Below are 72089 nucleotides of genomic sequence, written 5' to 3' on the forward strand. Positions count from 1 at the left end.
AACCAAACATGACATTTAGAAAATTGACCCAATATTCCTGGAAATATCTTGGCCTACCAAGCAACTTTTTGGTAACATTCCCAAAAATTTCACTTTCCCATTATAATCCTAGAAATCATGATTCTCGGGTAAAAAAAAAATTCTCCTTTACCAAACGCCCCCTTAGGGTATGCATGACAACCTTTCCAGAATCATTTTTTTTGCTTCAATTTTGGTTCCCAGAAACAGAAATGGATAGAAACAATGTTTGACAAAACCAATTTATTTTTTTGTTCCCGAAAATGAACCGGTTCAATTTCTATGCTAGAGAGCAGAATAAAGAATAAAAAAATTTCTGCTTTTTTGTTCCCGGGCACAAAATGAGAAACCCTTGTCCCTTTCAATCATTCTTCACCACTACCACCATCTCGACACGACTACCACCACCGTCGTCGTTGTCGTCGTCACCACCACCACCACCATGATGCCACCACTACCACCATCACCGCAGCCATTGTCGTCACCACCACTACCATCACTACTTCCACCATCACTCCTATCACCACCATGGCATCATCATCACCATGTCACCGCTGCAGCCACCATCACCACTACGACCACCACGCCACCGCCAACACCACTACCACCACCATGCCGCCGCCACAACCACAACCACAACCTTGCCACAACCACCACCACCACATATGAAAAGGAAAGTGATGATTCAAAAAAAAAATTATGCTTAATAGGAATATTTTTTTTTCCTATTATATGTTGTGTTATCAAACGCAATTCTCATTCTCAGAATAAAAATAGAACATGTTATCAAACACATTTTTTTCTCAGAAACTGTTCCAATGCATCAAAAAAGAAAAGAATTGTTTATTTTTAGAAATAGTGCCAGAAAATATAATGGTTGTCATGCACATCCTTTTTAAGCACACAAAAAAAAAGATTATTTCTTTCTAGAAATAGTGTCAAAAAATAAAATGGTAGTTATGTTCACCACAGTGTTATAAAACTTGTCGCGAACCGATCGGGTCAATCTGAAACCCAGTGAACCGGTGATCTAACCGGTTCGAGCCAAGCAATAGACCGACCATGTATCAGACACGGTGAAAATCGATTTGAACCGATCTATTTTTATCAAAATCTTTGACCCGGTCTGATCACGAAAAAATCGGCAAGTCATGTATTTGTTTTAAAAAAATCATAATTGTTCACAAATTTTTTAAAAATCATAACTCTTCCCAAACAAAATCCTTACTCGCGCAATTGTTGTTTCCACTACTTGCTCCAACACTTCTCTTGTCCAATCACTAATTATAATCTTCTCTTTACTCCACTAGACTATTAGCTTTGAGCTCGAGTGTCTCCACCTTGCCGCCTTGGGGATCGTTTCCAACCACAATAATGTCTCTTTAGTTTCGTCCTTGTTCCAGCGCTGACACTTTCTTTACACTGTTTACAAGCACCACTTCAATGTCTAGGATCAGGTGTGTTCATGCTTTTCATTTTCTTTGTTTTTACATAGAAAAACTCTAAATTTCATTTTAAAAATGAAGTCCTTAATAAATTTTGTTTTATGTGTCTTGTCTTGAATAGTAGAAAATTCAAGTGTGGGCTTTTAATAAAATATTTTTAAAATATTTATTTAAAAACTCCATATTCCCAAGTGTGAATTTGTCTAGTCAAAATAATCATACTAGAAATTGTCTGCATTGCATTAATGTGTCTTGAATCAAAACTGATTTACAACTTCCCAAATTTTGCACAATTTTTAGAATTTGATGTGTAAGATACATAATAAATTTATCAACTTTCTTTTGGTAACTGATGTGAAATGAATTTGGTGTGGACACTGAATTTTTAAGTATAAAATATAAATTTACATATATTTATCTCAGTTAGCCAATTCAACCTGTGACCCACCTGTTGAATCAGTGATCCAATAACTCATTACTAGGCCGATTTTAATAACATTGATTTATAAGTTAGGGTGGAAGATTGAATTATATAAGAACTTTATTTTCAAAAGAAGTTTGAAAGGTTTTAAGTAGGGATCTGTTATTTTGCATAACCTTCATCTTTCCACATACAATCTGATCTATTTGGTGATAGACTACGGATCAAATCGACCGAAAAATGTCTCCTTGATTTGTCAATTCACTTTTAAAAAATGACGGGAAAAAAGGAAACTATTAAACGTTACAGAACTATGCACATGAAATTTTTTTTTCTCCAATAACTAATTCATCAGTCTGATTTGATAATTATCCCACTGCAGCTCCTTGAATATCATAAGTTCTATTTTCAAAGCTCCAACTCTTAATCTCTTGTTAAAGAGAAAAAAAAAAGTTCCTTACAATTTGAACAAAATTGCCGGTGATGCATACAAAATTTAAACCACTTACACAAGCCGAAACCCAAATTCTTACCGTAGGAATAAGAAAAAAAAAAAAAGGTCTTGTGGGGTAAGCCGAATTCTAGCAGGTCCAAACCGTTGGTTTCTTGGGCTGATATTTGCTCTCCTAAGCAGGAAGGGGGTCTCGGTCTATATTGCCTTAAGGATTGAAATCTTGCCTTGCTAGCCAGGATCTTATGGGATCTCCACTCAGAGAAGGACTCTTTGTGGATCAAATGGATTCATAACCATTATCTACAGGAAGGTAGCATTTGGGACTTCATCTCGTCCCCATCAGATTCCATTTTTTTCAAGAAGATTATTGCAATTAGAGACTTAATTCTGAATCGTGAGCAGCACAGGGAAGGAGCGGTTCAAGCCCTATTATCTTGGACTTCTAACAACTCTCTAAATGCTACCAAAGCCTATAATCATCTCAGAAAACCAAGGCCGATTGTCCACTGGCACAAAGTTGTTTGGAGTGCAGCTATTCCTCCCAAGGTATCTTTTATATTCTGGTTGGCCGTGAAGCAAAAACTCCTCACTTTGGATAGAACTTCGTTCTTGAATATTGGTGCGACTTGCCCTCTTTGCCAAATGGTTGATGAATCACATGCCCACTTATTTTTCACTTGCCCCCCGTCCATTCAAGAGTGGAAAGCTATTCGTGACTGGTCTCCCTTCGGCCGTGGTTTTACTTCTCTACAGGGGTCTATTAATCACCTCATCCGTGCCAAAGCTTTTTCTGGCACCCTGGGTAAAACACGTTGCCTTGTGCTTGCAATGACAGTGTACTGTATTTGGTTGGGCCGCAATATTTTGGTTTTTGATCACTCTCCCTTCTCGGTTGAGGATGTAACTAACAAGGTAAAATTTCTTGTCTATAGGCACTCACATTTGACACATCTGTACTAGGCACATGCTCCTAGTGGACCAGCTTAGGCTCTTGCACTGTGTGCATATGTCCTTTAGATTTTCAGCAGGGTATGCCCTGTCTATATTGTATATTTTTTGGGTTAATATATTTTTACATTTCTCCAAAAAAAAAAAAAAGGACACATATAAGGGTAATCAAAATGGAAATGGATCTCTCTCATGTGTAATTTAACACGATCATATTATGTGAGAATATCTTAATCATTAATAATTAAATCAACGGTGATGATTGTATAACTTTCTATCTTTATATTTTTTTTCTCTCTTCTCTTATCAGCATTAACTCACCCATATATAGTTATGATTGCCCCACATGACATGGTCATGTTAATTAGCACATGAGAGAATCTACTCCCAACCAAAATACTGCCAAAGTCAATCATGAAATGAAACCCGTTACTCATGCATGCTTAAACATAATTTGCAAATAATATAAAAGGGCAAAGAAAATACACAATCTAACATTGATTTATTCATTTCTTCAGTTTCAAACGATGACAGACTCTTTCGAATCTAAGCTAGGGTCATGAGAGCCTCTCTCACTATCCTCTCTCACATACCCTGCTGCAACAGCACCACCAACATCACTAACATTCCCAAAAAGCAGAACAATGATTCCAACAAGTGCAGTGCAAAACGCAGCTCCTAAAGAAGTTCTAATGTGTCCTGGAACCACTGAAGCCACTGCAAATCCAACACACAAGCCAATAGATCTCACCCAAGCATACCAAACAGAGAAAGCACCTTCTTTCCCAGATGGAGCACAATCCATCACCAAGACCCTTCCAAAAGCATGCAAAACCCCATTTGCTGTGCCTTGAATGGCACCAAATATCAATATATGACCCCATTTCCAGTGACTGTCCCAGAAATAGAACCCAAACCCAGAAGACAAAAGTGATAACAAGAAACCCATGATTTTCATTTTCACAGAACTAGCCTTAATCAGGTGCTGCAGAGGTTGGATTAGTAGTGGCAGAGAAAACATAGGGAGAATGAAATAGGTTAACCAGAAATAAAGCAAGTGCTTTGGCCTAATGCAAAGGTTACCCACTATGAAAAGCACTCCCCCAGTGAAAATGCTCATTGTGGAGAAAGAAGAGAGAAAAACCCCAACAAGTCCTCCAATTGCATGTGGGTACTTGAATATAGAAAAAGGGTGGAACCAACACATTGAGGAGAAAGACATTGAAAAATTAGCTCTGTTTGGAGCTGTGAGAGCATGTAACAACCCCACTAACCATATCAAACCACTGAAGATTGAAACTATCCATAGGCTCAATAAACCACCTTCATTTGGTTCCTTAACCATATAGTAAGTAAAAGCTGAGATAATGGCTGCACCAAAGTAACCAGCCACAGTGGCATAAAGAGAGAACCAACTTGAAACTCTTTGTCTTGTGGAAAATTGAGATTTCTTAAGAACTGGTCCTCCGAAGGCACGAATCATGAGACCAAGATGTTGAGTGTGTGCTGCACTAGCAACTGTGCTAGCCACAACAATGGCAGCAATGTAGGGAATGAAAATCTTGGTAGTTTTAAAGAACCCTGCAGGGAGGCAGAAGAAGACTCCAACGCCTGTGGATGCTGCTGTGATGAGTGTTTGGAACTGCCCATCAAGGTGGAAGGAAATGAAGCCAAGAATTGGTGCAGCCAAGGCAAGACCTCCAACCCAAGCAATTGAGGTCCATTCCAAAGAGGAGAAGTTTGAACCATTGACTCTTATGGTACGTGTTGTGAGTGTGCTGTACCTGCAATTGACCCGGTTTGCACATTGGTGTTATGAGTTTCATCCAAATAGGGAAGATATTTTTAGTACAACCATATCTCTTTATTAAAAGTAGAAAAATGTGAGATTATTGTGCCATTAATTATAAAAGAGTGGGTAAAATAATTTTAGTTAGTGATCCATCAAGTTTTCAATACTACTTCAAAGTAGTCAAAATAGTTTTACTAAAGGGCACCAAATATCATGCGGGTATAGTTTCAGATCAACGATTCGTTTACAATTTTTTTTTTAAATCTTTTTACAAATTATACTATGTTCTCCCGGGAGAATAACCAGTGTTCTCCCAGGAGAAGATAGTGTAGTTTGTAAATAAAAAAGTTTGTAAATATAATCTTCTCCATAGTTTCAATAATATAAGAGAAAAATGTTTGTTCTTTCAAAGGACATATAATTGTATCATTTTAAGTGAGAAAAAAAAATTTATTATTTTTTAATTAAAATATAAATTTTTAAAAAAATATTCTCCTATGATTTGTATTACTTGTGTCTTTCTCTCACTTAAAATGATATAATTTTATGTGTTTTAAAAGAAAAAACACTAAACCCTTAATACAAACGAGGAAATGGATCTTTTCATATCTTATTTTTTATCAGGTAATGTAAAAAGTTTGAGTTATTCATTCAAAGAACTGACAGCTGATAAATATTCATGAGTCATCAAGTTCATAATACTCGATTAAATATGTACTAAATCTCAAACTTTGAAGAAACATTGTACTAATTTTAAAGAAATTGAATGTTGACTGTTCTTTGCTAAGATTTAAATGGTACCCGAAGAAAAATCTGTTTTGACACATAGTCCAAGCATTTGTTTCTTGAAAAAAATATTATATATAGAAACTGTTATTATGTTATTTGTGTAAATTGTCGATAAAATGACTATCATTATAATTTTATAAAATATATTCAATAAAATGTAAATAGAAGTGAATTTTTGTAAAAACTGATGTGAAAAATATGATTTCCTTAAAAAATATTATAAAATGAAGAGTGTTCCTGTAATATTTTTTTTTGAATGTATATAAAATTTTCGATGTGGATATTATATATTTTAAAAATTCAAAACGCGGTGATAAAAATTTGTATACTTCCAAAAAAGAAAGCATAATTATTTTCTCTCTTGTTTTGGCCAAAAGGGATATGAACAGATAACGTAGCTTGTTTTCTTGCTTGCTCATGTTTAGGTCGACAAAGGTGCATGCATAGTTATCAATAATACATAAAATTCAGTTGACATGGTGAAGTGCGTGCCCTAAGTTGAAAAGGAATCTCAAGTGCTGAGTGAGAGTAAAGTATGCATGGAAGCAGGCAACATAATCAGCACTTCTTTTCACGATCTCAGCTGATAGAACCCTCTGCTTTGTTTCCAAGCTTTCCATTTTTTTTCATAAACAAAAATCCTTTTTCTACCAACTCTCAAACTCATGACCATTCCAACCTTCTTTTGAAAAATTGAATCAAAACAACATTTATTATTTCAAGAAGTGATAAGGATCGAGTTTAAATTTCTTTTTTGAGATATCGAGTTCACAGTCAAGAGAACTAATAAAAGAATAATATAGAGAAAATCACCCTTACGCATGATCCATCAAATCAAATTAAATTGAAAAATCGATAAAATGCGGTAGGGAATTCACTTCTCATTAAATCCGGATTAACCAAATTAGAGTGATCGCAACCTTGATATATTTGTAAATAGACAATTCACATGTATTAAAAAACAAAAAAGAAAATTCCCATTATTCAAATCCGTAACTTTTTACTCCCTAATAAAAATTTCGGTCCTCACTTTAGTCCCTTATGAAAAATAATTAGTCACTTAGTCTCTATGAAATTCAAAGTAGACCAATTTTAGTCTTTTTGAGACTAATGTGGATCTTTTTTGAATTTGTGAGGGACCACGATTTCAACTAAAAGGGTCCACTTTGAATTTCTTAGAGACCTCGAGAATAATTTATTTTTGTCAGGGAGTAAAGTAGGGGACTTAAAAAGTTATTTCCTCTTAATAAAACTAATTTGAAAACTTTTACATCAGGGCTCGGGAGCAAAAGTACATGTTGAGATATATAGTCTCACATTGGTTGTATGAGCAACCAATGTGGAGTTTATAAGGCCTTGGGCACTCCCACCCTTTGAGCTAGCTTTTGGGGTGGTGACCTCAAGGTTCTTAACATGGTATCAGAGCCTCGTTGTCCCCCATTTTCTCTTGTGGAGTTTCTTAGCACAGGTAGGTTGGGCCTGTTGCATTATCCACTCTTCAAGCCCAATGGGCTCTCGTGTGAGGGGGCGTGTTGAGATATATAGTCTCACATTGGTTGTATAAAGTTGACCATTCTGTGTTTTATAGGATTACATCTCCTGATAAGTGTATCTATTTGTTAGTCTATGTTGACGACATTATTCTCACCGGAAGTGATTAAGACGTAATCCAATCATATCTAATCATATCATATCTAATATTCTAACACTCCCCCCAAGCTGGTGCGTATATATTATGAGCACCAAGCTTGTTACAAATGTATTCAACCCGGGGACCTCTAAGAGCTTTAGTGAAAACATCCGCTAGTTGATCAGAGGAGTTGACGAAAGCAGTCTTGATTTAGGAGCTTCATCTTTGTGAACAGAAACAACCCATGACAGTCATCTGTGATAATCAAGCTGCGCTACATATATCCTCTAATCCTGTCTTTCATGAGAGGACCAAACATATAGAGATTGATTGTCACTTCATTCGAGAAAAGATTCAGTCAGTAGAAATCAAGACTGCTTTCGTCAACTCCTCTGATCAACTAGCGGATGTTTTCACTAAAGCTCTTAGAGGTCCTCGGGTTGAATACATTTGTAACAAGCTTGGTGCTCATAATATATACGCACCAGCTTGAGGGAGAGTGTTAGAATATTAGATATGATATGATTAGATATGATTGGATTCCGTCTTATCCGTAAATATTTTGACTGTATTCTGACTGTATTAGGATTAGGTTTGGGCCTTTCACTTAAGCCCATTAGGGTCTCTATATATTGTAACTCTCTGACACAGATCAATACACAACATATTATTCTTCTATTATTTTATATTCAAGTTGGTATCAGAGCCTCGTTGTCCCCCATTTTTTCTTGTGGAGTTTCTTAGCACAGGTAGGCTGGGCCTGTTGCATTATCCACTCTTCAAGCCCAATGGGCTCTTGTGTGAGGGGGCGTGTTGAGATATATAGTCTCACATTGGTTGTATGAGCAACTAATGTGGAGTTTATAAGGCTTTGGGCACTCCCACCCTTTGAGCTAGCTTTTGGGGTGGTGACCTCAAGGTTCTTAACAGTACACAAGGTGACCCAAAAATATTTTTACCAAAAAATAAAATAATAAAAACTCAAATTCTCAAGTTATAAAGTGATTTAAGAGTAAATATCTGTTTTGGTTCCTAACAAAAAATACGGTCCTTACTTTAGTCTCTTACAAAAAAAATTAGTCAGTTGGTCCCTAACAAATTCAAAGTGAACCCATTTAATTGAAATCGTAGTCCCTCACAATTTAAAAAAAGACTTATATTAGTCCCTCAAAATAACTAAAATAGATCCATTTTAAATTTATTAAGAACCAACTGACTAATTTATTTTTATAACGGACTAGAGTGAAACCCTGTTTTTTTGTTAGGTACCAAAAAGTATTTAGTCATGATTTAAAGCGTGTACTTACAGATGAATTTCCTTTTGTGCACAAACCATGCCTGGGTGGTTCTTGACCCAGTCCTGAACAGTATCCGTAGGGAGCTGCTGTAGCTGACTGATTATGAGAGGAAACACTACAGGGATGAGAACAGTTTGAACAAAGTAGGAGCAGAGTTCATACAAGTACCATACCCAAACCTCAAACCTTGATGGAATCTCTCCTATTTCTTCATATTCATTATGATCAATGTCTCTCGATTTTAACATTTTCATGGCTCCTTTGTCCAACACTGGTGCAGATGCAACCATGCCTTTTCCATTTTTGGGTACAGAATTTGGAGCTGGCCCTTGACCACCTCCAGCTTCAACGGTCACTTCATTCATCAACGTATCGTGGTTTGAAGAAGCAAAAATAAAAATAAAAAAAGGAGAGAGAGCTGTGAGTGTAGGAAAGAGGAGGTGGATGTTTAAGAATGGTGACAGAGTACTGTTTTTCGTAAACACAGCTGGGTTAACGAAACTTTCAAGGGTGCAAAGAGCCTTGTTATGTTAAGGTATATTTTGGAATCATCTTCTGACCTTGTTTTTATCTATCTTGATTTCTTGTGTCTCTTGTGGAATTTTACAAGAGATAGAAATAATGCTATTGAGCTGGAAGGAGTTGGCCCACTCTTGATGCCCGATCCAGCTGGCATCTTAGTTGGAATTTCAATCTCATCATGGTTTTAACAATTTTTAATAGTGAATTTTTCTTCTTTGGTTAACTCTTCTGATCATCAATTTTTTAGTGTTGTTGTATTACATATTACACTTATATAAATTAAATACATGGACTTACATGACATGAAAAAGTGAATAAGCTAACATTAAAGCCACTTAAATTACAATATATGAAATTAATTAGCTGACATGAATACTGAAAAAGATAACAAAAAAAAAAAAAAAGTGCAGATGCAACTACATGAAGTCATGTATTAACATTTAAGTGAAATATAATTTGTAACTGCGCTTAATATCATATGTATGATAATATATCAGTATACAACGAACTGTTACAACCTACAATTTTATATAAGTTAACGAACTTTTTCTAAATTCGAACTCATTTTCGTTACCAAATGATAAATAGAAACTAAGATATGGTTACTAGTAGAGACTAAGGTTAAGATATGGATACCAGTGGAGACTCAGGTTGAGAGATGGATAATAGTGGGGATTGAGGTTAAGAGATGGACACCAGTAGAGACTAAGGTGTTTTTCATTCGTGGGGTTGGGTATGTATATAGCAAGACGCGTGATAAGTCTTTGAATAAAGACTTGTTTAGGCCTTATTCAGGTTACATAAGGGCCCGTTTTCACAAAGTTTTAGTCAATATTTTCTTATGGGCTGCTGATACATCTTGTTTTTATTTCAGCCCATTATACATCCATTTTCAGTACCACAATCAGAAGGACAACTTTGAAGGAGAAAAAGAAAACAACAAACTAAAATAGGCTAAAAATAGAGAGAGAAAAATAGACCACAGAATCGAGCAAAGCAACATGGCTCATCTCACACAAACCCTTGGCCCTTGCCATTTGCATTTCTGAACCTGTGAACTCTCCCAAGTCAAATTCAAGTCAACGTCCATAACAATTTCTTTGTACTTACAACCCATAAATCATTTCCCCCTTCTTTTCTTACCCAAACAATTTACCATCTGAACCCATCTCCATCAATTTTTCCCCAAAAAGAAAGAAAGAAATTTCGACTAACGAAAGAAAGATTCCAGCTATCATTTTCAAGGATGAGGTCGTGTGTGGAACGAATTTTTAGTGCTAAGCTGTGGTGATGCACATGAAAAGGAAGATTAATCAAATTATGAAAAAAGAGAGACACATAGATTCTGATTTAAGGGCTAACGTTGCTGCTGCTTGCAAGGGGGAGGAGATTTAAAGAAGCAACGAGTAAAGGCGTGGGGGCTAGGGGTGTAAATGGGCTGGGCTGGGCCGGGCTTTGACTTTTCTGGCCTAAGCCTATGTAAAAAAAAGTTAAGCCTATCTGGCCTATCAGCCTATCAAAGGCTTCGTTTATAGGCCAAGCCTGCTCTATTTTTAAAAAATAAAAGGCCTACTATGGCTATAGGCCTACCAAGGAGTGATTGAGTTATTTTTCTGGACATAGATTGTAAAGTAATAATTGAGAATCGTAAACCATAAATATATCAAATTTTGTGGACCCCCAAGCTCATAAAATAAATATATATAAATCTTGAATCCATCAACAAAAATAGATATATCCATCAACAGAAATAGATATAAAATAAATATATCAAATTTTGTGGACCCCCAATTGGGGAGTTGTTGAGAAAAAACAACGAAGCATAGAAACAGAAATAGAGTAGTTCCAATTTGATAGAGCAAAGGAGCAGCACAAAACTGCAACCTGGCACATGGTTATACAACAACAAAATGTTATCTCCAGTTTCCCTGCTTTTACAACACATATCCAGTGGATCACTTACAAATACAAATTAAATATTAAACAACTCCTGAAATATTGTCATTGCATACCCAAGTTTAAATGTAAAAAGGTTAAGAGATACCGATCATATTCTCAAAGTGAAATTGTTCAGCAAGATTAAGAATTACAGAACTTGAAGGTTCAATTCGGCTAAATCTTGGATTCCTCCAAGAAACACGTCCGTGCATGTGCCTTCTAAAAACTTGGAAAAACTAAAAACTGAAAAACTAAAAGTTCAAAAGCTTGCTTGTTGTCCATCAGATTCATGCTTCATCCAACGATCTACAATTTGTCACATCAGCCATTTCTCACTATTGTGCTTCCCTGTTATCACATACATGGCAAAGGAAAATATAAGGGAAATTACAATTCTACCATTAATAACTCAATCAAGACAAGGGAAAAGAAAGTATTATTGAAAGATGCTTCATCAATAACTTCATAAACCAGCAACAACAAGGTACCTATTACTCCACAATATTAAGTTGCATCAGCAATCAGCATGTAACATTACATGACAAAAAAGTGTAGAAATTTACATCTACCTGTAAACCCTTTAAAGCAATGAAACATAGGCAACACAGGTCCATCAACCTAGCCATACAAAAATAAGAAGGGAACCAACCATAAATTCAAACAAGCAGAAGCAATATATGAGAAAAAATAATAATTAAGTACTTAATAACAAGAATTCTATTTATACCTTTTATTTTTTTCTTCAAATCATACTTGTTTCGTAGCCAATCTCCGCCACAAACTAATGCTTGAATAGTCTTTTCGCCTAAACTAGCACGATAGGCATCCATTACTCTTCCACCAGCACTAAATGTGGACTCAGATGCTACTGTAGAAATTGAAACAGCTAATATATCTCTTGCCATCTTTGATAAAATTCTGTATTTCAAGCTGTTGGTCTTCCACCATTCCAAGGCATTAAAGGAAATGTGAAATTTTTCATCACAAATATAAACCCCTTCTTCAAGATAACTTTTTAACTCTGATTTTACTGGGGGAACAATTTCCTTTTCACACACAATGCTCATGATTTTAGAAAATCCAGATTTAGGACCTTGAGGTGGGAGAGTGGAAGACAAGGATGATTGGTTCACACTAGTTTCTAGCTCACTATTAGAGACTGGCTCTTGCAAACCTAAAGCACAATACTCATTATACAAATCTTCTAAAGCTTGCTTCACTTTTTCAACATTTTCTTTTGCCTCAACTTCTGATTTGTATATAAATGGGAAGCAAATATTTACCACATGCAGTTTGCACCTTGGGTCAAGAACACTAGCAATCGCCATCAGCAGGTTGCACTCCCCCCAATACTTGTCAAATTTTACTTTCATTGGCCTTGCCATTAATATCATAAAATCATCATTATCTTCAATTGCAGCATCAATTACTTCTTTAACCCTATAAACTTCAGGGAGATATAAATTGGCTGTGGGATAGTCACTACCTGATATGACATTAGTAACATGACTAAAAACCTCCAAAAGATTACAGACCTTATCAACTTTGCTCCATTCTTCTGCAGATGGCAGGTAATTATAATATGGTTCCCTTTCCTTGTATTCCGGAAATACATCTTTGAATATTAAAGCAGTAGATAGCATTTCACAAGTTGAGTTCCATCTAGTAGGACAATCAATAACTAACTTTCTTTCTTTTACCCCCATCTGCTTAACAATATCACAAAAAGTCTTCAACCTCAAGTCAGATTGATTGACAAATTTAACACTTTCACGAACATTCTCGATTATTTCTTTGATATGACCAAGGCCATGTTGCACTAATAAATTCAGAATATGAGCGCAACATCTAACATGAAATATGTTTCCATTAAGGACTAAATTGTTGCTTCTTGACAATGTGCTCTTGATATTTCTTATGCAAACATCATTATACGCAGCATTATCAACAGACACGGAAAACACCTTATTTTCAATCCCCCATGATTCCAGACATTTGAATATTGCATCAGCAACATCAACCCCACGTCTTGGAGGTGGCACTTTGACAAAACTTAACACTCTTTTTTGTAATTTCCATTCTGAATCAATAAAATGGCCAGTGATGACCATATACTTAGCAACTTGGTGATTAGATCTCCACATATAAGTGGTTATACTAATCCTATTCACATTCATTAATTCAGCCTTAAGACACTTCTTTTCTGCCTGATATATTGCCATGCAATCACTTTTTATTGTTTGACGTGAAACTTTCTCAAAATCAGGATTTGCAAACTTAAAAGCCCACATCCAAACAGTGTCCTCTACAATGCTAAAAGGATACTCATGTACCATCATAACAGTAGCAATAATTTCTCTCATCTTTAGATTAGAATACTTACCTCCTGGCGTAAGGAAAGGGTTCAAGGCAGAACTTGTAGGTTGAAATGATATTGTTGACTGCTTTAGTCGTGATTGGTCTATTTTCCTTCTCAAGCAACTTTCTGAATGCCTCCTCAAGTGGCTAGTGCTAGCTCCACACCCACTCGTAGCAAATTTAGCTTTGTAATAATTGCAAACTGCTTTTCATTGACCATTGGGGAGAGTAACTTCATGAAACTCATTCCAAACAGTTGATGTTTTTCGCCTTTTTTTTTTCTATGACTGAATTTTCACTATCACCAGCAGCTGCAGAATCTGATGCAGCTGCAGAATCTGCTGCAACTGCAGAATCAGTAGCAGCTATAGCACTATCGGTTACTTCTTCTTCTTGTTCATTCCTTACTTAAGGTTGATTGGGGTCACTTGGTACGCTAACAATAACATTACCACTTGCACTTGGAGTAGAGTCCATTTTCTATGCCTATAAAAAATGGTACAAAAAAAAGAGCAATCACAAACCTGGTGAGAGATGAGACATATATAATGAGACATATATATTTATTGGCAGCACCAAATAGAAACCCAAATTACAGCTATCCAAAAAAAAAACCCAAATTACAAAACTATATATATAGCCAGGAAAGCCTTTAGATGTGAAGGTTTAACTAAACAAATTTCAGTGAACAAAAACAAGATCTGCTAAAAAAAATCCTGAAGCAAATCTGGGGCCTCTTCTAACCAATTTGGAGGAGATTAGACTATGTAAACATTAATGATTCAGTGAAGGTTGCAGACTTGCATTGAATCAGTGATCATTTAGTTGTAAAAAACCAACAATAAAAATATGACATCAACTATGTACAAAACAGATAAACAACAATTGAATGGTCAACCAAGCTTGCTGTTACTCTCTAGTCAGTGCCATCCACATGCAGCAAAAACAACCATAATGAAAATTGAATTAAGATAGGAACATAAAGGCGAGAAAACTTTAGATGAGTTATGCCAAAAAAATGCAGATGCCATATTTAAATATTTGTTAACATGGATTTGTAATATACAGACCAAGTTAAAATCTTAAATCCTAATATCAACGTACTCTAAATTAATTTGTCTATAAAGTAAGTAAATAAGAGTATTTCTACTCTTAAGTTTTAGTTAGTAAAAATCACAATACATTTTCAATTTAATTTTAAAAAATGGATATATGCTGGTTTGTGATTCCTGATTACTGCATTTTCATGCTCTATGATGAATGTCAGAGTACAGAGTGTAGAGAGTCACGGAGAAAAGTGCAGAAACTCATTCCAAACAGAGGGAAATTGATTTTAGTAAAGTACACCAAACAATAACCGATGACAGACACCACTCTCTGTCTCTCCCCTACATGCAGCACTCCCCATTTAATTTTTATCTTTATACCATAAAATCCAAAAAAATAGAAGAGGGAAGAAAAGTTCTTACCCACAATCTGTAAAATCCGTTGAAGAAAATAGAGAGAAGGAGTACACTCAACCTTGTTGCTTCTTCGATTTCGCACGCACACAGAAAAATGATGGTTCTTCAAGTTCTGTGTACCATAAAGAAGATCACGAAAGTGGGCTTTTGGGAGAGAAAGAAAAAGATTAGGAGAAAGAGAGGGGAGAGAGAGAGCGTACCTAAACAAATTTTGTTGGAAATGGCCGGCGACAACTTACAAGCACGTCGAAGAGAAGGAGGAAACTGAGAAATGAGCGTGAGAATTGAGAACGAGAAGAAGACACTGAAGACGTAAGAAGAAGATGAGAAGCGGCGCTGCACGAAATGAAATTAGAGTTGGACTTGAAAGTGCTTAGCCAGTTAGCCACCTAGAATAAAAAAATTATTTTATTTTAATAAATTAAGTAGGCCAGCCTACAAGGCTTTAGGCCAGGCTTGACTTAATTGGCCTATGGCTTATTTAATAAAAAGGCTCTCTTAATAGCCTAAGCCTATTCTATTATGTATAAAGGCCAGTCCAGTCCAGGCTCATCGTAGGCTGGGCTGTAGGCCGGGCTAGGCCAGCCTGGCCCATTTACACCCCTAGTGGGGGCTCTCTTCTTCTCTATCTTTTATTTAGTTTTATTTTTGTGTTTTCTGGTACTGTAATAGATGCTACTTTGTTTGGATTGGAATATGTCTATAGAGTACCGAGGATATTTTCTGTGAATAACGCTCGTGTTGTAGATTAAGTTTTCTGCACTTTATTTTCTTTGTAATTTTCATTTCATTTTTGTTTTTGTAACTCAATCCTTATGGGTATGAGCTAAACCTTTGAAGGGTTGGGTGACTGAGACCCTGACCACAGTGACTATTGTTGATTGCTTTTCTGGTATTAATGTGTAATTTCTTTAGTTCAACTCTGATTTTGTATGTTTGAATGTTATTCCATTTTGGCCGTATGAAATATGTTTGCTTAAGAGAAGTCTATCGAGAAATAAATTTCTCTGGAAAATGAGTTGAGCTCATGGACTCAAATAAGGGATTATTTGAGGGAGTAATCCAGAGATGATTTTTACTCCTCCATGTGGCCAAAAGGACATGAGCTTCAAGCTCATAAGTCTCACCTGTTTAGGGATAAGTTGTGTGAGAACAAAAGGGAAAATGATTTTTATGGGATTACAAATTCACAGTAGTCTGCCAATTGAAAAAGAATTGTGAAAGAATCTTGTTAAGCAATTGGACACTAGGGGCTGTGGGGAAGGAATCAGAACTCAACCCATTTTTCTAACTAGATTTCTTAAAACCTTGTCAAATTTGTTTGCTTTTGATTCAGTAAAATTTCTTAGTAATTCTTGCAAAACATAATCAATTTGAAAAGTCCAAAAATAATTTTCTCATTTTATTTTATTTCTTCCATTGTTTGCATTATGAAATTATTTTTAAATCTAAATTAGAAAACCCCAAATGAACTTTTAATCTTTTGTGTGTTTTTTTTTATTTTTAGGAAATATTAATCTCATGTCACATGAGACAACAAGTCTCTCCTACACACTCAAAAAGATATGGGTCCCACTTCAATTTTCCCTCTCTTTTCTCATGGAATGAGATCAACATAAAATTGTGAATGCAACATAAGATAAATATCTTTTGTTGCATAAGAAAATATAATCCCTTTATTTTTTTGTTTATCAACATTAATCATAGTTTTCTTTTAAGTTAGAAATTCAGTTTTAAGTAATTGTAAATTTTAGTCAAGTCAAAAACGTTAAAGATCCTTGTGGGAACGATATTGGAGTCTCAAATATGCCCTATATTACTTGTAGCTGCGTAAACTTGCGCATCTCTTGCATACTCTTTAGCAAGGCCAACAACGCGCATGGGTACTATTCGATTCTGTTGAACCGTATAAGGATACCTCATTGGTATGTGCTCAGAGATACCCTATAGATAGGTACCTTGGTTGGTTTATAGCCAATATCCCACTCACTGCGCACAAGTAATAAGCTTATAGCCGAGATGTGAGTGTGTGCACAGTGTGGGCAGAAGTAGTAAATGAGTTCATACTGTGTACCTTGGGTCTTTAGCCTTTTATTTATAAGGATTACCTTCATAGGCTTGGACCTTTGAGATCTCCCAGTTGATATGAAATCTGCCTTGATTGATGAGGGATAAGAATCTTATCCCTTGATCTTCTCTAGATTATATGATTGTGATATTCCTATCCAATCTTACTAGTAATAGGATTGTTAGAATATGGATCCAGTCCATAACAGGTACCATGACTTGAGGTTAGTCAATCTAACATCCACGTTACTACCACATGTCAAAATTTGGAGGAACACACATCTAAGGTAAGCGCGCCTTAGACTCGTATCTAGTTGCAGTGTGTTCAATGATAGAGATGCACATGTACAGGGTGCGAGACTCTTAACAACGTGGTGTCCTAGTGTGCACGTGTTTGTGTGTCCTCACGTATGTCGCACTTCTGGTTGATGCGCACGTCTTAACACGCACTAGAGACCTGCATGTCTTTTTGCATTACATGAGTAAATAGTTTGGCAAATGACTTACACCGGTAACAAGTTATTATCTTGGAATTATTATGGTCAAAAACCCATTTATTAAAAGTTCAGCAATTATTTGTACAAAAAAAAGTTAATCAATTATAAAAAGAGTAAACATCATTTTTGGTCCTCAGTAAATTTCTCGATGCCCTCTTTAATCCCTAGCAAATAAAAAAGCTATTCGTGGTCCCTAAGAAATTTAAAATGAACCCATTTAGTTGAAATCGTGGTCTTCACAAATTCAAAAAAGATTCACATTAGTCCCTCAAAATGACTAAAATGTGTCCATTTTGAATTTCTTAAAAATCACGAATAACCTTTTTATTTGCTAGGGACTAAAGCGGGTATCGTAAAATTTGGTGAGGACCGAAGAAGGTATTTACTCTTATAAAAATTATTGAAACACTCTTATAAAAAAGAAAAAAAGAAAAGAAAAGCAGAATAAGTTTTACACACCAGCAAACATAAACCCCTGGTTAGGGTTTAAGCATTTCCACTAACTGCTGGTGAATGGTGATTCTCGTGGAACAAAAATGGCGACTAGATGCATCACTCTAAGAACCACTGCCAAAACCCTTTTGCGACGTCTTCAATCTCCCGCTCAAGATTCTTCTCGGGCTTTTCATTCCTTCGTTTTGCGAGAATCTCACGCTCGTAATTTTCATAACCCTTATTCTGGAAGCTTCAGGGGCATCGTCTCAGCGCCAAACCACAATCTCGATGAGCCTGCTGGTGCTGCTGCGCTCTCCCTTGATAATCGCGTTCCAGCTACCGTGATTACTGGTTTTCTTGGCTCTGGAAAGGTGCTCCTTTCCCCACCCTCCCATTTTTCTTCAATTTTTGTTTTTTAACTTTTGTTGTTGTTTTGGTACGGAAATATCATAGAAAAGGATATAAAATTGCAAGAAAAGTAAGTGTATATATATAGAGAGAGAGGGCGAAGGAGGAAGAGAAAATGAGAGCATTTCTCTGTTGAGTTTCTGATGTTTTTCTTGATTATGACTCTCTGCATCAGAAAGAGAGGAGTTTACAGAGGTGCCAGCACAACCTGAAGCATAAAAATCTAAAACAAACTTAACAGATTACAGCTCAGCAACTAACAGTAACTGAACTAACAGGCTGAGATACACCTAGCACTAACAGAACCCAACACAAACTGTTAAGAGCAGCAAAAGTCGCTGCAGTAACTTGTGTTATTTCAATAATGAAATATAACGGTTTTTAAGAGTAAAGTGTAAAATAAAAGGGTTAAAAATTTCCTATTTGCTCTTCCTTAGCTGTAGCATTTGTCAAGTTTAAGATGAGTTTATTTTATCACTATATTCTTGAGGTATTATTTGGAGATAATGTACAGATACGTGTTTTACTTTTTTTTTTTTTTTTTTTTTCATTTCAAGTATTATTATTTTTTATTACCAATGGAATAGTTTATAACTGAGTTTTTTGTAATGCAGACTACTCTCCTGAATCATATTCTCACATCGCAACATGGCAAGCGGATAGCTGTCATTGAAAATGAGGTATCGAGTTTGACCTGCCTATGTAATTTTGCAATAATTCTGTGGTATTCTTATTTTCTATGTAACAACAAGTTCCATGGAATTAGATTATGGCATTTTCAAGTTTATATGACAATATTTAATTTCGGTAATTCCACCAAATTTTGAATTAGGAGTAATCTGTTGCTAATACTGATATGTGACAATTATTTTGGTCTATATAACTTATGACAGCACAGCATTAGTAGCTTTTTCTAATGACAATGATACACTGCACAATCAACAATGCGATGTTTTAATTAAAAAGATTACCAAACATGTTGTTTATTTGGAGTAATTGTGAAGTAGGGGGAGAATTTGAGCCCATGGAGTATTTTAGAGGATCTGCCTTTATAATATGGTTTTACAGTTATTCGTGAAATTGTCTCATTGTTGTAAATGCAGTTTGGTGAGGTTGATATTGATGGATCATTGGTTGCTAGTCATTCTTCTGTGAGTGAAGACATTATCATGGTTAACAATGGCTGCCTGTGCTGCACTGTCCGAGGAGATTTAGTTAAAATGCTGTTGGAGTTGGCTAGGAAAAAATGTGACAATTTTGACCATATTGTTATTGAAACCACAGGTTTGTTAATTGCCCATGTTGTTCAAAGAACATATACAGTGGGGATTGAGGTGTTAGAGGGTGGATATTTACTCACAAGTTGAAACTTAACGATCAAATTGTTAAGTTATCATTATTCTAGTGGAAGTATGACATTCACTTTGTTTTGGACTTTTGGATCATATGTTGAAAAAAATTAAAATAAATGGGTAATTTAATGAAAGGGATTGTATGAAATAAAGAAGGCTAGGAGAAGCACAATGAGTTCTCAGTAGTGTCCTTATCTTAATGCATCAATTTTAGTTCTAGTCTGGTGCTTAAAAACCTCTTAGGGATCATTTAAAAAAAAAAAAAATCTATTTGGGACTCTTCTTCATGGTTCTCAAACTTTGTTCGAAAGCTTTTTAGTCTTTCACATGTATGGCTATTTAGTTGAGGGTGTGACAAAAATTTGTGTGTTCTCTTATTAACTGCATCTGTTAGGTGTATGAAATGTTGAATAGAACATATTATTCTAAAGTTCAAACTTTAAGCCCTTTTGCAGGTCTTGCAAAGCCAGCTCCTGTTATTGAAACTTTTTGCAGTGATGAACTAGTTTCTCAGTATGTAAAACTGGATGGAGTTGTGACTTTGGTTGATTGTAAGCATGCCATGCGACATTTAAATGAAGTGAAACCAAGATTCGTGGTGAATGAGGCAGTCGAACAAGTTGCATATGCTGACCGTATTATTTTGAACAAGGTACGCTTCCGGTTTTAAGATTCTTTGATAGTATTTTTGTGTTCTTCAACTTTTTGTTCCAGTATTGACCACTAAAGTGTGTTAATCTGTGTTTCTAGGTTCTGATCATTTTTAATTGTTTTTGCAGATAGATTTAGTTACTGAATCTGAGTTAAATATATTGACTAAGAAAATTCAGGTATGTTTTTGTTGCTTATGGATCCTCTAGACATTGTATTGTTTAATTGAGCTAGGAAGGTAATAGAGTTATATTGCAGAAAGAACATGACATGTTCAATCATCAAGCTGGGTTCATGAAATGGACATATGTACACCAGTTTCCATACAAATTTCGTTTAGAGTCCACCATGCCGTAGATGACTCCTTATTTTATGATTATATTATAAATTTCATTTGGTGAATGGATGGGGATTCTTTGTTAGATTGGATTACTTGAATATAAAATAATATGTTGTGTATTGATTTAATTCAGAGAGTTACAATATATAGAGACTCTAATGGGCTTATAGGAAAGGCCCAGACCTAATACAATCAGAATAATTACAGACTAATCATATCTAATCAGACTAATCATATCTAATCATATCTAACACTCCCCCTCAAGCTGGTGCGTATATATTGTGAGCACCAAGCTTGTTACAAATGTATTGAATCCGAGGACCTCTAAGAGCTTTAGTGAAGACATCCGCGAGTTGATCAGAGGAGTTGACAAAAGCAGTCTTGATTTCTCCTGATTGAATCTTTTCTCGAATGAAGTGACAATCAATTTCTATATGTTTAGTCCTCTCATGAAAGACAAGATTAGAGGATATATGTAGCGCAGCTTGATTATCACAGATGAGTGTCATGGGTTGTTTCTGTTCACAAAGATGAAGTTCCTGAATCAACTGCTTTAACTAGATTAACTCACAGGTAGTATTTGTCATTGCACGATACTCAGCTTCTGCACTAGACCGAGCAACTACAGGTTGTTTCTTGCTCTTCCACGAAATTAAGTTTCCTCCAAAGAAGACACAATAGCCAGAAGTAGAGCGCCTGTCCGAGGGTGATCCTGCCCAATCAGCATTTGAATAACCACAAATTTCTGTATTTCCCTGATCTGAATACAACAACCCTTTTCCTGGTGCTCCTTTGATGTATCGGAGGATCCTCACAGCAGCATCCCAATGTGAATCACAAGGGGAATCAAGGAACTGACTAGCCGTACTAACAGCGAAAGAAATATTTAGCCTAGTCACAGTAAGATAATTGAGCTTCCCAATTAGCCTCCGATAACGTCCAGGATCAGATAACGGCTCCCCCTGTCCGGGCAATAACTTGACATTAGGATCCATGGGTGTATCAACTGGTTTACTCCCCAACATACGAGTTTCTTCGAGGATATCCAAGGCATACTTCTTTTGACAAATAGAAATGCCCTGTCTAGATTGCGCTACCTCAATTTCCAAGAAGTAACGCAGCTTCCCAAGGTCCTTTGTTTGAAATGCACTGAATAAATGCTGTTTTAACTGACGAATTCCGTCTTGATCACTTTCAGCGAGAATGATGTCATCAACATAGACTAACAAATAGAAGCACTTGTCAGGAGATGTAATCCTATAAAATACAGAATGATCAACTTTACTGCGGATTAAGCCAAACGCCTGAACGGCAGAACTGAAGCGACTGAACCATGCTCGAGGAGACTGCTTGAGACCATATAAGGATTTTTGAAGACGACACACTTTTCCAGACTCCCCCTGAGCAACAAAACCAGGTGGTTGCTCCATGTAAACTTCTTCATGCAAATCACCATGAAGAAAGGCATTTTTGATGTCAAGTTGAAGGAGTGGCCAGTGACGAACAGCAGCAAGGGTAAGAAATAGGCGGACAGATGCCATCTTGACAACAGGAGAAAAAGTATCCCCATAGTCAAGACCAAATATCTGAGTGTAACCTTTGGCCACCAAACGAGCTTTGAGGCGATCAACAGTGCCATCAGGATCAATTTTGACAGTGAACACCCATCGACAGCCGACCACTGACTTTCCGGGAGGAGCATGAACAAGATCCCAGGTGCCATTGGAGTGAAGTGCTTGCATTTCATCGATCATCGCCTGACGCCAACCCAGATGACATAGTGCTTCACCTGTGGTTTTAGGAATAGAAACAGACGAAAGACTAGATACAAAAGTAAAATGTGGTGAAGAAAGTCTATCATAACTCAAGAAACTATAAAGTGGATGAGGGTTGCGAGTGGATCGAATACCTTTGCGAAGGGCAATGGGAGTAATATCTGATGGAGGATCCAGAGGGGAAGAGTCGACTGGAGCAGGCGGTGAGTCAGTAAGAGTCAAATCTACTAGAGGCGCAGGCTGACGATGCTGATAGGTGAGAAAAGGATGTTCCTCAGGGATGGAGGCAAGGGGTAGCTCCTCCGGGATAGAGTCATCTGCAACTGGTAAAGACAAATCAAGACGAGGAACAGGAAGAACATGATCAACTTGTGTTATCTGAGACGGGATAGAATGAAAAGGTTGTTGATCAAGGAAAGTGACATCAGCCGAAACAATATAACGCTTGAGATCAGGAGAATAACAACGATACCCTTTTTGAAAACAAGTGTATCCAACGAAAACACACTTGAAAGCTTTGGATGCTAATTTATCTTTACCTGGAGTAAGATCATGAACAAAGCACGTACATCCAAATACATGTGGAGGTAGAGGATAGGAAGGTGCTTATGGAAATAAAACACTATGTGGCACTTCATTATTAAGTACGGAAGAGGGCATGCGATTGATGAGAAATCAAGAGGTGATTATAGCATCTGCCCAAAATCGGAGTGGAACATTCATGTGAATTAGTAGGGTACATGCAGTTTCAATCAGATGTCTATTTTTACGTTCAGCCACTCCATTTTGTTGTGGAGTGTGTGGGCAAGTGATCTGGTGTATCGTTCCACGTTTCTCCAAAAAATTAGAAAATTCAAAAGACACATATTCTCTTGCATTATCACTGCGCAGGATTTGAATAGAAGCACCAAATAGAGTAGTTATTTCAGCACAAATTTTTTGATAAATTGAAAATAATTCAGAAAGATTTTTCATTAAATAAACCCAAGTACAACGAGAGAAATCATCAATAAAGGTGACAAAATACTGAAAACCCAAAACAAATATTATTCGACTCGGACCCCAAATGTCAGAATGAACAATAGAAAAGGGAGCATCAGCTCTTTTATTGACTCTATTAGCAAAGGAGGAGTGAGTGTGCTTTCCTTGCTGACAAGACTGACAATTTAAAGACTTAAGACTAGATAAAAAAGGAACCATATGCTGAAGCTTGGAGAGGCTTGGATGACCCAGACGACTGTGAAGTAGCTCAGGAGACTCTGTGACTGAACATGCTACTGGAGAAGGTGGTGCAATCAGATAGTAAAGACCTCGTGACTCAATGCCCGCTCCTATCGTCTTTCCCGTACCCGGATCCTGCATAGAGAAGGATTGTTTAGAGAAGGTAACAGTGCATGAAAGAGACTGAATCAACTGGCTAACAGAGATTAAATTAAAAGGAATGCCGGGTATATAATAAACAAAGGTCAAAGCTAAAAAGGGAGTTGGGTTGGCTTCCCCAATTCCACGAGCAGGAGCCTTAGTGCCACCAGCAAGAGTAACAGAGGGTAAATTATTAGAATAAGAAAGTGAAGTGAAAAGATCCTTATTACCACAAAGGTGATGAGTAGCACCTGAGTCTATTATCCAGGGTCCAAGAGATGATTGAGAAAGGCAAGCAACATTGATTACCAGTGTCTTGAGTGGGATGCTGAGAGGAAACCTTCTTGAGAAGTGCCTCATATTCGGCACTGGAAAGAGTTACTGATCCAGCGGAAGGTGGTGTAACATCAGTCTAAGCAAAGTTGGCAGCCGGTGGTTTCAAGTGAGGGTACTTCCTGTAGCAGCGTTCTTTAAAGTGTCCAAGATTCTGGCAATAATTGCAACGAGGCCTCTGTCCGCGGCCACCCTGTCCACGGCCATGTCCGCGACCGCGTCCACTGTTCCAAGAATCATTGGAGCGAGAAAAGAATGCAGTGGAATCGGTAGCTGGCACACGTGTGGGAGCTGTTGATTTATCCTTAAGATTCAGAAGGCGCTGGAAAGTGTGTGACAGGCTAGGAGTCTCAGCACTGGTTAGAATATTCTCACGAACACTTTCTAACTCCTCGGAAAGACCAGAGAGGGTTACGACCATAAAGAAGCGCTCCACCTGCTTCTTGTACGCAGTGGCATCTGTAGCATGAGGTAACATAGCTAAGAATTCTTGCATCAAAGAACGAATCTTACCAATATAAGTTTCCATTCGAGACTCCGGAGATTTGCGCAATTCCATTATCTGAGACACAATGGAATAAAGCTGCTGAATGTCATTGGTGTACAGGTTTTTAGCTTCCTCCCATACGTCATTGCAGGTCTCAAAGGAGATGAAAATGTCTATAAGTGTCGGATCAATGGACTGCCAAATGATACTTAGGAGTTGAGCATCAATCTTTTCCCAGTCAGATGCCTGATCCGTGGGAGACTTAGTTGTGAGATGTTGACCGTATCCCTGACCAGTAAACCAGATCTTAACTGAGGTAGACCAGGTCTTGTAAGTAGTAGCTCCGGTCAGTTTGATCGTTGTAATGGAGGGGGTAGTACTGGTAATGTTTTTGGATGTACTACCTAAGCCTTCCATCTCAAAAATATAAAAAGAATGACCAGATAAAAGCAAAGAACTGCAAACTCACAAGAAATCACGCAAAAAATAAATAATCAGAATGACCAAACGTACGGAACAGTGCTGGAAAGTGTCCAAACGTACGGAATAGTGCCGGAAAGAGACCAACGGCTATGGAACAAAATGCTTTTGTCCGATATCTTCTCAACGGAAGAGACCCACGACAAAAGGACCACAGATCTGGAAAGGTGAGAGAAGTGCGAGTCTGTCTGTGCTGGTTTCACCGGAAAAGTCCACCAGAACAGTGCTCATGCGCCGGTGAGACGCGACGCGTGAGGACCGCGCACAGAGAAGCTCAGCCGCGCGTGAGGACGCGCGACTTGGCCGCGCGTGAGGGTTCTGATTGCGTTCTGACCGAGCTGAAAACTTGCCGGAAAAGTGCTCCGACGGCCTGAACAGTGGCTGACGGTGGCGGACGGTGGTTCTGGTGACCGTCAGAGGTGCTGACGCGTTCGGAAATTGCTTGGAAGGGACTTACAGTCCTTGATGTCTTGCTAGAAGGACGCACGACAAAGAAAAGATGACTCCTAAGCAGTGGGCTTAGGTTTTAAGGCGAAAATAAGGTTTCTGAGCGGAAGCGAGGGTCCCCAGAACGAAAGAGCTCTGGTACCAACTTGAATATAAAATAATATGTTATGTATTGATTTAATTCAGAGAGTTACAATATATAGAGACTCTAATGGGCTTATAGGAAAGACCCAGACCTAATACAATCAAAATAATTATAGACTAATCATATCTAATCAGACTAATCATATCTAATCATTTCTAACAGGATTAATTATTGAATGTTTTGTACCTAAACCTTGTTCTTCTTGGCGACTAATACTTCTTCTCTCCTGCTGACTTTTCCAATATTGATAGAACGAATCTTTAGTTTTGTATTGAATTTTAATTCTTAATCTAGGGAAAAATGCATTAAACATGTATGAACTATTATGGTAGATGTTTGGCATTTTTATGCTGTTATGATATGATGAGTGTGTGTATTTTAGAGAGAGAGAGAAACTCCATTCATTTTCTATGAAATGTATCAGACTATTGTCCTTTTATTTCTGTTTATATTGTTTTTATCAGCTTCTATAGCATTGTGTATGGATGTCCTTGGCTCCCCAAGAAAAAATGCTTATGGAAGAAGTTCTTCATTTTTGTGGATTGTTGCCAGAATATCAATGGAATGGCACAAATTAAGCAAGCTAAATTTGGATCTGTCGACATAGACTTTGTTCTGGGTGTGGGAGGATATGATCTTGAGAGGTAATAGGTATTCATGTACTTTGTATCTTTTGAAATATTCCTATTATAGTACTCGATACATCCCTTCCTGCTATCTTCCCTTTTCCTTCCTAAATAATGGCTATAAGTATGACAAATCATAATGCATATTTGTACATCTATCTGTATTTGCTGCTAATTTATCTGTGTTTTCAATCAAAATGCCTTGATATTGCAGAATTGAATCTGAGGTACATGGAGAATGTCCTACTGCAAGCCATCACGATGACTCTGGACATGGTACTCTTTCTAAACCCTGTTCCCACATTTTATATCTTTTCAACTGGTTGCTAGAGTTGGCTGCAATATAAGGACAATGATATTCTAATGGAAGACAGAGGGTGGTGTTGTTGGATTACGTGGATTTGATTGAATTTCATTTATCATGACACAAATACTGCCATTGCATTATACTAGATCCTTCTGTTCTTAAAATACTAAAGCAGAAATAGTAAAGAATGAAGTGGATGTCTTCCATTTAGAAGCCTTGTCTTGTAAACTTAGTGTATTACTATTTAAAGTCATGTCTATTTTTTTTTTAATTTCTACCATAATGTTGTTATATTATGTGATAAATGAATCTAAGTGTTTAATCTTTGACTTACGTAGAAGCTATGAAGCACCGACTCCGACATGGCGTTTTCGATACGTTCTCGATATGTTCTCGATACGACCGTTAATTCGTCGATACGATACAATACGTTTCCGATACGTTTCCAATACGCGTATCGGATACGTTGGAAAAAAAAATTCGGAGTATCGGTGCTTCATAGCGTAGAAGTAGTGCACTTTAACTCAAACTATGATAGGATAGTATAAGCATTTGTATTCTATTCAGACTAGATTAGGTTGAAGCTTGTAAGGCATGGTTAATTGGCCTTTGTGGTAATTACAAAACATTTCTATCTCAGCTTCTATGTGTAGTTAAGTGTTTTGTTCTCTCTTCTCCTTTCTCTCAAGTTCAATCTCTCTCTAGCTGTAACACCCATCGATCTAATAGGAAATGTTACTTACATTATCTTAATTTCTATGCTAAGTTGGTTATTTTATTTTTATACTAAATAATTATGCAATAGCTATGGGAGATGCAAGGAACAATAATCATACAGATACGTCACAGACTCAGTTTATTTATTTATTTTGACTAGTCCCAAATAACATAAGCATTGTTCTTATTAGTGCTAACACATGCAAAATTACATATTATCAAACTGAAATTGGGTCTTGTACAAAACAAAGTTTCTGTATAATACCCATCCAATGCATGCCTATTCAGTTAAGTAAATAACTACAATACAAATAAACCTTTCTGTGCTAACCAATTCAGCCTAAAATTTTGGAATAAGAAAAAAGGCTTTTTTTGGCTTGATTAATAAAATATATTTCCAAAGTATTTATGCTCATTTTGTTTCCTTATGATTTCTCTGCATTACTTCATTCTGAATGTATCTACAGAACACAAAGGGCATCGTCATCATGATCATGTGCATGATTCTACTGTTTCAAGTGTCAGTATTGTTGCAGAGGGAACTCTTGATCTCGATGAGGTAATTGAAATTCTTTTTTTTTTCTTTCCTTTTGGAACCCTTAACATAATAATTTGTCTTAAATCACTGGATTGCTTTCTGTAGACTCCACACTTAATGCTTCAACGTTTACATCTTTGGTGCTTCTTTTGATGATTTTAGTCCATTGCTTGTGCCACATCTTCCTGTGTTATTTCATCCACCAATTGGCCCTATTTTTTTATTTTATTTTTATTTTGGGACATTAATGTTTGGACCTCAATGAGTCAAGGTGATTAAAAAAAATTACTCCCCATTAAAACCCGACTAGCGATAGTAGAGGGAGGGCAATTCTTGTCCGCATCCTTACTCTTGTATAATTGCAAAGAGGCTGTTCTCCGAATTCGAACCCATGACCTTTCAGTCACAAAGGAACAACTTTATCACTGCTCCAAGCTCGAATGAGTCAAAATGATTAAGTTAACAGGAATTCCATCAACATCAACATCACCTTTATCCCAAATTAATTGGGGTCGGTGGTAGATGAACCCATATGAAAGATACAAAACGGTTTAAAAAAAATAAAAAAATAGTAATAATATATATATATATATATATATATATATATATATAAATAAATAAATAAATAAATAAAGGTAAAAAAGAAAGGGGAAAAGAAGAAGTGGGGGAAATGAAGGGGAAAAAGACTAAAAAGGGACCATCTGGAACATAGGAATAACAACGGGTCTAACCCTCCACCATAGTTATAGCTTTTCTCCATTCCGTTCTAAGACATACCGTCCGCCAATCTATATCTCACTCCATTAAATCTTGTTTTACGACCTTCCCCCAAGTCAGTTTCGGTCTACCTCTGCCTCTTTTTGTGTTGAACTCTTGGTAACAAACTTCTGTTCTTACAGGAGCATCCAGGGGCCTTCTCATCACGTGTCCAAACCACCTCAATCTATGTTCTCTCATATTCTCGGCTACCGGTACAACTCCTACCTTTCATCGAATATCGTCATTTCTTATCTTATCCATCCTTGTATAACCACACATCCATTTTAACATCCTCATCTCTGCTACTCCCATCTTATGCTCATGTTGCCTATGTGCTGGCCAGCATTCCGCTCCATATAGCATTGGTCTTACTGTTGTTTTATAGAATTTTCCTTTAACTTAAGGGGGATTTTGCGGTCACACAAAAACCCAGATGCACTGCGCTATTTCATCCACCCTGCTCTGATTCTATGATTTACATCCTCATCAATCTCTCCACCTTTTTGCAAAATGGAGCCCAGGTATTTAAAAGCATCTTTTTTGGGTACCTCTTGACCACTTAGATGCACGGGATCTTGGTCCCCATCTCGTACCAGAGAAAAATCACACTTCAGATACTCAGTCTTGCTTCGACTTAATGTGAACCCTTTGGATTCCAATGTGCTTCTCCACAATTCAAGTTTTCTATTAACACCATCCTTGCTCTCATCAATAAGCACAATATCCTCTGCAAAAAGCATACACCATGACACTTCCTCTTGAATATCTTTTGTTAGTTCATCCATAACTAAGGCAAAGAGATAAGGACTTAGAGCCGACCTTTGGTGTACACCTACCGTGATAGGGAAATAGCTTGATGTTCCGTTACAAGCTTTTACACATGTAGTAGCCCCATCATACATATCCTTGATTGCCGTTACATACTTTGATGGGACCTTTTTCTCTCTAGAACCCACCATAAAACTTTCCTTGGAACCCTATCGTATGCTTTCTCAAGGTCTATGAACACCATATGTAAGTCCTTCTTCTTTTCACGGTATCTTTCCATTAGTTGTCGCATCAAGAAAATGGCTTCCATGGTACATCTTCCTGGCATAAATCCAAATTGATTTACAGAAACTTTGGTATCTCTCCTCAAGCGATGTTCAATAACCCTCTCCCACAACTTCATAGTATGGCTCATTAGCTTAATGCCTCTATAGTTTGAACAATTCTGTATATCTCCCTTGTTTTTGTAGATAGGCACAATCATACTTTTCCTCCATGCATCAGGCATCTTATTTGTCTGGAGAATCTTATTGAAAAGATTGGTTAACCATTTTATTGCCACATCCCCCAGTCCTCTCCACACTTCAATAGGGACACCATCAGGCCCCAAGGCTTTATTAGTCTTCATCCTCTTTAAAGCCTCCTTAACTTCATGTGTATTAATTTTGCGCACAAATCTTCTATTCATATCATCATACGCGTCCTCCAAGTCCACCTCGCTTGTATCTCCATCCCCATTAAACAGCTTGTTGAAGTAGTTTAACCATCTTTCATTCACATCTTCATCCCTCACCAAAAGTTTTTGATTTTCATCCTTGATGCATCTAACTTGGGTGAGGTCTTTACTTTTCTTATCCCTTATTTTTGCAAGTTTATAAATACCTCTTTCACCATCCTTGCTCCCAAGATTTTTATACAACTCGTCGAAAACCTTGCTTCTAGCTTCTCGCAGTGCTTTCGTTGCATTTTTTCTCGCCAATCTAAACTTTTGCAAGTTCTCTTCACTGGGATTTTTATGCAAAGATCTAAAGCACTCCTTCTTATGTTTAATTGCCTCTTGCACCTCTCCATTCCACCACCATGTTTCCTTTGTATGAAATCCATTTCCTTTGCTTTTTCCCAACACCCTCCTTCCCATATTTTGAATACACTGAGCCATCTCATTCCATATTGCATTTACTCCTCCATCAAACTCCCAAGGTCCTTCTTGCAACATTCTTTCATTGAACTCTCTCTTTTTTCCCTCCTTAAGCTTCCACCACCTTATCCTTGGGTTCTGAGCCCTTTTTCCTCATTGTAATACTTTGTTGAACCGAACATCCAAGACTACCAGCTCATGTTGTGTAGCGACACACTCTCCAGGGTAGACCTTACAGTCGACACAAGAAGTTCTATCTTCTCTTTTAGCTAGAAAGAAATCAATCTGACTACGATTTTGGCCACTATGATAAGTGATTAGATGTGACTCCCTTTTTCGAAAAAAGGTGTTCACTAGCATCAAATCGTAGGCCAATGCAACATTCAAGATATCTTCTCCAGTCTCGTTTCTCGTCCCATAGCCAAAACCTCCATGAATTCTATCAAAACCTCCATTGCTTTTACCAACATGACCATTTAGATCTCCTCCTAAGAAAATCTTCTCCTCTCGAGGTATTCCCCGCAAAACCTCCTCCAAGTCTTCCCAAAATTGGCTTTTATCAATAGGTTGCAATCCAACTTGGGGTGCATACACACTGAGGATATTCAGGATTAAATCACCCACAACAAGCTTAACCAGAATAATCCTGTCGCCTTTCCTTTTGACGTCCACAACTTTATCTCTGAAACTTCTATCGATCATAATTCCAACACCATTTCGACTCTTGTTAGTACCTGTGTACCATAACATGAAACCAGTTCCATCCACTTCCTTGGCCTTTTCTCCAGCCCACTTAGTTTCTTGCAAACAAACAATATTCACTTTCCTTCTAGCAAAAACATCTGTCACTCCCTCAATTTACCCGTTAAGGTTCCTATGTTCCAGCTTCCCAATCTCATCCTTAACCCCTGAGCTGTGCTTGCACGCCACGCTCGCCCATCTGCGTGTTGGGACCCTGGCATACTTCTCACCAAATCCGGGTGAAGACCTGGCGTCTTGCCTTGGGGCAAGGACCCTAGCCCACTTTTCACTACACCTCGGGCCCGATGCAGCGCTTTGCCTTGTGGCAAGGACCCTAGCCCATTTTTCGCTACACCCGGGGCTCGATGCAACGCGTCGCTATGAAGGGTACGCCCCAACGAAATATCATATAGGTTCATCACATAAAAATGTAGCTGTTTTTTATGGCCGGTTCGCAACACCTGACGCCAACCCTCCTCCTTTATCCTGGCTTGGGACAGGCCATGCATGCAAGCACACATGGGCGGAGTTTAAACAGGAATTCCATATTAATAAATTTTTTGATTTCTAAATGGTTTGTCATGTTTGTAACGATTATTCAATATAAAATTGTTGGGTTCTGAATTTGCTTTTTGAATAATGGTTCAAAATCTTTCTTATACATTCTTGCTTGGGCGGTGCTACATCTGGGGTCATAAAGTAGCTGTGTTTTTAATTTTTGTGCTGTGTTAAATGCATCTGGTATGTGAATTTTCCTTTGAAGTCTGTTCATAATGTTATTTGTATTTCCTTTTTATCTTGGGTGATATAGATTGTTTTTTACCATATAAAATGTTCTTCCAACCTGGTAAAGCTGTCATTGGACTGGGTTATAATAATGTTATGATAATCATTCTGCAATGTGTTAATCAGGATAGCACTAATCATGTTCCCTCACTTTGGCATTAAACGATGGTCTAGGTTGATGATTGGCTTGAGAGAGTGATTGAAGAAAAAGGAGAGGACCTATACAGAATGAAGGGTGTCTTGTCAGTGGATGGTTCGGATCAACGATATGTATTTCAGGTTCTCTTTTACACGTTCTCATGCTTCTATTACCTATCTGAAACTTTTTAGTTGAACTCAAATTTGCCTTGATGCTCTTACCCCATCTTCCCAATTACTTTTAGGGAGTGCATTCCATATTCGATGGCTGCCCAGGAAAAACATGGGAACCTCACGAGAAGAGGATAAACAAGCTCGTGTTCATTGGAAGGAATTTGGATGAAACTGCCCTTAGAAAAGGCTTCAAAGGTTGTATAGTCTATTACTAAAAAGCTGTCACCGGTCAACTTTAGTGACAGTCAACTTTAGAAGCAGCCCTTACGCGCGATTTCGAAATTTCTACCCACTTGTTATGTAATATTAATATTATCACATGCATTGGTCGTCCACATCAAATTAAAATGAAGTCAGTATATTAGCTTAGATGAAGAGAGTTGTTATAGTATCATGAACGATAAATGTTTGATGATAATAGTAATAAAAAAAATGTTAGTGACAAGCGAAATTTGTTAATGCAGTGAATCTAACTTTGGTGTATGGGATTATTCAACAATGTTTTTTTTTTTTCTTGACTCTCATCTTTCTTCCCTCCTTTCCCCCCATTTGACCCTTTACCCGTCTCCTTTTCAATGGGCTTTCACATGTGATTCATTGACAGAAATTGAGTGTACTAGGTTTGGAAGTTAGGTAAAATTGCAATCTTATCCTTGTATGGTCGCGTGTATGCAAATAAAAAACGTAGTTTTTGTTTTGCGGAAATACATATGCATATCATTTAATTCGAAACTCAATAAAATTCGTGAAGGAAGCATGTACTTTTCAAATATGAACATGTGGTCAAACAAAGGTCGTATATTTGTATGTTATTAGGGATTCAAACCTTGATCATGGTGTAGACGTGTGTACCCTCCAATGGTAATTCACACTAATGCTTGATGGCTTGGGAGAACACCTCGTAGGATGTTCTCTTTGGCTTGGTCACTCGCTAATTGAACAAGAAGTGGCCACCTACTCTATGGTGTTTACTCGGGATCCAAGCTACTATGATTGTGTAACTTGGAGTGCAATGTGTGGAGAGGAATGAGAAAAGAGGAGATGTGCGACTGCCTTAGCTTAGGCTCAGATGTGCCTAGCCTCATTTGGATTCCTAAAATGAAGAATCCAAAGAGTCATGACAGAACCATGACTCCCTCCTTCATGAGAGTTGAATTTGAATCCAACAAGTTTGAATTCAAAATCTATGACCACTTTTTAAAAAGTTTTTGATCAAATCAAACCTTTTAGGATAAGAACTATCTTAGTCTAATTAAGATGAGAATAAAACTTAAATTTACAATTTAAATTTCAAGCTTTCAAAATTTAAATTAAGATCCTTATCATTAATTCAAATTTCAAGCTTATGATAAGATCTTATATGGTCAATTCGGGAGGACTGGGAATGTCTAATCGGAGGTTAGTATTTGTGTCTTGGATTAGTACGATCATGAGTTTTTGGAAGAGACGTCGCAAGGGGTAACAAATCACTGTGCACGATAATATTGGCATATAACCAAAGGCGTGGGGTGTGCACAGTGACAACTAAGAGAGTAAGGAGTTCAAAGTATGTACCTGAGAGACTTAGCCCTTTATTTATGGAAGAGTTAACCTATAGGTGTAGAGTCCTGATAGGAGTGGGATTGTTGGGGGACAGGATAAGTAGCCTTATCGCTTATCCCTTAAGCATAGAATAAAAAATCGTATCTCTTATCTCTTTAATTTGTTATTTATCTTGGGTTGTTGCTTCTTGAAACTATGGGCCCATAGGATGTGTCCCGAAAAGTTTCCCCCCAGTCCGACGGTCTGAGAGCTCGGACTTCTAGACTGCAATGTTTTTGTTTTGGTGGACCTCGGGTGTTGCCAGAGTACTTGTGGTTGAGGTTCTCTTTGATAGTATTGGCATTAAGCCTTTGAGCCGCCTTGTGCAGTATATCTTATGAACGAGTCTTGGTTTGGCCAGACATAGGTCAGCTAGCTCATTGGGTTATTAGTCACTGGTGTGACTAACCAGTTGACTGGACCGTCTCCCATGAAGTGCCTTAGCAGGGTTGTGACTTCCAGACGAGGTCCAGATTTGTTTCGTTGGCCTAGGTGTTGAGTTGCATGCCCTGAAACGATTGGCTGGATTTGGAAGGACTGGCTGCATAAATACCTTACCAAAGGCTATCCCAAAGGATGGTATACCTCTAAGGGCTATCCCAAAGGATAAATCCCCAAAGAAGAGCTCTATTTATCTTCTATTCTGTTCTGTCTACTTTCTATTATTTTGTCTACTTTCTATTTTGTCTATCATGCATCATACAAGGCTTAACATCATAATGCACCATATAACACCATTCCTCTCCAAGGGAGCATGGTGGAACACACAAGGGGCTGAAACCCAAAGTCTAGAAGTTTACCTGTTGTAGAACTTCCGTATTCTACTCTTTTTGTCTCTTTAATGCAAACAATCAACACTTCCAACACAAGGACAACCTAGTGCAAATATGTAAAGATGATAATTAACACAAACATCACAAAAATTACTAAGTCAATGGCTAGGAAGTTTATCAAAACACTAAGTCATGAACTTACCTCTTCAATGGTATTTCAAGAAATAGGTTTTCAACAAAATGACAACTCCAATGGATCTTCGACTACCAAACCATCATGTGGCTCATCTTTATAATTTTAAGACATGAAAAACAACCATCAAGACTCCTCAAAATCCTTCCCACAAATTTGATTTTCGTGGCACTATTCATGTGAAAAATCAACTTTTATAAATCAACATGAAAACTAGGTTACAATGGAGTTTACTCACCACCAATGATCCTAGAATGAAGAGGAGATGATTTGTCGAGCTCAAAGAGATCAAAACACTCTTGAATCACCAAGAACTTGAAATAACTCCAAACTTTAAATGATGATCTCTCATTCATTAAGGTCTCTCAAGGAAAATCAATCGGTAGGTTATGCTAACGAAGAGATTCTATGCACTTTTCATTCCAAAAGCTAAGTGTTTCATAGCCTATGAAAGAAGCTAGGTTTTCAAGCGCACAAGAGGGTTAACAATGGTGTCTTACAGTTTGGGAGAGGGAGAACCAATGATGGAGATGATTAAATGCCTAAGTGTCTTGTGATTAACTCACTTAATCAAATTTCACTTTATGCTTTATTGACTTTTGTCAACATTCTTCTTAACTAATGACTAACACATCATTTCTTAATTGGATAAGAAATAAGGAAAAGATAATGCTGCTGCAGCTGAATTTGAATCAATTAGGATTTTGCTCCTTAAACTTGAGGCCCAAGTTATAACCCACACTTCTTATATAAAGAGGACTTCATCACACATTGAAGGTAGCTTTTTGACGCTCAAGAGAGCTCAGAGCTCCTTTGGGAGCTTTTGGGAGACTTTTCCACATGATTTCACATTCAGATTTACATCCCCACCAATCGAGAGATAGTAAAGGGGTTCAAGCCCGAGGGAGGGAACCCTAGAGAGAGAGAGAGAGAGAAGTTTACAAAAGTTTGAATATACAGAGCAGATTCGTGCTATAGCATTGCTAAGGCAAAGCTTGTGCATAGAGCTGAGCCAAAATTCTGATACAATAGATGGTTATATTTTTCTAAACATGTTTCTATGGATTCTCTTCTTCTTTCTTCTTTATTTTCATCATGAGCTAAATATTTCTTAGGTTGGGTGAAAGAGTACCTATGTTGTAATGGATGCCTAAACTTAGTCTTTGTTAATTTTTAATTAGTTATTCAATGAGTATGCTTTGTTTCATTCTTGTGTGCATACCGAGAGGTACATATATGATATATGTTGTAAGGCCGAGAGGTTTCGTAATCTAGACCCTTGTTGAGTAGTTAGCTTGTTGTTTTCATTCATTTAATTAGTCTAGTTAATTAGTTTTTCGTTTATTAGTCCTTTATTTTAGAAAATCAATCATAAGGATCAAAGCTTCTTCATTCTTCTCTATTTCTTTACTTAAATGATCACACTTTATAAATCATCTCAGTGGGAACAATATCTGAACTCACAGTCCTATATTACTTGTTGGCAATATGCACTTGCATTTATCAAGGGTGTTACTCCCGCATCAACAATACTCGATTATATTTCTTTAAGATTTGTTGTTTTACCTTCAAATTTTTCTACTTTTAATTTTTTGTATTTGTCGTATGCATTGACATTTTGGCATAGAGTGTCGCAATATTTTCAGGCATTATTCGGCCTCGATGGGTTCAGGTTATGAACCATAACTGGGTTTGGCGTATCGTGGAGCCAGATTTTGAGGGCGACTTAATTTGTTTGGCCACTCTTTTTTGCCCTTCGATGGAAGTCCCTAGATTCGGCCTATGATTCAGAATCTAGATTGAATTGTTGGGCCGACACGTGTTGTCGGGCCCTTGATATTGGGATCCGAGTTCGTGGCTAAGATCTTCAATAAGATTGTCAAGAGACTTGGTGACAAATTTGTCCTTTACTGAAAATGATAGATTGATAGAGGTACATTGCGTTATCATAAAGGACTTACATTTATGTCCTAAGATAAAGAAAAGAAAATCGCCTAAGTAGAAACTTGAAAAGCGAAATTGAAAGCAAAAGTAAGAAGTAAATGGAAATCTCCTAAATAAAACTAGCATTGGGTTTCATAGCTTTAGAAGCCTAGCCAACTTGTCACCCCGAATGCTCAACTGTAGTAAGACCTCCACTTGTCTGCATTTCAGGTTCTCTTGATGGGTGTTGCGACTGGCAAGTGCATCGATCGTTAAGTAATAAAGTGTACCTGAGTACGAGATCGTTCCCACGAGGATTGGTTTTCTAACAATAGTTCATTGATTGCGGTTTAGTTGGACAATCAAAATTGAGATGAAGAGAATTAAAATTAAAAATAATTAAGATTATACAAAGTAAGAATTAAAGAAAGCAATTAAAAAGATTTGTTTTGACAATAAAGAATAAGCGTAGTTAGGGTTCGACTTCCCTCATTATCCTCTTTATGTTATGAGAAAAACTATTTAAGAAACTGCTCCTAAAATAATGACAATAAATTCTTTTCTAATTTAATTAGGGCTCAATCCCTTGTTACCCTAATTCTATGTGATCTTGAAAAAACCCTAGTTCCCCGGTTATTTTGCAAGAAAACATGTATTAAGATTAAGAATCTAAAGATTACATAATTGCCCTATGTCTATCCCTCGATCACAAGGATTATGATGAATATATCCAATCAGGGTTCATACATCAACATTCATATTGCCATGCAATTCCCCTAAATCATTCTACAAGGAGCAAACTCATAGAAAGCATTAACAACAAATAAATTCAATCAATTATAGAAAGAGAAGAATTTAGAGACAATTTAACTAATAAACATAAAGAATCCAATGGGGTCCATATGCCCCTAACTACATATAGATCTAGCCTAGCATAATGAAATTAAGAAAAAAAGAAAACAATAAAGTATCCTCAAACTCCATTGTGGCGATGGCTTGTTGAGTCTCCAGAGTTCTTAGCGCTTTTGTGAGTTCCACCCGCTCCCAATGCTCCAAAGCATGAAAATGTGTTTCTCTCTCTTCTCCCATTTGATAATTCGCCTCTCAATTGATCCTCTGAAAAAACCCTTTCTTTCTGAATGAATCCCTTATTTATAGTGAAGGAACCATATCTTTTAATTTTCCATAGGATCTTATGGAATCATCACTGAAATCTCCAATCATATCTTCAATTAGATGATCTTTATAAGTTTAGCCAAAATTGTATCGCAGACGGGCGTTCAAATGTTGATCAGCGTGTCTTTCCCCAGTTAGATGGCGTTTTAACGTTGGAAATAACATTTGAACGCGCTCCTTGGCTGTAATTTCTTTCATGCTAGCACGTTCAAATGTTGGCTGTGACATTTGAACGCACTCCTTGAGGACAATTTTCTTTTCTCAACACTTGAATGTTGTCTGTGACATTAAAACGCGCTCCAACAGAGACTTTTCTTCATGTTTGAGCATTTGAATGTTGTTCTATAATATTTGAATGTTCTCATCCAGAATTTTCCTTCATATTTGCTCAATAGTTAGCACATTTAAACGTGCTAAATAACATTTGAATGTGCTTCATCACTGTAGATTTAACTTCTTTGATGAACATTGATCTTCCAGTTCCAACTTCAATATTTAAATCCATTCTTGCTCAAATTTGTATTAATTTTCCTTCAAAACCAATAAGAACAAGATATGCTCTAATTTCCATGATTTTTTATACAAAACCTAAGTATTCATTCTCTTGACTATATAATTCATGCAATATAAACCCTATAAACATGATAAACTAGAGGTTTATCAAACATTTCCAGATTTGAATATTGCTGTCCTCAGCAATCAAAGAGAATAAAACTAAGGGAATAGGGAGTATGAATCTTCAATTGAATGAATTTTCACCAGGAAAAATCAAGTAGCAACAAGGTCAAAGAGTATTCAGACTTGGTCTTGAAATAAAATTATACATCAATTAAAGCAAGATTCACAATCCATCAATCATATAATTTTAACAAGACTTCATTAGACAAAGAATAAGAACATTACTTCTCAAGATAAAGAACAGAGAAATTTTAACTGAAACACCCCCTCACTAGGATTTTCAATTCAATCATACTCAAGTGTTTGAGGGTTTGTGTTTCACTCATCCTTCACTGAATCAACACTACCATAAGCTTGCTTATATTCTCGCTCTCCACAGTTCTTATGACATATAAAGCAGATCAAGAGGTTTTTATTATGGTTGTAATGTTGCCTGGTTAAAAGGGAAAGAAATAAATGGGAGAAGTGACTAAAAGATTAAAAGTCACATTCAAAGAGGAATAGGTATAATTGTATATCACAATTTTTTTCTTCTTTTTTCTCAGCTCTTCCTACTTTGAACTTTTTAATTGCTCACTTTCTTTTTTCTATAACACTTCTCTTTTTCTAGTTTTGCTTTTGGATTTCCTTTCCTTTCCTTTCCTTTCCTTTTTCTTTTTCTTTTTCTTTTTAACCAACTCACTGTCCTTGGTTGTTGCCCTTTTTTACCTGTATTTTCCCAAGTAACAACATTTAGAATATAACAATTAATATCCATTCCTCAATCCAAATCTGAAATTCAATCTAAATTAATGCAATGATGTGTATGGGAAGTGGCTATTGACTTATAGGTTTTCAAAGAATAAACAAGCCTAGGGCCAAAGGGGCTCAAACAAAGGTATAACATAAATAAGGATTGGCTATTTGGCCATCTAGTTAACAGAAAGAACATGCCTCTATCATCTCAACAATATAAATCATGGACCATCTCAAGTAAGAAACAAAGCAAGTTCTAGAGTATCTTATACAATGAAGTGCACACCAAATAAATTTTTTTTGTATAGACTTAAAACCTCATGACTATGAGTGTACTGTTAACTTCCTAATCTTTATCCAAATTAATCTCATTACTTTTCTAAAAATTAGATGAATCATGAAAATTACTTAAAATCAATGCATATTATCAAAAAATTATGAAGTGCATCATTATACTCTCGATCAAATCACTGATTAAATTCCCTGCCAATCATCCATTTATTTGCACTAAGAAATTAAAATTTACACAAAAATAATGGATTAGGGGTTTTCAAAACTCTAACTAAACTAAAAAATCGAAATCGAAAGAAATTATGCTAATTAAAAAGAAAGAGAGTTGAGATATTTCCCTGTCCTAGCCGAATATTCTGTGTATAATCATGAAATCCTTTCCGGTTTAGACGAATAATTCCTGATGAATCGCATGTTCCCCATTCCCAGATTTAAATGTTGCTGTCCCCAACAACTGATTTAAATCTAAGAATAAAATCGCAGCTAGAAATAAGGAAAACAAGTTAGTCGCTCTTTTGAAACAAGGCAAAATAAAAATAAAAGTCGTTAGTCATCAGATCAAAACCAAAACAAAATGTAGCAGGGTTATCTCCATAACCTAAAAAAAATACCAAATAACACTGAAATCCCTAAAAAGAAAATAAACTAAAAAATAAAGTGCAAGGTAAAAGTAAGATGAGATTATGGTGAGTCCTCATTTTTTTAGCGTGTTTGAATGCTGGAATAAACATTCAAATGCGCAAGTAGCAAGGAATTTTCCACTTAGTAGCGCGTTTGAACGCTGTATGGAACATTCTAACGCGCTAAGTCAGAATAATTTGGCTGTTCGAAGAGTTTTAATGCTAGTCACAACATTTGAACGCGGATATCATGCCAAGATTTGTACCTGAAGAGTGCATTTGAATGCTGAAATCAACATTCAAACGCTCTAAGAAGATTTTTGGTATTTTCTCGTTTGAATGTTGACATGAGCATTTGAACGCTCAGATTGTTAAAAAAAATTCACTTGAGTAGCGCGTTTGAATGCACAAAAGAGCATTTGAACGCTCATAAACAGTGAAAAATTTCACTTAGCACATTTTAATGTTATTTCCAACATTTAAATGCTCTCCCAACTTCAAAATTTCCTTTCTTTACCCTTCACTAACCCACTCAACATCCTTATTGTGCGTAATTTGAGGAAACCAAAAGTCATACTTGAATTCTTTATCATATTAATAGCTTCAAAATTTAACCTGCACTTGATCAAATCATCATATCATCCTCTAATATTTTTGTATTTTTCTTTATTTAATTAAAAGTAAAAATAAATAAAACAATGAAATTAAAATAAAACAGTAAAGTGTTGGGTTGCCTCCCAATTAGCGGTTGTTTAACGTCATGAGCCTGACGTACCTGATTTGTGATCATGGTGGCTCAAAACATTGGCTGAGTGATGACCAAGCTCTCTCATTAAAAAGTTGTGTCCCTCCATAATTCCCCCGTGCATATAGATGAGATAAAGTATCCTCAGGAACTCTGAACTTGGCTTTTATGTGCTTTCCCCTGCTCCTGGACTTCTCCATCTTAACCTTTGGCTTATCTTCTTGAGAAGACTCCTCATTGTGCTCTTCTTCATCTTTCTTTTCACCAATTTAGAAGACTTGATCTTTTGGTTGAGCTATAAGTAGGGAAACTTCTTTATCAAAGAACTTGAATACTACTTGTTCTCCATCTAGCCGTAAGATCAACTCACCTTTAAGTACATCAATCAGCACTCCTGGAGTTGCCAAGAAGGGTTTTCCGAAGATCATTGGAATTGTGACATCTTCATCTATTTAAGGATGACAAAATCAACAGGAATGATGAATTTGTCTACCTTTACCAATATATCCTCAATGATGCCATAAGCTTGCTTTGAAGAGCGGTCAACCAATTGCATTATCGTCCTAGTTGGCCTTGCTTTAGTGATCCCTAGCTTCTTCATCATAGACAATGGCATGACATTAATACTGGCACCAAGATCACATAGGACATTATCCACTTCCCCTTTGCCTATGGTGCATAGAATGCTGAAGCTTCTTGGATCCTTGAGCTTGGTAGGTAACTTCTTCTGAATGATTGTATTACATTCCTAATAACTCTATGGTGGAGAGTTATTTTTAGGCTTATATGTGATGTTTTGTTCCATAAATATGCATAATTCTCTTGATTTTATATGATTAATGCATGAATTTTATATTTTCATGATTTGAATGAGAAATATGTAAAGTGTTGATATTTGAAGATAATTTGAGTGTTGGAACCATTTATTGCATTTGCTATTTTATTTCAGGTCAGAGCTGTAGCATAGAAAAGCAGAGTTGTAGCATTGAAGCTAAGATAAGCAGTGCATTTGGTCGACATTATCACTAGCAAGCTGTGGGCCCAAGCCCAACTTAATTGAGGGAAGCTTCTTAGCATACAAGCAAGTGTTCTGATCTGAATAATCACTCATAAATCTTCAACAAATCCTAATCAAATCTTCAACAAATTAGAGTCCACGAATAGAAATCAGATCTAAAGTATATTTGGAAAGATTTGGAAAAGATATGCAGCAACATCATGCTCTGTCTCTGGATCAGATTTGCAGCGCAAATAGTGTAATATCTTCAATTAATCCTAGAGTAGATTTGAATGTGATTTGCAATAGATTTGAAGAGCTGATTAAAGCCCAATTCATCAGAGTTTATAAAAAGAGGAAACCCACACACATCAGGAGGCTGGGAAGGTTTTTGACACAAATTTCAGAAGTGTTAGAGAGAGAAAGTGGGGGGAAACACTTAGATTAATTGAGGGTTCATTGAGAGAGATCCAGTAAATGAAAAGAAGAGCTAAGATTCAATAGAGAGATCATTGAATCCGGTGACTTCCTGCACTATTCCGGTGGCTAAGATAAGGTGGAGCTCACGGTTGTTGCGAGAGCAGAGCTACAACAACGTCCTTTTTTTCGTATCTTAGATCTATGGAATCTTATTCTTTATTTGTTGTTTCTTTACACTCAAGTATGAGCTAAATTGTTAGGATTGAGTGATAGAGTATCCTTATTGTAATGTAATCAGTTTGCCTAAACTTTGTTATATGATTATCCTTTTAGTTGTTTAATAAAGTGTTTACATTGTTTCTAATCTTGTTGATTCATCGAGAGAGAGTGGCGAGGTTCTTAGGATTTGGGCTATAGAGATATAGGTGAATCCTGAAAGTTATTAAACATTATGGTTTAACTAAGTAAAATTGGTTAATTGTGGGTAGAAATATCATTCACACCACAAAATCACGTAGAACTTGAACTTAATGATTCATAACTATGTTGGCTATAGAGATATAGGAACTAGTATACATGTATTGATGGTGAGAGCCCTTACATGCTTTAGTGTTCTGATTACTGAATGGATGATTGTTGTAGCATTGTGACTGCATTCTGGTGAAACTTGAATAATGGGAAAATGGATCCCAATCTATCTTTCAATACTTGGAAACTTATATTGTTACTGCTTTTTCTTAGTTAATCATTAGTCTAAGCTTATTTTATTTCTTAATTCTTAAATTAGTCATTAGTTAATCAAAAATTATTATTGTTACGTTATTTACTTCACTCAGAACCGTAACTTTACTTAATCTCTATGGGATCGATACTTGGACTCACACATCCACTTTATTACTTGTTTATACGTGCACTTGTGTATTTATGTGATTAATATAATTGATTGCAAAATTACACAACATGAAGAGCGGTCAGCCAGTTGCACTATTGTCCTAGTTGGCCTTACTTCAATGATCCCTGGCTTCTTCATCATAGACAGTGGCATGACATTAATACTAGCACCAAGATCACATAGAACATTATCCACTTCCACCTTGCCTATGGTGCATGGAATGTTGAAGCTTCCTGGATCCTTGAGTTTGGTAGGTAACTTCTTTTGAATGATTGTATTACATTCCTCTGTCATATTTACCGTCTCACATTCCTGCAACTTACGCTTCCTTGATAATAGATCCTTCATGAACCTTGCTTAGTCAGGCATGTTCTCTAAAGCTTCAACAAAAGGAATGTTGATCTGCAACCTCCTGAATATGTTTAGAAACTTTGAATATTGTTGCTTCTGAATCTCTTTAAACGCACTCCTTAGCTGTGATTTCTTTCATGCTAGCGCATTCAAATGTTGGCTGTGACATTTGAACGCACTCCTTGAGAATAATTTCCTTTTCTCAATGCATTTGAATGTTGATTGTGACATTAAAACGCGCTCCAATAAAGATTTTTTTTCATGTTTAAGCATTTGAATGTTGATCTATAACATTTGAATGTTCTAATCCAGAATTTTCCTTCATATTTGCTCAATAGTTAGCACATTTAAACGTGCTAAGTAACATTTGAATGTGCTTCATCACTGTAGATTTAACTTCTTGGATGAACATTGATCTTCCAATTCCAATTTCAATCTTTAAATCCATTCTTGCTCAAATTTGTATTAATTTTCCTTCAAAACCAATAAGAACAAGATATGTTAGATAGAAATCTAATTTCCATGATTTTTAATACAAAACCTAAGTATTCATGTTCTTGACTATATAATTCATTCAATATTAGCCCTATAAAAATGATAAACTAGAGGTTTATCAATAGGCTACTCCGAAAGAGTCTCCAAGATATAGTTGCACTTCCCAGCTTCTTTTTCACACGAAACATGCCTTCACAGTTGGTGGCAAGCTTCTTGTCCTTGGCATTTTTATTGCTGATGTCAGCCCTTTGCAATACGAGGTTTTCCACTTTGAAGGATATCGGCCTGACCTTCTTCGTGCTATCTCATGTTGCTTGTCTAATAGGTCAAGCTCCACATTAAAGGCCTCATCGTTGGCTTCCTCATTCATAACCAGGATGCTCATCCTTCTCCAAGACGACTCTCTTATCTCTATAGGAATCAAGGCCTTGCATCTGTAAGTGAGCTTGAAGGGGTTTCTCCTGTCACAGATTGGAGGGTCATCTTGTAACCCCAAAGCATGAAGTGAAAATGGTGGACCTAGTTGCCTTTGGTGTCATCCAAATGCTTCCTAAGCCCATCAAATATGTTCTGAAAGTTAGAATGGGAAGTTTTAGGAATGTGGCTTCCATACTCAAAATATAGGTGAATTGAGTACTATAAAATTTTAAAAAATGCCCCATTCTTGTTTCTAAATAGTCATTTCAACCCATCTTTGATATGTAAAATGCTCATCAATACATTCAAACAATCCATTATATATATTCTATCACAATTGTACGACTTGAGCACATACAAGATATTAAGGAATAGTTAAAGTACTAGAAAATAAATTGTTAAGGGTTAGGAAGAATGCAAACTCGGTTTGGCCACCACCACTTGCGACCTATGTCCAGATTGCAACCATTTAATAGTTTTCCACTATTGCACCAAGCTTCAATGGGTACTTGATAAACCACTACAATCTCCAAGCTTATGGGTGCTTAATAACCTTTTAATCCGCTAAGTTTCATGAGTGCTTAGTAACCTTACAACCCCTAATCTTCACTGGTGCTAAAAAACCTTTACACTTTTGGGTCTCACTACTCTCAATTAAAAAATTCAATGGAAGAAGTGTTTGAATAAGGATTTATACTCTCAAAGTGTGGATAATACAAATTGAAACTCTATGGGTATATAATCTTTCACAAAGAAATGAGTTCAAAGACTTAAAATGATTAAGAATGAGTTATACAAGTGTAAGATCAATGAAATCTATGAAGAAAAGCTCAAATAATGATCTAATAGTGTCCTAGATTGTATAAAGTTGGTGGGAATGGGTATTTATAAGTTTCCAACAAAATATACTCATTTATAGCCATCACAACACTTTTTGGAAAGTGCTTATCCAGATATATATCAAGGCATATCTAGATATTTCACTACTATATATCCAAATATGCTATAACAGATATTCGAATACGTTACAACACATAACTGGATATTGTACAATAGATATCCGGATATGTCATAGCTGCAACTGCAAGCACCTATAGCTTGAATCTTAATTCCTTTTGATCCAAAATAGTTTCCAACCAATTACTTCCTAGATAGGTATCCGAACACTCACTTGTATCAGTGAAATATTCAGATACTTTTCAAGCAATATTCGGATACTCCCTCATTATGTACAAGAGAAGGAGATTTATTTCTAAGTAAGGTTCCGCAAGATACTACTACTTTAGTTTAAGTAATCCCAAGGATAAAAGGACTATATCATGCAATCTAAACACGAAAGAGGCCAATTTTAGGCAGTTCTAATTAATTAAATGTAGGAATAACCCAAGAATGTCCTTAGAGCTTACCATACAATGATTGAATTAGTGTTGTTAGACAGGATCAGTTAGGATACTTTCCTTGTTGAATAACCATGTACGGGGTAAAGCTAAGTGTGAAAGTATTTGTTACTAGATTATGAATTTGTATGCGATGTTAGTTATTAATTTGACATTACATTTCAGTATGTGCTTGGAATTTTGATTGAGAGTTTGTTCACGTTCTTATACTAGTTTTAGGTTTTGGATATGATATGTTAATTGCCCATTATGCCTAAAATCATAAGGGTTAACACATTGGGTGCACACAGAGTATTACATTTTTCATGAATGAATTAAACCGTTTATACCATTGTCAAAAAGACTGCGTCAAACCATACGAGGATTTCTTCAATAAGCAAGCATTATCTTCTTTTCCTTTTATATTGGAAACCTTCCTGCTCTTCTAATTCACCATATAAGAAAGTTATTTTCACATTTGCTCCAACTCTATATCATGCATTGCAACTAAAGAAAGTAAGACCCAAATGGAATTGTGTTTAACAATAAGTGAGAATACATCATTGAAATCAACTCCTTCAACTTCAATAAAACCTTTAGCCATTAGTCGAGCCTTGTATCTATCATTTTTAACCCTTAGAATACCTTCCTTCCTTTTGAAGATCTATTTGCAACAAACTATTTTCTTCCCTTCTAGCGGCTTGACAAGCTCCCAAGTTTACAATATATTTTATAGTTAAAAACTAATAGAAAATCTAGTTTACTCTATCACTTTTTTTTTTGATAATTTTTATAATTTCTTTCTTTCTTTTACCAATTTTACACATACTTTATGGATTAATGATGATTGCAACATTCAATGTAAAAAATCTCTAATTTATTTTTTTATTTTAAGAAAGAATGACTATTACTTTCATGCTATTTGTATAGCAGCAACTTAATTATGATTTCTTATAAACAATTTAAGGGCTTGCGTCAACACTAATTTATAAGTAAATGTCTGTTTTCCTATTTAATTTAAAGATTTGAAATTTAATATTTTAATTATTGTAACAATTATTCCACATTAGTTAGTTCTAGGTATTTTTTTTTTGTTTTTTAATTAAGATTTGAGATATTTATTCCACTAAATAAGAAGATCTGAGATATTTATTATATTTAAATTTCTATAATTACATTGAATTCACTCCTTTAATTATAGATTTAATTCATGCAAGCAGAGATAATTTATCTTCTACACGTATATGGGAATCACTATCAGTGCACCCCACTTTTTTTCTCTCTATTTCTTCTCTGCATTGGATCCAAATCACTCTCATGTATATGCATGAGATAAAATTATCTCTTATTTTAGGAAAAACATTAATCCCTTTAATTATTAGATTGAAAATTCGTATGATGTGTATCAGGTAATTAAAATTTCAATTCTCATGTATTTTGAAAGATGGTCACTTCTCGGGTTCAACAATTTTTCAATGTCCTAATCTTTTATTTTTATTAGGATTTGAAAAATATCAAAAGTTGCCTAGTGTGTTATCCCCAAATCCATAATTTTATTTTGCTTCCAAAATCTACATTTCACATTTTTGTGTAGGGTTGCAGATTGTGACACCAGAGAATTCACTGATGAGAAAAGAGAGACGTTAGTATAAGATTTTATAGGATGATGCTTTCAGGTTGAGAGTTCTATAGTTCAATATAGTAATTAAATTTTACTTGTAATGGTCACTCTGTATCTGTACCGCATCTGAAGGATTCACATTTTGTATGGCTTTGTTTGGGAGTTCAGAGAGGAAGGGAAAGAAAGGAATCCAAGGGGGAGGGAGGGGAAGGAAGGGAAGGAAATTGGAGGGTATTCCCTTCCTTTGCTTGGGAGTTAAAAAAATCGTAAGAAAGAAAAACATAAGGTTAATGAGATATTTTTATCATTTTAACCTTTTTTAAAAATTAATATAATTATTATATTTTACAAATAAAATTAAATTTAAAATTTCTAACAAAATTATTTATGTACTTTTCACACTACAAAAAAATATCATATTTTCGATGAAATTTTTAGGATGCAAATGACGAAAATTCCATAAAAAAGTATTTTTCTGTAGGAATACTTTTCGTTGAAAGTCGAAGAAATTTTTTATCCGACGACATTTTTTACAGAAATAAATTTTCTGTCAAAATTTTCAAAGGAATTTAGTTTCCATCAAAAGTTTTGACGAAAATAATTACTTAAATATTTTCGACGAAAATAAGAATTCAGTCAAAAATTTGATGGAATAATTTTCGTCCAAAACTTTTGATGGAAATGTGTTCCACAAAAATTTTGATGCAATTTTTTTTTGTCAAAATTTTTTAGGGAAATATTTTTGTCGAAACTTTCGACGAAATTTAGATTCCACGAAGAAATTTGACAGAAAAATTTTTACAAAAAACTTTTTTGCCAAATTTTTTTAAGAAAATATTTTTTGTCGAAACTTTTGGATGGAAATGTGTCCTTTCGTCATTATTCATTGTTAAAAGGGGTATGATATACTTACCACCAAAATTTTTTATCACCTTTATAACCAATCTAATCACCGTTGATTTCCGTCAATCTGACGGTTATAATTTATTAGAAATTAATAATGATTAATAAATGCGGTCCAACAATTTTCAATAAATTATAACCGTTAGATTGATGAAAATCAATGGTGATGAGGTTAATTGTAAAGGTTGTAAACTTTTTTTGGTGGTAAGTATATCCTTCCCCTTGCTAAAAAAGCTAAAAAATGAATTTTATTTTTTATTTTGTTCTTCTTGTAAAGATATTGAATATAATGAACTATTTTTTTTTTTCCATATTTTGATCGAATTTAGATTCCGTAAAAAATTTTGAGGAAGTTTTTTCCGTCAAAATTTTTTATCAAAATGTTTTACGAAATATTTTTCGTCAAAAAATTTCGATTGAAATGTGTTCCGTTGAAAATTTTGTTTGAAATATTTTTCGTTGAAAATTTTGACGGATATGTTTTTTTGTCGAAAATTTTGACGGATATGTTTTTTTGTCGAAAATTTTGAGGGAAATCTTTCGACGAAATTTAGACTCCGTAAAGAATTTTGACCAAAAGTTTTTTTCCGTCAAAATGTTTTACAAAAATATTTTTGGTTAAAATATTTTACATAAATATTTGTCATCAAAATTTTCTCTATAAATGTGTTCCGTTCAAAATTTTGAATGGAAATATTTTTTGTCAAAAAATTTGACGGAAATGTTTTCGTCAAAACTTTCGACGAAATTTTAATTCATTCAAAAATTTTGTCGAAAATATTTTCCGTAAAATAATTTGACGAAATTATTTTCTATCAAATATTTATTTTATGGAAATGTGTTTCGTCAAAATTTTTGACAGAATTATTTTTCGTTGAAAAGTTTGACGGAAATGTTCTGTCGAAAGTTTCGACAGAATTTATATTCTATCAAGAATTTTGACTGAATTTTTCTCCCTCAAAAATTTATGTCGGTGATTATGACAAAATCTTATTTCGTCTCTAGTTTCGACGAAAAATTATTCCATCTCTATTTTTGACATAATATGATTTTTGTCAAAAAAATTGTTACTATTTTCGACGACATATTTTCCGTCTATAAATTCTGGCGGTATTTGAGACTTTTCTAATAGTGTCACATTTAGAAATAATTCACATTTATGTAGTTTTCACATTTTAATGCTAAGGGTAAATAAGTAGTTTTCATTATTTCTCCCCTCAAACCCCCCAAATTGGGGGAACTTTAATTTTAAGAGTGAAAAGGGTTTTGGAGGATTTTGTAAAAATTCTCAATTCCCCTCTCCCATTTTTTTAACAGAAAACTATTTTCGTAGTTACTGCAGATAAGTTATCTGCATTTACTCCCAAAACGATGTCGTTTTGGTGTTGAAATATTAAAAAATTATAATTATAAAGACTATTATAACCCTGAAATAAATTAAAATTACAAAAACACCTTGATTTTCGCCCCAAAATGACGTCGTTTTGGCCTCAATGCAGATAACTTATATGCATTAACTACAGAAAAAACGAACCCTTTTTTTAAACTCACAAATAAGGGAAGAGATTAATAAAACCCTCATCTTCCTTTCCTTTCCCTCCTAAAACTAATTCCCAAACAAAGCCTATGGTATGCCTTTTAGCTTTCATAAATTCTCCATTTCATTAGCGTAGCGCTTGTCCTATCTTTTCCTAAATGTGAGAAATCTTTGAAGCACCAATTTGATGTCTCTGGACAACTTTAGAGATGAGCTTTATGTGAAAATCAATATAAAAAACCCATCCTTTAATTTATTTTTCAACTCATTTTTAAGTGGATACCAAACTTTGTATAAAAGTTAAGGTTTTGTGCGGTCTCCCTTTCAAAGATGTCATCATTCATGTCATTAATATGAATGATGAATAAACATGGGAAGCAGGGGTGGCCTGCGTCGGGTATTACAATGTCAAAATGTTAAGGGGTATGTTAATTTGTTAACATCACAAATTACGAGTTAATTGAAATAATTGAAAGTAGGTCTCGTAAGTACTCCCACCTATATGGAATTCACTTAGTCCCTTACCAATTAATGTGGAACTTTATCACATTAAAATATCTCAACAATCTCTCCATGAAGTGTGAAACCCCCTAATATTGATATGCTTCCCTTTAACTGAGTACCCTAGATCCAAGTACTCGAATCGTCTCTAGCAAACACTAGGCTAACCCGAGCTCAAGCTGACTCTAATACCATTATCAGGCGGGTCATGGGAAGCATATGGTGGGGAACCACCACCAATAGGTTACGCTGTGCCAACTAATGGGGTAAACGGGACAAGCCCAACCAAGCTTTAGCCTAAAAAAAACTAGGCCTGTATAAAATATTCTGAGCTTGGCCTAACCTCTTAGACTAGTGCAAGCTAAAATATTGATCTCCTAGCCTTCCAGGCCTACTAAAATGACATATTGTAAATTGTTTATTGTTTTTATAAGATTTTTTCATTTTTTTGTAAAAAAGTGAAAATAATAAAAAAATTGAACAACTAGTGAATTTTAATTTAAAGTTAATGAGAATAATAAAATTATTTACACATGAAGATCCTAAAATATAAAATGCAATTGAGCTGATGTAAACTACACGCCACAAAAACTTTGAGATAAGTGATCTAGTCTTATAGAGGTGGCAATATGGGTTGAGCCTGGCGTGCAACCTGCTAACCCGACAAAACGAGGCTGGTTGGGTTGAGATTTTCAACCCGCCAACCCACTTCAATCCGCCCCGCCTAAAAATGGGTCAAAACGGGTTCAACTTGCCTCGCCCGCTGGGTCATAATTAATTTTTTTATAATTAAATAATATTTTATTTGTCACTAAACTTTTGTGATATCCAATTTTTTTTATCTTAGTACTCCCTAGAAAAAATAAAGAATAAAAACTTTATTTATGACAAATGTTATCTATATATGGAGACCAATGAGTTCCTAAAGAATTATTTAACTGAATACTAGTATACATTTAAGATTGATATTAAAAAAATTAAGAGGAGCGTGAAATACAATTAAATAATATTATAAAATTCATAAAGTATAATTTATTTTTAAATTTTAATTAATTTTTTTAATTGACGGATTGGTGGGTTGACTCGCCAACCCACCATAAAATGGTAGGTCAACTCACTCCTCCCCCATTTTTGGCGAGTTAATGACGGGTCGGAGCAGGGCAGACCAAGCCATATTGACACCTAAGTCGTACATGAAATAATTCATGTCATTCTTTACATTTGATTGGAAAAAAAATAAATAACTTCATGGCAAGACATTGTTCTAGGAGAAATAAAAAGAGCAAATTAAAGGGAATATATTGTAATCCAAAGGGTGGCACACTTGGAAATTTTTTAAATATTTCCGGTGTATTAAGTTGGGTGCATCTTTATGGAGAAAACTGTGAGAGAACCACCAGAGCGATCATCGGAGGAGGAAGACATACTAAAGCGAAGTAATAAACGTAATAAAGATCGTGGAGAAAAATTCTCACATGATGTATCAATGGTTCCTTGGGAGGAATCCTGGATGAAGGACCAAGGGGAGGGTCGAATTTCATGGAAGGAGATGCTGCAACGTCATAATGGAGAGAAGAATGATGAGGAGGGTACTGATACTCTTGAAGGTGAGAATTTGCAGGGTGAACCAGCTGAGGAAGAAGACGTTAATTTTGGGGGCATAAAGATGTGGGTGGAAGAGGATGGAAAGACTCATTTTGGTTGCACTAAGAGAGGAAGAAGACGCTTGCATAGAGTGTGGGAAAAAGCTTTGATTGTTAAGCTGCTGGGCAGGTCTACAGGTGTCTCGTTCATGAAGAAAAAGATCGAGGAGCTATGGGGAAGGAAAGGAAAAGTGAACGTCACAGATATTGGGAATGAGTTTTATGTGGTTCAATTTAGTGATGATGAAGACATGGAATTTGCTCTAAGTGGAGGCCCTTGGGTTGTCCTAGGTCATTATCTGTCCTTACGTAAGTGGGAACCTGGCTTCAGGCCTAATGCTGAGGGCATATCAAAGATAGCAGCTTGGATCCGCCTTCCTAATATTCCATTGGAATTTTATGATGAAGTTTTCTTTCGTAGGGTGGGTAACTGGATAGGGAAGTTAATAAAGATTGATAGGACTACAAACCTTCATGCTAGGGGTCGCTTTGCAAGGATCTGTGTTGAACTAGATTTGGCTAAACCTTTAAAAGGAGAGTATGTTCTTGAGGGAGTTTTGAAGCATATAGAATATGAAGGTCTAGGGCTCATTTGTTTCAACTGTGGAAAGTATGGCCATAGCAAGGATTGTTGTTCTGAGATTGTTCAAGAACAGATCATGGTGAATGAATCTCATCCTTCTGGGGATGGTGAAGCTGATAAAGTTGAAGATAACCGGAACGGTCTTGGCCCTTGGATGGTGGTTAATCGCCAACGCCGCCCTAGAAGCCAAGCTGCTACCCAAGATGGCAGAACGCTGATGACTTCGAGAAGAATCACTCAACGTGATTTCGGGGAGAATACTGCGCAATCAAAGCAGTTATCAGTGCAATCATATCAGTCTGTTTTAAATGCAGTAAATACAAAATCATGTTACGACAGTTTAATGGTGATTGGGGATTTGAATCAAGCTGAGCTGGAAGTGATTAATGAGGAGCCTAATCATGGGCATAATCCTAGCGTAATTAATGACCAAAAATCAAGGGGAATTGAGGGAGCCATCAGTGTAGAAAATAATGGCATCATTAATAGTGGTTTAAAAGGTTTTAATCGAAAAGATGCCTCGAGTTATTCTAGCATTGAATTGGAAGAACATGCAGATAGGTACATCCTTGTTGGGGGACTCTCAAATGATAGGGTAGCCTCTAAAAATGTTCCTATGCCTTCAAAAAAAGAGGATTTGGCCAATAATATAGGGCTACGTCAGAAAGCTATTGCTAAAATTCAGAACCAGCATTTGACTACCCCTATGTTACTTGTAGATAGGCAAGTTGTGTTGCCTCCTGTTCAAAATACAGCAATGGAAGTGGATCAGAACGTGGGGGACCAAAGTGGGAGTGATAATGGTTTAAAATATCCTAAAGCTCTGGATCCTAATAGGACTTTGGTCACTACCCATTCGGATGCGTCTATTTTATCGCATCACATGGAGGTTGATAAAGGAGGTATAAATGAAGATGGTGTTGAGATTGTTAAGGGGTCAGCAGGGTACCAGGAACCTGCAACCCTTATGGTTGATTGATGTCTTTGCTGGCTTGGAATTGTCGCGGGGCGGCAAAGAAAAGGTTTTTGGGAACCTTAACTAGTATGATCCGAAAACACAGAATAGATTTGACTGCTATTTTTGAACCTAGAATAAGTGGTGCGAAAGCTCAAAAGATTATTAAAAGAACAGGGTATAACAACTGTATTGTGGAAGAAGCTCAAGGTTTCATGGGAGGGATCTGGGTTTTGTGGAACAAGGAGTTCTGTAATGTTACGATTTTGGAAAAGAACATGCAAATGGTTCATTTGAAAGTTTGTTTCTTCGATAATGTTGCGTTCTTATGCACATTTATTTACGCCAATCCTAGAGAAGAGGTGAGACGTAGCCTTTGGCAGGATCTTCGTCGGATTGCTGATTCTATGAATGAGCCCTGGCTTATCACCGATGATTTTAATGAAATCGCTTCCCCTTTTGAGAAACGTGGAGGTGCCCCGGTAGATTTATATAAATGTAACAGATTTGCTTCCTTGCTTACGGATCTGAAGATGATTGATTTGAATAGTTCCGGTTCGAGATTTACTTGGCGTGGTCCTCGTTTCCTGAATATGGATAGAGTTTTCAAACAGTTAGATCGTGCTTGCAGTAACGATTTATGGAGGGTTACATTTGAGGAGGGTCATGTTAGAGCCCTTCCTAGGTTAAACAGTGACCATAACCCCCTTCTTATATCCTTGTCTTCTTCAAAAGATGAGTGGAAGGATCGTCCTTTCCGTTTCCATTCCTTTTGGTAGGAACATATCCTGTTCAATCAATTTTTAAAGGACAATTGGCACGTGCATGGGAACATTGCTGATTGTTTGAAGGTTCTTACCCCTGGCATTAAGGAGTGGAATGAGAAAGTGTTTGGGAATATTAAGCATAGGAAGAATAAGTTGATGAGAAGACTTGAAGGTATTCAAAGAGCCATTTCTGAGCACAATAAAGATTATCTGGAGAAAGTGGAGTGCAAGATCAAAGCTGAACTTGAGGAGGTCCTTGATCAAGAGGAGTTATTATGGTATGAAAAGTCTCGAACTCAGTGGATTAATCAAGGTGACAGAAACACGAGATACTATCATACAAAGACTATTGTCAGAAGGAAAAGAGGTAGAATCGTGGAACTCAAGGATGATAATGGAAGTTGGATTCGTGACGAGGAAGGCCTGGTTAAGATGACCCGCGATTTTTATATTAATCTTTTCAAAGATGAAAGCTGTCATCGTGAGTGGATCAATACTAGATGGCCTATTGTTCCTGAGGAAGTCATGGATAAATTAAGGGTGAGTGTTACTAAGGAGGAAGTTAAAAAAGCTTTTTTCACAATGAAAGGCTCAAAAGCCCCAGGGGAGGATGGGTACATAGCTGCTTTTTATCAAAAGAACTGGAATCTGGTAGGTGATCAAGTCTGGAATGCTTTCCTAGCTTATTTGGAAAACCCGCAAACCATTGCTGATATTAATGGTACGATTATTACCCTTATCCCAAAGGTTAATAAGCCTACGTTGGTTTCTCAATTCAGGCCAATTTCCTTGTGCAATGTGATTTACAAAGGCATGAGTAAAGTTATAGTGGGTAGACTAAAGGAAGTAATGGAAGCTTTGGTTTCTGATAACCAAACCAGCTTTGTCCCAAACAGAAACTTGCAGAATAACATTATTGCAGCTAAAGAGATTGTCCATTCGATGACAAAGTTTAAAGGTAAGATGGGTACTATGGCCATTAAAATTGATTTAGAGAAAGCCTATGATAAGCTGAATTGGTCGTTTATTCGTAAGGTTATCTCTGAAATACAGCTTCCGTCTTGGATGGTTGAATTCATTATGGCGTCTATCACAACTAATAGTTTCAAAGTGCTTGTGAATGGGGGCTTGTCTGAAACTATTATTCCTGAACGTGGAATTCGACAGGGTGATCCATTATCCCCATACATCTTTGTCTTATGTGTTGAAAAGCTATCTCATCTTATTGCTCAAAGGGTTGGCAGTGGTGTGTGGAAACCGATCAGAGTGTGTAGAGTTGGTCCAGCAGTCTCCCATCTCATGTTTGCAGATGATATTGTCCTTTTCTCTGAAGCTTCGGTGCAGCAAATGCAGATAATAATGGAGTGTTTAGATCTTTTTTGCAGAATGTCTGGTCAAAGTATAAGTGTTCATAAGTCTACCATTTATTTCTCTTCCAATACATCTGATGCAACTGCAAATGCAATTTATGCGCTCTCTGGGTTCAAAAGAGTCAGTAGCATTGGTAAATATCTGGGCTCTTTTATCAGGCAAGGGCGAAATTTGAAATCAAATTATGCTGATCTAATGGATCGGGTTCGTAAGAAACTTGATGGATGGAAGCATCAAAGTTTATCTTTTGCGGGGAGAGTCACTCTGGCTAAATCAGTCATTGGTGCTATTCCCTCTTTTCATATGCAGAATGGTCTTCTTCCCACTTCTGTGTGTGATGAGATTGAACAGCTTCAACGAAACTTCATTTGGGGTAATAATAAAGCTCATTTAGTGGCTTGGGACACAATGTATAAGCCGAAGGAAATGGGAGGTCTTGGTATTATCAGATTGCGTACTCAAAATGAGGCTTATATTCATAAGTTGGCTTGGAAAATCTTAACTGACAAGGAGGAACTTTGGGTTAAGATTTTGAGAGCCAAGTATGGCAGAGGTAAAGATTTGAGGCGTGAGATAAGCTCTAAGCCTTATGATTCTAAACTTTGGCGGGACCTTTCTAAATGTTGGAACAGTTTTTTAGTCGGTCTTCGATGGGAGGTGGGTGATGGAGAGACTATTAAATTCTGGGCGGATAATTGGTTGAATCTGGATGATAATCTTTGTAATTTAGCTCCTAATCACATTCCTGATCTGGAATTGCATAGAACCATTGCTGAGATCTTTCAGCATGGTACCTGGGATGTTCGATATTTGAAGCAATTCTTAAATGATGAGCTAATCTCTAAGGTGTTTTGCGTTCCTGTTGCTTTGGAAGATAATACTGAGGATAAGTTAGTTTGGTGTCAGAATCATGTGTCCTCTTCCTTAGTTAAGGTTGCCTACTTGAACTTGATGAATTTTTAACATGCTCAAAGGAATGTTCCCTGGAAGAAGATTTGGGACTGGAAGGGTCCAGAAAGAATCAAGACTATGTGGCTGGCTATTCTTAATAAGCTTCCAGTTAGGAGTCGTACATGCAAATGGAATGGGGGTCCTAATTTTTGCATTAACTGTCCAAACAGTGAAGAAACTCTTATTCATGTCCTTAGAGATTGTTCTCAAGCCAAAAGATTGTGGATAGATTGGTTTGGTAGAAGGGTCCCCAACGATTTCTTCACATTAGACCTACAACCTTGGCTCATCAAAAATGTGAGTAAGGGTTGGAATTATCAAATTCATGTTGATTGGAGAGATGTTTTCTATGCTACTTGCTGGAATCTTTGGAATTGGCGTAATCATCATATTCATGATGATAGTTTCCGAAGGCCAAGCAATGATAAGCGTGTCATTTCTGATTTTATTGCGCATTTAATTGAAGCTAGAGGTAAGAATAGAAGCATTCTTGGCAGTTCCCTAATGCCCATCAGCCTACTAAATGGTGTCGTCCTGAACCTGGTCGGTTGAAGATTGACACAGATGGTGCTTCTTCCTTATCTAGGCAGCATGCTAGCTGTGGAGGCCTTGCTAGAGATCACAATGGTGCTTTTCTGGGTGGTTTCTCTTTCAGATTAGGTTTCTGTAATCCTCTTGATGCAGAACTCTGGGGTATCCTCAAAGGCTTAGAGCTGGCCTGGGGTACTGGTGCTAGGAGAGTGGAGTTGGAATGTGACTCAGAAATTTCTCTTAGCACTATCCAAGAAGGGAGCAATAATCACCGAAACTCTCAGGTTGTTTCCCGTATTCACAAAGCTTGCTGAAAATTGGGATGTTCGTTGGGTCCACACTTTTCGAGAAAATAACAGATGTGCTCACTGGTTTGCTTCTAGGCATTTTGAGGATGATAATAATCTTATTGTTTATCATTCTCCTCCTTCTCCTTTGTTAGAGCTCCTTCTTCAGGATGCTTCTGTAGATCTTTTAACTTCATATCAGAGTAGCGAGACGTCTTCAACCTAATATAACTTTAATATAGCAACTAACTTAATATAATATAATATTAGAAAGATAACTTAATATAAAATAATATTAGATACGTAAATAATGTAATATAATATTAGACACATAACATAATTTTAAAATCTCGAACACTTATGGTATGTGATACTAAAGATACACATTGAAATAATAAAAGATAAGAAATTTAAATCAAATTATTCTTAGGGTCATTTAAAATTTTCTTTACTTTCTCATGACTGTATATTTCACAATCCCACCATTCTACAATAACAATTTATTCCCTAAAGTTAATATACAATTAAATGTTGGCTACATATGAAAGATAAATTATATGTGCGGTGGATGTGCAAATTTTATTTGCAACAAATTATATATGGAAAATAAATGTTTGCTAGTTTACAACTTTGACCATCCTTATAATAAACATGCATTGCAATTTGTCTGATGTATTTGCGTGGAATACACAAACTCTATTTGTAATTTGTTTGAACCATGGTAATGCATTCAACATATATACTCTCCAAAATATAATAAAAATATGTCCTAACTAATAATAGTTGAAAACAGAAAAAAGAGGGGTAAGATTCAATGATATGTAAGTAGCTGATAAAACACCATATATTTATTTTCTTTTTATAACACATGTTGTCGTCAAGCCTTTTTCTATAAATAAATATCCCCAAGAAGCCATACAAGTTGAGTCTCTTCTTCACTATGGCATCTTCGGAATCACATTCAATACTACAAAGGTACAACCACCATGACATGTAAATACTCGGCACACTACTACTTCAGTGTCTCTCCGCAACATCAACATCAATTCATTCAAAATATTGATGACCAACAGCAACCTAAGCTCATGTTCACGCCCACCGATTGGTTCAAATTCGACATCAATATTTCTTGCTTATAAGATTCAAACTCAATGTTACTTGTAAATGTAACAAGCTTGCTCCAATCTTGTCAAGAAATAGCTTGCAAAACCTTCTTCCAAGATGGTCAAGATTTCCTGCGGTCCCATTTATCCCACCTCCCACGAGATCGCTTGATCTAATGATACCGGCAATAATGGGCAGAGTATAACACCTCGTATTTTTATAAGTGTATTATTATATATGAAATGTGGTGTAAATTGTAGGATTAGTGAAAATTCTGAGATTAGGGTCAAATTGCATAAGAAGGGTAAAATGGTAATTTACCCAAACACGTAACCCGAGACAAGAAAAATAGAGTAGAAGGTCTCAAATGATAAAAATAATGCCGAAAATGAATTCAGAACAAAAAATTGAGGGGATAGGCAAGTTTCGGAAAATTTGATGAATAGTGATTTTATCGGTGTAAAATATTGCGGTATAATTGTACCGATAAACGTGAAAATATGATTAGTATTTCTAGGAAGTAAAAATATGACGTGAACGAGAAAAATACGTAGGTTATGAATTTGTGGGTTAAATTAAATGATTTAAGAAAGTTAATTGACGTGTGGGACCCACTTAAGTGATTTAAGTGACAAAAGAACAAAGTGAGACACTCAAAATCTGATTTTCTCTCTCCTCTTCCTTCTTCTCCCATCGTGCTTGTGGCCATTGGTGAGGGTTGGAAGCTTTTGATTTTCTAACTCCTTTTTCTAACCACGTTTGAGAGAAACTTCCAACTACAAAGTTGTTCCCCTTGAGATTGTGAGTGACTTTCATGTAGAGTGCACCTTGTGGGGATCATTGTGTGAGGAGATATTCCCCAAAGTCAGCCATGAATTTTGAAGGATTTTTGGGACTTTTTGTGTTGATTCATTGGTTGGAGACTATCCCATTGGATCCTAGGAAGCTATTGGTGGTAAGTTTTCACACTCTCAATGAGTTTTCCATGAGATCATAAAATGGTGAGGGTTTTTGATTATGTATGTTGAGTTGTGGTATTTAGGAGCACTAAATGGTATGTCTCCTTTGGAATTAAATGCTTAGAATGATAAATGATGACGATTGATGCAATAAATTTATGGGTGACTTGTAAAATTGTAACTTGGTGAAGTTTTGAGTTGAATTTCAATACATTGTGATTTGGGATGATAGTGTGATTGAATAATTGTGTTGTGGAGCATTGGTATGAATTAATTATAGGATTGTGTGAGATGTAGAAGTGTTGAATTGGATTGAAAACCTTGGAGCATGAGTCCTTGAGGAATTTGAACTATGGAGGGTTTGGAGGAAAATGATGTGGAAAATATTGTACAATTAATGGTTGATGCCTTGATGCATAGAATAGTGGATTGATGAGTTAGTTTGATGATTAAAATGGTTGAGGTAGTTGAATTAAATGTAAGTTGCCCATTAGGCCTAAGAGGCTATGTTGATTATAATTATTGTGAAGTTGATTGATTGTTTGCAATTGGTTGATGGTCATTGTGTTTGATCATATAGGTTGCCTCTCACGGAACCAATAGAAGTGGAATAAGCTTGGAGTTTACGTGTGGAGCATTGCGTACGGAGTTGAGGTAAACTCTTGGTACTTGGGTTTTATCCCTTGTGTGTTCCGCTACACCTAGTGGAAGGTCGTGGTTGGATTTTGTGCGCTTTGACTTTGTATGAAATGACATGTTCATGTATTATTGCTTGATTTTGTGACATGCTTGGAGCATGTTATGTGATATATTTGTGATCTCTGGCCAGTAGATGTGTGTGGTTTGGACTTCCGCTGGAGATATCCCTTTGGGGGATTCCGGTCGGGTTTTGTCGTGGGGCCGACTCTGGGAGCGGCACCAGGATGATCCAAACGTGCGACTTCTGCTGGATAGGGCTCATGAGGAGTTCCAGTTGGATTTTTCCATGGGGTCGTGTCATCCATGGGAGAGGCACCAGGAAGCTTCCCGAGAGTTATATGATAGGGTCCTTGAGCAGAATCCTTGTGTGGATGTTCTTGGATGTAAGCCCAGTGTGATGTGATTTTGTATGTTATGCATTTTATGTGATGATCATTATATTCACATTGAGTGAGTCATGGGGTGGAGTGATTCTCTAGTACCCTTGGTTTACTGAGATATATTTGTATATCTCACCCCGCGTTGGGGACATCATTTCAGGTTATGTTGAGCATGGAGGATCTTCGGGCAAGAGGCCCACTTAGTGGAGGAGTTGAGCATGAGGTGCATATGGAGGGCATAGCATATTGGAGGATTCCATTTGATGCACATAGCATAGTGTTTAGTATTTTGGACTTAGGTTATAAACATATTGCATGTTGACATTGTAATGCTTTTGTGTGTTCATGACTATATTTTAAGTCTTTTGAAATTGATGTATATATATGCCTCTTGTTATATTGACATCTTGGTGAGCATGAGACTTGTCCATGGCCACATATTTTGTGTTTAGAGGCATTTGGAGATTTATGATGTAAAATGAGTCACATAATGTTTAAATGGCCTTGGAATTGGGAATTCTTGTAATTGAGACATTGTATAATTAATATGCATGATGGAAGGGCCTAGAGCCTACATTAATACTTGAACATATGTTATATTAAGTATTAAAGTGTTAGGAGTGAGATACTTGATCGCTCTTGAAGTCAAAAAGCTGTAAAAAATGTGATTTCACAGTAGGGAATCGATTCCCTAAAATAGAATACGTAAAATCCAGCCACTGTGAAGGCTGGAAATCGATTCCTAAAAATAGGGGAGCCAAAATGAAGCTTCTGTCTGTTACTGTAGCTGCTGGGAATCGATTCCTAGCTGTTGGGAATCGATTCTCACTGTGTAATTTTTGAACATGAGTTATTTTATAACCTAGAGTTAATGGTATTACTTGGAGGGGTTATAATAAATAAGTTTTATGCTTCCGTGAGTTTTGCATTTACAAATACGGTGTTGTTTTTAATTGATTACGAAAATGGTTAATGTTTAAAGGAAATAATGTAATAAAAGAAAAAATTTACCCGTAATTTAATTAACTCAATTACTGTGATTGTAACTGCGCTTAATACCATATATAATGATAACATTGTCAGTACGTAACGGGCTGTTACATAGAGTTTATCAATTATTCGACCACAACCTTCCATCTGATCCTGATTTTGTTTCAGGTTATCGAGTGTTCCCTTTGAAAATGGACATTGTCTTAAAGTACGAGCCATACAATGTCATGCATGCAGTGATGGAGGAGTCCGCACAAGGTTTTAGAATGATTCCAGCTTCCAAGAATGCTATCCATTCTCTAAAGAAGTTCAAGGTTATGAAACAGGATGAGTACTGTACTATCTACTTGGAAGAGTTCGATGTGAGTGGTGATAATGAAGGCATAGCAGTCTCAGCAATGACCTGCGATCACGTGTTTCACCAACAATGTATTATGCAATAGCTGCAAACTAGTCATATGTGTCCCTTGTGTCGTTATCCTATTGCTCACTGCCAACAATATGTCAATGTGATAGAAACTCTCCTTTAAAGAATGTTACAATGTAAGGTTGCTATTTTATTTTGTTTTGGGCAAAAAAATTAAGTAATTGCATTTTAAATAAAAAATTACGAATTTATTGCTGTTTTGAAACTATTTACGCGTGTATTGCAGTGTGTCCACACTCTGATTGGGCGTCAACAGTCAAGCCTAAGTTAGGTGTCACCCATGAGGAAGTCACGCCTAAGTTAGGCGTCACTCATAGGGTGTTGACACGTGTCAAAAAAATAACAAATTAATGTAAAACTTCTAAAGGCCATAACTTTTGACTTGGGTATCCGAATCAGGTATTTTTTTTATTCCACATAACTTTTTGAGATCTACGCAATGACATCTCATTTGACATATTTTATCTCTCACAAACACAATTCGAATTTGCAACAATGGTATAATTGCATTTAAACCCAGAAGCCTCCGAGTTATTTTGGAACCAACATCAAACACAATCTTCTTTTTGAAAAGAGTAAATACCTTTTCTTGTCCTCAAGAAAAAATACAGGGTCCATTCTAAGGGAAAAGATATTGTAACAACCAATTAGTGTTACTACCAATCAATTTTACTGTTAGACCGATTATGTTAATCCAACAGTTATATTTATTTTCATCTTTGTATGGTTATTATTCCCCATATTTAATATTTTATATTTATTTTCACCTTTGCATGGTTATGATTTCCCATATATAATGCTTTCACATTAAATATGGGGAATCATAACTATACAAAGATGGAAATAAGTATAACCGTTAGATCAACATAATCGATCTAACGGTGAAATTGATTGGTAGTTAAACTAATTGGTTGTTACAATATCTTACCCCCTATTTTAATCTATTAAAAAAAGTCGACTTATGGTCTCTCAGAAATTCAAAATAAACTAAACTAATTGAAATCGTGGTCTTTCAAAAATTCAAGGATGACCTATTTAATTTTTTTTGGCTTGGAAGCCCAAAGCAGGTTATTTTTTTTATTCCACATAACTTTTCGATATCTACGCACAGAAAAATTTTCAGAGATTTATTTCTTAATGATGGGAAGTAAAAATTTAAATAACATCATTCACAAAGATGAAATATGCCAAAGGGGCATCCAATTGCAGGCTTTTCATGAAACATGCTTTGATAAGAAGGTTTGAGGTGCTATATATGTTTGTAATAATGCATAAGAACATATTTTTAATGCAATATATGAAAAGTTTTGCATTTTTTAATGCAACTTAAAGAACATTATATTCTCACCAATCCCTCTTACACTTTTATATTGTGGCACTTTCTTTTCTCACAATATTATACACTATTTTTTTTCAAACATTTGGTAGAAAGTATATATTTTACTATGTAAGTATTCTTATTTATAGATGGATAAATCCACTTTGGTGCCATCATTAATTTCAGACCACGACTTACAAGATAAAGTCTCATTCTTGCAAATTCAAATTGTGTTTGTGAGAGATAAAATATAGCAAATGAGGTGTCATTGCGAAGATCTCGAAAAGTTATGTGGAATCAAAAAAAGAATTACCTGATTTGGATACCTGATTAGCCTAGTGGTGTTGGGTGTGTGTAGTGTGTATTAGGTTGCAAGTTCGATTCCTGTAATATTCAAAAAAAATAAAAAAATACTACAATGCTAGTCGAACCCCATTAACTAATTATGATTGCATATTAATTAGCATTGCACCCTATAATATCAAAACTTTCTTGCTCTGCAGAGTCTTGTCTCAAATCTGTAAGTTTGGTTAAAACGTTATCTCACGAGGAATTCCCTCAACGCCAAAATTCTTGAATCAATGTCCGAAAAGAAATTAAAATGAAGTGGAATATAACGTTAAGATAATGTCATCACCAACTACTAATAGGAAGCTCTTGCTAGAAAGTACCACGGGAAAAGGAACATAAAATAATACGACTATAATTAATGTATATAAATTAACCTTGGGCAACACAAATCACAAATACATCAACAAGAGTACAAGAAAGACAAAAGTAGGGAAATTTGACAAATACACAAGCTTCATAAACTGGAAACCGCTACACATTCTCAAGGACTTGTGGATGCAGGGGGTGGAGAGAAAAATGGGATGGAGGGAATCACAGTTGGGATTGAGGGGATGTTAGGAAATGAGGCTGTTGGCATTGGAGGGATGCTTGGAAGTGGTGGCAGGGTGGTTGGTATTGATGGTTGTGGCAGATTTGGTATTGTAGGCAATGGGGGAACATTCCCCTGTGGCAGTGATGGCAATGGTGGCATTGTTGTTTTGGGCAAAGTAGGAAAGCCAGGCAAATTTGGTAGAGAAGGTTGAGTCGTTTGTAAAAGATGGCGACCTGCTAGGCCAAAATCCATGCTTGAAAAGGAAAGAGCTATGAAGAGAGCTATGACGAAGGAACTGTGGTAAGCCATGGCTAAGGTTAAATATTCAAGATTTAGAGAATGGCACCTCTAGGCTGAAGTAGAAATGTGCACAAGGTGTTTTGCTTTGATTTGTAGCAAAGCCTGTTAGAAGCTTTGGGTTATATATAGATAGATGCATAGAGATGTGAAAGTGTATTGGTAAGGTAAGGTTGAATTTTTGGTAATCTAATTTTCGACTTTTTCTGAGATTGATTTTGTCTTTGGTTAACCTTCTCATCCGTTTCCCTCCTTTTCATAGATAATATTTTACTACAGTTTGTTGGTGTTGAAGCCGACTCTAGAGAAGACATTTCGTAACGCTAAAGGAATTATTTTTGATTGGCAAACATATCTAGTAATCCTTGCTCTTGAGGTAGCTTTCTCGCTGAGAACATTGGCTTTCAAGGATAAAGGGGATTTGTTAATACCAAAGGTCGCAAAAATATTTCATTCCCTTGTATGCAGATAGGTCTGTTGACGAACAATGGTTTTAATTAAAGTTTATTATAAGAAATAATGTATAGGTAAGAAGTTGAACTAACAATACTAAACTATTCCACCAACTCAGCCTGCTTACCCCTTTTCGAGTTACACAATTACACCTATAAAAGCCCCCCACATATAACTTCTGCATACTTCGCTCACTGAGCATATCAAACTTTTTGCAAAGAACTCCTGAATCTCTTGTCATCAGCTTGATTCTACAATGGCTTCCTGCATTTTGTCAACATTAATTTTCCCATTTTTGGTTCTTACTTTATTGTCTGCAACAAGTCACACAATATTCAAAAGTCAACATTGCTAGAGCCAGAAATTCCTCAGCTACCCAAACCTGAGTTGCCACCTTTGCCACAGCCTTTATTGCCTTAAGTCCCTGAATTACCTATTCCACAGTTGCCTAAGATCCTGGAATTGGCAAAACCGGACTTTTAATAGTTAGTTACATTTTCATAAATTTTCCTGCCCACGTAGGTGCGGGTTCATGAATTATATCAGTTATGGTTTGAATTATTTGATTGGCATATATAAATCCTTATGTTATGTGATCTGTAATCCAGGAACCTGATTTATTGCCTTCACTAAGTTTATGTGTTAAAAAGGTATATAATGAAAATGTTTAGGCGAGAGCTTTTTCTAAGTAGATTAAGTTAGAACTTTGGGCTAGCAGCTATTTAAACCTGGTTTTTTTTCCTCCTTAACGCCACTATATTGTCAAAGAATGAGACCTCACAACTCTTTAGATTGCAATTTGTGCTCAAGGGAACAAAATGTTCAGTTACACCAATGAGGAGCCTTAGCATCAGTCTAACTTGTACAACGCTCAACAAGGACTTGTATGCACAAGATTTGTAACCTATGTGATTCAAAATCTTTCGAATAGAATTATACAGCAGAAATGGCAGAAGGCCCTTTTAAAGTTAATTCCGTAATTGCATCAATAAGCCCTGCATATTACCAATCATCCAGCGTATCACCACCCCCTCAAAGACAAGACCTCTAATTGTATTCTTCAAAATTCAGAGATCTTCGCACCAGCCTTTGAATTTTCAATTTTCTTTGTATGAGCCTTCTCAAAGGGAAAGAGCACAGAAATCACCAAATTGCATTCTCATTATTGACAGGGTACAATGATAAACAATGCAAACAAAAGTCTACAAATTAATTACCAAATCCTCGTCTCACCTAACCCATCTTCCTTCATATGGGTTTTCTCATGATAAAAGACTTACCATGATAACACAGCCACCAAACTAAGTTTGCAGACCCTGAAAGCACACGAAGAATAAAGATTCAACTGTTACATCAATACAAGAACATGATATGCCCCAATTCTGTGACTTTAGTTTGGCTGTGTGAATTGTTTTGATTTGCAAAACATAAATTTCTTTAACAATTTAGTTATGTAAGTTAACTTCCTCATTTAAATAAGAGCACATCATGATCATCAACCTAATGCATAGCATATGTGAAAGAATTGAACAGTAAGCAAGATATTATTACCTTAAATATGAAACGGGGTCATACAATAGATAATTATCTCACGCAACGTAAACAAAATAGCGGTATCGACTATTTTTTCTTTAAAAAATAAAATAATGAATCCAATTATTTGTTTTTGTTGCCTGAGATAATTATCTCATGTAACAACGTGAGATAAATAAATCCAATAATAAAATGGGTCCACGTGGTGTTATGTCACAGAGGTAAGATTTGTTCTCCCACCCTTTTGAATAAATCTTAAGTGCATCTGTTGTACTTAGATTCAGTGTATCCTACAAATAGAAATATTACACATCAGAGGAGAGAGAAAGAATTTGGCAGAGGTAAGAGAATTTTGACTGACATGTAATGTTTCTATTGTTGGGATGCACTAAGTCTTTAGTGCAACAATAGTACCAAAGATTTATTTCACCCTTTTATAACTGTATAATTCGAAAGTACTTGTGATATTAAAATTGTTTTTTTATCAAATTAATCATTTGATGTGCCTTAACCCCAATGGTTGTGGACGATGTGAAGGGATTTTCAATATAACAACAACTTAGATGTAACTTAAAAGAAAGAAAGAAATTATTGAAACCTGGACTCCTTCAAAAGTATTAATTTTTCGTTTCCTTTTTAATTTTCGAGCAAATAAACATCACCTTGTGTGGCTTCGCGGCGAAGTTGCTGGCATGGCTTGAGGCGGCGTGCAATGTAGCAGCAAGATCTCTGGCACGGTGGCTAGATGGTCAATGATTTGAGGGAAGATCTAGTTTTCCAATGAAGAGGGAGAATTGGAGGGGAATATCGATTTGGAACCAACCAGGGAAAAAAAAAGGTAAACACAATGTCGTTTCCTTGAAAGCGGGACTCGAATTTGCTCTTTGGAAGTCCAGAAAATGAAGAAGTGTTGAAGCGAAACTGAGGGGTGTTATGCGAAAGTGAGTGAGTATGTGATTGAGAGAAGTGTGTATTGAAAAATAAGTCTATAGTTAGTTGGCTCAAATTCTAGAGTAGTCTTTAGTAATTTTTTGAATGGCCCAAATATTCAAGAGGTGTGTCTCTAGATATTTTCATAGAATGGTTAGAACTAGAGACTATAATAAATGTCTAGTATAGGAGTTTGTAAAGAATTTTCTAGAAGGCAATTTGTAGCCTTTAGATGCAAATTGTGATGGCACAATCTTAGCCATTGGTTAAGGGGTGCTACTAGTATAAATAGGTGAGTTCTCTATCATTTTGTATCAAGCAAAGAAGAAACAAGAGTTTAGTAGTAAAAAGTATTATCTTCCTCCAAATTTCTCCAATTTCCTTTTCTCAAATATCCTCCTCCCAACAAAGTAGTATCAAGAGCCTTAAGATCCTTTTTAGAGAAATAGCAAGTAGCAACATGGTTCCTTTTCAAGTCCCTATGCTCACCAAGAGCAACTATGACAATTGGAGTATCAAGATGAAGGCCCTCCTTGGATCACAAGATGTGTGAGAGGTAGTAGAGAAAGGCTACGATAAGCCACAAGAAGGAGCTAGCCCAGAGGGATAGTTTGAAGGATTCAAGAAAGAGAGACAAGAAAGCTCTCTTTCTCATCTATCAAGGATTGGATGAGGATGCTTTTGAGAAGATTTCGGAGGCAACTACCGCAAAGGAAGCGTGGGAGAAGCTAAAAATTGAAGGTTCAAAAACTGCACCATAGTCATACTATGGAGCGCATACATGGGTGGAAAAACAAAAATTTTCGCAGCGAAAGCATAGACCATCTATACACCCCATGTATGAATGCTTTACGTTGAAACAATATGGGGTTTCAAAATTACCTTTTTCACTTGTAGGCGCAAAAGGATGACGCCCTCCAACGGTGATCCACACGGTTATCTCTTTCTTGCTAGCGAGAACTCTTTCTCCTTGATCCCTCCTTATCCTCGGTGGCTGGCTAGGCGCATGCAAGGAAGAGGCTACCAAGTGTTTGGATTATCTTTCTCAAGACTGTAATGGTGTCTTGAGGCTAGGTGATGGTGCAAAAAGGAGAGAGAAGAAGAAAGGTTGGGACTTTTCATAGAACCCTAAGAGGAGAGAGGGAGCATCAGGTTTTTTCTGATTATCTGATCAACTGCATCAGCCCCCCATTTAGTTAGGCCAAATTTGAATGGTGAGAGGATCTTTCTTTGCTTGATCCTCTCACTTAACAACTGACCAGACTGTTAGGAGCCTTTGGAAGCTTCATGACTTGAATTCAAAATTCAAGTATGGATCATATCCATTTGTTCCATGAAATCTGATACAGAATCCAGTCAAGATTTCTCTCTCCACATAGGCGCCCCTCTTCCTCTTCTTCCCTCAGAAATTTTGTTGCAACAGTATTCATTTGAATTCTAAATTCAAATGAAAAAGCAGTTGAGAGAATCTCCATCCAATCTCTATTGGATAATTCTTTTAAATAATTTTAAATTATCCTCAACAACCTAACCTCATAGAATTTCAAATTCAAATTTGAAATTTAAACTCAAATATAAATTCCATCTTATCCCAGTTCGTAATTCGAATTCGAAATCCAAATTCAAATTTCAAATTTCAAAAATTCAAATTTCAAATTTTAAAATTCAAAATTCAAATTTGCCTTTGGGCCCATTAATGAAGAAAACTCTTTCACCACTAATGCCCCAAAAGGGCGCATAGATCAAGTGGGCTTGAAGTCCCTACTCCAACCCAACTTGACTCATAGTCTTGACAAAGCTCAATAGCTTGTTATTGGTCCAAACTTGCTATAACTTGCAATAAGGAATAACCTTTGTGTGTGACCCATTAGGCCCAATTAGTTATTGACATAAATAAACTTGAACTAGTTAAACTCCTTTAAAAAGGCCCAATCCATTTAATGACTACTTGATACACTAGCAATGCTCTGCAGCCCCAGAACTAATTGAGTTGATCAAGTGATCTACCTTTCTGATTTGAATACCGTGCCAGCATTATCCCTCATATCGTCGGTCACATTTTGTCGAGAGCAAGGATAGGGTGTCAGCTCTCTTTATTGACTAAATATAATATTTCACAGGAACTAAGAATATTCTTCTATTGACTCTAAGACAGATCATGACTCTTCATGATCTCTTACTCTGCATAGATTCCCGAGTCAACTAGAAGTCATCTCATCCCTACCGGTGTTTGTGAACGACTAAGCCCTTATAAGGGATTGTGAGTTCTTTCGGCATGTCCATACATACTGATGTATTCGAGTTATACCCAAGAGTACATTGTTCTCCCCATTTTCAGGCGAATAGAGTTGTACAGTCAAAGTATAACTCTAGGACATAGTATTCGATAACATCCTTAAGTCTAGGACGATCCGCACTACCAAACGTTCAGAGACTTTACAAAACCAATGATACTCTCCATAATGAATCCTTGTGGAGTCTCTAGGGGTCAGTTTAGTGCTATCTGTTCTCCAACAGATCCACCCACGACATCAGCTAAGGCATCACCATGCCTGCAATCCATGAGGTCCCTACCTTGTATCTCCATACAAGTAGATGATGTCGTACTAGTCTTATTGAGATCGCCAATACCCTTTCTTGGTGATTCAAGAACAGGAACAAATTTTAGGTAATAGACATTCAGTGTCCTCAAGTCATCATGATCATGATCCCTATCATAGATCCTTGAGTGTACACCTGTTCTATTCCTAGGGTCTTTATCTTTAAACATATATTTACAATGAAACATTGGCGAGACATAAATATGATAAAGATAAAGTTTGCTCAAATTTATTAATCATGAAATACTAAATAGAAAAAAGTGTTCATCTGATAAAATAGATTGTCTCTAGGACACCTATATACTAACAATCTCCCACTTGGCCTAGAGCTAATCAGGTCGACGTGTCAAACCTAAAGACTCATAATGACTATCATGTTTTCTCTAAGAGAGACCCTTCGTCAGAGAATCGGCCAAATTATCATCAGTGGGGACGTGGTCCATTTTTATCTCTATTCTTTCAATAATTTCTCGGATGAGGTGATACTTTCGGAGCACATGTTTGAACCTTTGATGAGACCGGGGTTCCTTTCCCTGGGCTATAGCACCAGTGTTGTCACAATACAAAGGTATTAGATCAACAATGCTCGGAACCACTCCAAGTTCTGCAACGAACTTCTTGATCCAGACTGCCTCTTTAGCCGCTTCTGAAGCCGCTATGTATTCTGCCTCTATAGTAAAGTCTGCCATGGTCTCTTGCTTGGAACTCTTCCAAGAAACTGCTCCACCATTTAAGGTGTATATAAAGCCTGACTGAGATTTACAGTCATCTTTATCACTCTTGAAGCTTGCATCAGTGAATCCCTTCACTATCAGCTCATTACTGCCACCATAAACCAGAAACAAATCCTTAGTCCTTCTCAAGTACTTAAGGATTGTCTTCACGGCCGTCCAGTGACTCTCTCTAGGGTCAGACTGGTATCGGCTCGTAATGCTTAAAGCATAAGAGACGTCTGGTCTAGTACATAGCATGGCATACATGATGGATCCAATTGCTGATGCATATGGAATCCTCTCCATGCGCTCCCTTTCAACAGGTGTCTTAGGACACATAGCCTTAGAGAGATGAATGCCATGACCGACAGGAAGAAAACCCCTTTTCGACCCATCCATGCTAAACCTATTTAGCATCTTGTCTATGTACGTGGATTGGAACAATCCCAGCAACCTCTTGGATCTATCTCTATAGATCTTAATACCTAGTATATAGGCTGCCTCTCCCATATCCTTCATGGTGAAGTTCTCAGACAACCAAACCTTTGTGGACTGTAACACGGGAATGTCATTTCCAATGAGCAATATGTCATCTACATATAGCATAAGGAAAACAACAGCATTCCCACTAAGTTTCTTGTAGACACATGGTTCATCCTCATTCTTGATAAAACCGTTATCCTTAATGACTTCATCAAAACGAAGATTCCAGCTCCTGGAAGCTTGCTTAAGCCCATATATTGACCTTTGAAGTTTGCACACCATATGCTCTTGACTCTTGGATTCAAAACCTTCAAGTTGTGTCATATACACTTCCTCCTTCAAGAACCCATTCAAGAAGGCGGTTTTGACATCCATTTGCCAAACTTCATAATCATAATATGCGGCTATCGCTAGCATGATCCTAATAAATTTGATCTGGCAACAGGTGAGAAGGTTTCCT

General features: G+C 36.4%; 4 protein-coding genes and 1 long non-coding RNA gene across 5 annotated transcripts; 2 read left to right on the forward strand and 3 right to left on the reverse strand.

Annotated features, from left to right (window-relative positions):
• Positions 1-11718: 11718 nt before the first annotated feature.
• Positions 11719-13618, reverse strand: LOC133288717 (zinc finger BED domain-containing protein RICESLEEPER 2-like). Its single transcript, XM_061486537.1, has 2 exons — positions 12009-13618; positions 11719-11743 (listed from the first exon to the last, which is right to left on the reverse strand). Exons 1-2 carry the CDS (start codon positions 13616-13618, stop codon positions 11719-11721), a joined length of 1635 nt encoding a protein of 544 aa, XP_061342521.1.
• Positions 13619-18134: 4516 nt separating this feature from the next.
• LOC133288716 (uncharacterized) lies at positions 18135-32989 on the forward strand. Its single transcript, XM_061486536.1, has 10 exons — positions 18135-18446; positions 19098-19163; positions 19587-19767; positions 20291-20487; positions 20615-20665; positions 26408-26499; positions 26696-26757; positions 27973-28064; positions 32410-32514; positions 32619-32989. Exons 1-10 carry the CDS (start codon positions 18177-18179, stop codon positions 32760-32762), a joined length of 1260 nt encoding a protein of 419 aa, XP_061342520.1. The 5' UTR covers positions 18135-18176; the 3' UTR covers positions 32763-32989.
• A 20987-nt stretch (positions 32990-53976) lies between these two features.
• Positions 53977-62435, forward strand: LOC133288718 (uncharacterized). The gene is made up of 5 exons (XM_061486538.1): positions 53977-54621; positions 54733-56981; positions 57066-57514; positions 57607-57867; positions 62161-62435. The coding sequence occupies exons 1-5, from the start codon at positions 53977-53979 to the stop codon at positions 62433-62435; spliced, it is 3879 nt and encodes a 1292-aa protein (XP_061342522.1).
• Positions 62436-64523: 2088 nt separating this feature from the next.
• LOC133288715 (protein PELPK2-like) lies at positions 64524-65039 on the reverse strand. The gene has a single exon (XM_061486535.1). The coding sequence runs from the start codon at positions 64927-64929 to the stop codon at positions 64570-64572; it is 360 nt and encodes a 119-aa protein (XP_061342519.1). The 5' UTR covers positions 64930-65039; the 3' UTR covers positions 64524-64569.
• A 1140-nt stretch (positions 65040-66179) lies between these two features.
• On the reverse strand, positions 66180-67869 carry LOC133288719 (uncharacterized). Its single transcript, XR_009748392.1, has 3 exons — positions 67566-67869; positions 66604-66686; positions 66180-66487 (listed from the first exon to the last, which is right to left on the reverse strand). It is a non-coding gene; the product is annotated as an uncharacterized LOC133288719 (long non-coding RNA).
• Positions 67870-72089: the final 4220 nt, after the last annotated feature.

This window comes from Gastrolobium bilobum, unplaced genomic scaffold (genome assembly GCF_033153095.1).
Source record: "Gastrolobium bilobum isolate Gb01-03AN ecotype WA unplaced genomic scaffold, APGP_CSIRO_Gbil_v1 utg97174, whole genome shotgun sequence".
In the NCBI taxonomy this organism is placed as follows: domain Eukaryota; kingdom Viridiplantae; phylum Streptophyta; class Magnoliopsida; order Fabales; family Fabaceae; genus Gastrolobium; species Gastrolobium bilobum.

Excerpts from the sequence above, each read along its gene's own strand:
- LOC133288718 (XM_061486538.1), top strand. The coding sequence starts at position 53,977 with ATGTCTTTGCTGGCTTGGAATTGTCGCGGGGCGGCAAAGAAAAGGTTT. Across the intron at positions 57,515-57,606 it reads GCATTTAATTGAAGCTAGAG|ATGGTGCTTCTTCCTTATCT; the intron begins GTAAGAATAGAA and ends AGATTGACACAG. Across the intron at positions 57,868-62,160 it reads AAACTCTCAGGTTGTTTCCC|GTTATCGAGTGTTCCCTTTG; the intron begins GTATTCACAAAG and ends ATTTTGTTTCAG.
- LOC133288716 (XM_061486536.1), top strand. The coding sequence starts at position 18,177 with ATGGCGACTAGATGCATCACTCTAAGAACCACTGCCAAAACCCTTTTG. Across the intron at positions 28,065-32,409 it reads GAACTCTTGATCTCGATGAG|GTTGATGATTGGCTTGAGAG; the intron begins GTAATTGAAATT and ends ACGATGGTCTAG. Across the intron at positions 32,515-32,618 it reads ATCAACGATATGTATTTCAG|GGAGTGCATTCCATATTCGA; the intron begins GTTCTCTTTTAC and ends AATTACTTTTAG.
- LOC133288717 (XM_061486537.1), bottom strand. The coding sequence starts at position 13,618 with ATGAGAGAAATTATTGCTACTGTTATGATGGTACATGAGTATCCTTTT. Across the intron at positions 11,744-12,008 it reads GGAGATTGGCTACGAAACAA|GTACCTTGTTGTTGCTGGTT; the intron begins GTATGATTTGAA and ends GTGGAGTAATAG.
- LOC133288715 (XM_061486535.1), bottom strand. The coding sequence starts at position 64,929 with ATGGCTTACCACAGTTCCTTCGTCATAGCTCTCTTCATAGCTCTTTCC.